The sequence below is a fragment of the Anopheles stephensi genome, unplaced genomic scaffold (genome assembly GCF_013141755.1).
Source record: "Anopheles stephensi strain Indian unplaced genomic scaffold, UCI_ANSTEP_V1.0 ucontig49, whole genome shotgun sequence".
Taxonomy (NCBI): domain Eukaryota; kingdom Metazoa; phylum Arthropoda; class Insecta; order Diptera; family Culicidae; genus Anopheles; species Anopheles stephensi.
The window spans coordinates 1-59,493 of NW_023405415.1; the positions used below are offsets into that span (position 1 = coordinate 1).

The 59,493-nt window shown below is 45.6% G+C and overlaps 9 protein-coding genes across 10 annotated transcripts; 4 read left to right on the forward strand and 5 right to left on the reverse strand.

Annotated features, from left to right (window-relative positions):
- Positions 1-15,676: 15,676 nt before the first annotated feature.
- On the reverse strand, positions 15,677-19,086 carry LOC118517089 (GATOR complex protein MIOS-like). The gene is made up of 5 exons (XM_036062942.1): positions 18,805-19,086; positions 18,548-18,730; positions 18,345-18,485; positions 18,167-18,286; positions 15,677-18,100 (listed from the first exon to the last, which is right to left on the reverse strand). The coding sequence occupies exons 1-5, from the start codon at positions 18,929-18,931 to the stop codon at positions 16,104-16,106; spliced, it is 2,568 nt and encodes an 855-aa protein (XP_035918835.1). The 5' UTR covers positions 18,932-19,086; the 3' UTR covers positions 15,677-16,103.
- A 5,648-nt stretch (positions 19,087-24,734) lies between these two features.
- LOC118517091 (endoplasmic reticulum junction formation protein lunapark-B-like) lies at positions 24,735-28,790 on the forward strand. 2 transcript variants are annotated; one of them, XM_036062944.1, is made up of 6 exons: positions 24,735-24,867; positions 25,418-25,542; positions 26,471-26,700; positions 26,774-27,369; positions 27,431-27,685; positions 27,812-28,790. In XM_036062944.1, exons 2-6 carry the CDS (start codon positions 25,516-25,518, stop codon positions 28,036-28,038), a joined length of 1,335 nt encoding a protein of 444 aa, XP_035918837.1. In that variant the 5' UTR covers positions 24,735-24,867; positions 25,418-25,515; the 3' UTR covers positions 28,039-28,790. The 2 variants fall into 2 exon arrangements, with proteins under 2 accessions (XP_035918837.1, XP_035918838.1); XM_036062945.1 differs by lacking the exon at positions 24,735-24,867 and adding an exon at positions 24,990-25,192.
- A 71-nt stretch (positions 28,791-28,861) lies between these two features.
- Positions 28,862-31,518, reverse strand: LOC118517090 (angiotensin-converting enzyme-like). The gene is made up of 5 exons (XM_036062943.1): positions 31,183-31,518; positions 29,724-31,109; positions 29,368-29,651; positions 29,149-29,299; positions 28,862-29,088 (listed from the first exon to the last, which is right to left on the reverse strand). The coding sequence occupies exons 1-5, from the start codon at positions 31,261-31,263 to the stop codon at positions 28,933-28,935; spliced, it is 2,058 nt and encodes a 685-aa protein (XP_035918836.1). The 5' UTR covers positions 31,264-31,518; the 3' UTR covers positions 28,862-28,932.
- A 3,879-nt stretch (positions 31,519-35,397) lies between these two features.
- Positions 35,398-39,153, forward strand: LOC118517092 (17-beta-hydroxysteroid dehydrogenase 13-like). The gene is made up of 4 exons (XM_036062946.1): positions 35,398-36,082; positions 38,357-38,613; positions 38,693-38,806; positions 38,869-39,153. The coding sequence occupies exons 1-4, from the start codon at positions 35,486-35,488 to the stop codon at positions 38,948-38,950; spliced, it is 1,050 nt and encodes a 349-aa protein (XP_035918839.1). The 5' UTR covers positions 35,398-35,485; the 3' UTR covers positions 38,951-39,153.
- Positions 39,154-40,203: 1,050 nt separating this feature from the next.
- LOC118517084 (cuticle protein 1-like) lies at positions 40,204-41,642 on the reverse strand. The gene is made up of 3 exons (XM_036062937.1): positions 41,486-41,642; positions 40,949-41,274; positions 40,204-40,863 (listed from the first exon to the last, which is right to left on the reverse strand). Exons 1-3 carry the CDS (start codon positions 41,498-41,500, stop codon positions 40,701-40,703), a joined length of 504 nt encoding a protein of 167 aa, XP_035918830.1. The 5' UTR covers positions 41,501-41,642; the 3' UTR covers positions 40,204-40,700.
- Positions 41,643-46,650: 5,008 nt separating this feature from the next.
- LOC118517086 lies at positions 46,651-51,082 on the reverse strand. The gene is made up of 4 exons (XM_036062938.1): positions 50,567-51,082; positions 48,422-48,919; positions 48,217-48,365; positions 46,651-48,150 (listed from the first exon to the last, which is right to left on the reverse strand). Exons 2-4 carry the CDS (start codon positions 48,881-48,883, stop codon positions 47,919-47,921), a joined length of 843 nt encoding a protein of 280 aa, XP_035918831.1. The 5' UTR covers positions 48,884-48,919; positions 50,567-51,082; the 3' UTR covers positions 46,651-47,918.
- Positions 51,083-52,577: 1,495 nt separating this feature from the next.
- LOC118517093 (glucose-6-phosphatase 3-like) lies at positions 52,578-54,313 on the reverse strand. The gene is given in 8 exon segments (XM_036062947.1): positions 52,578-53,103; positions 53,105-53,192; positions 53,270-53,385; positions 53,462-53,553; positions 53,556-53,755; positions 53,810-53,994; positions 54,062-54,228; positions 54,310-54,313. Coding segments are annotated over 8 exon segments (999 nt in total). The 3' UTR covers positions 52,578-52,956.
- Positions 54,314-56,323: 2,010 nt separating this feature from the next.
- On the forward strand, positions 56,324-56,905 carry LOC118517088. The gene is made up of 3 exons (XM_036062940.1): positions 56,324-56,350; positions 56,418-56,565; positions 56,637-56,905. Exons 1-3 carry the CDS (start codon positions 56,324-56,326, stop codon positions 56,903-56,905), a joined length of 444 nt encoding a protein of 147 aa, XP_035918833.1.
- Positions 56,878-57,864, forward strand: LOC118517087 (histone-lysine N-methyltransferase eggless-like). Its single transcript, XM_036062939.1, has 2 exons — positions 56,878-56,928; positions 56,995-57,864. Exons 1-2 carry the CDS (start codon positions 56,905-56,907, stop codon positions 57,808-57,810), a joined length of 840 nt encoding a protein of 279 aa, XP_035918832.1. The 5' UTR covers positions 56,878-56,904; the 3' UTR covers positions 57,811-57,864.
- The last annotated feature ends 1,629 nt before the right edge of the window (positions 57,865-59,493 follow it).

Below are 59,493 nucleotides of genomic sequence, written 5' to 3' on the forward strand. Positions count from 1 at the left end.
TACCAGTTAGCATCTAACCAACTAAACATACACAGCCACCTAAATCGAACAACACCTTCAACCCACCCCAGAAACAATGTCTGGCCCTTCTGCAGCTGGAAGGTTAAATTATGGTACAATAATTTATGAATTTACCTTTCCACTTCAATTGTTCTCGCCACAACCCAGGTCCCTTCTGCCACTCGATTAACGATGACAGATGAATGTGGTCGAGTCGATCCACGAAAACCACGCACTCGCCAAGCACTTAACCCATTTGGGGTCGATCAGCGTACGAAACGAGATCATTACGAAACAGCAAATACGGAGCACACTCGTCGTCCGTTACACCCAACATTCCCAAGCTCCGAGCGTTCGAGGGATAAGCGTATCACGTTCCTGCCGCAAACAAGATGAAAATCACTTATCGATCTTTTATTGGCGTACAGCGGGTCCCCCCTCCCATTTCCCGGAGCAAGGGAAAATTTGATTATTTATCAAAACAAATGACGAAATTATCGCTTATTACTGGGCTCGCCCGTCCCGATGATTGACCACGTCCACCGACGACGAGGTACGCGGATCTCGTTTGCCAAATCGATTGCGGCGGGCTCAGGTGAGAAAACTGGGCAACATGCAATCGCTGACCAGCATTCGGGGGGAATCCGGCACAAAAGGGCTCGAACTCCTCTCTTATTGATTCCAATGACGCCTGAGGTGTACACTGATGGGTTATATAGATCGAAGAATCTGCATACCCACGAAAGAGCACGATCAACCCATCGATTCCACCAGCTCAGATTGCAGATTTAGCACGGAGAGAAAAGCGAACGACTCCGATCGAGACTAAAGAAAAATCAATTACGTGAGTTATGACAAGCGCACGATTCGGACATGGCGGGGAGCCTCGGACTGCTCCACAGACCACGGGATCGTTTCCCGAAAAAAAAAAGGAAACACAATACCAACTCCCAACTCGGTCCACTTCGTCTATGAATCACCAATGATCGGATGGCCGCATGGGGCCTGCACGACGACCCGAAATGCAAATATGAAAATATTGTGATCAGCTTCATCAGCCACAGCACAATCCATTAAGCGGCCACCAGCAACACCAACGACGCCGGCCGATTCCGGGCCGGACTGGGGCGCCCCCTACGGTGTGAAAGTATAATCGATTTTTCGGTTTTGGACGATTTCATGTTCTCGTTCCTGAGTCCCGGGGAAGACTCCGGGGTCGTGCATGATAAATGATGATGCGCCCCATTAGGATTAATAAATGTCAAACTCTCCTTCCGAGCGAGCGGGTGGACTCATGACTCCCCACACACACAAACACTCTGGAGACACCGTCACGTCAGCGCAGCCTCCACCAACTCCTAGGTGATCCGTCCGGTCGAGTAATTTATCGGTTTCGGGTCGAAGCGATCTTCGGGTGGAGATAATTTCCATATCGCTTACACCGAAACCCTTTTTCCTCGCCTACATCGGTGGCAAGGACCCGGGGAGCTCGTTAGACAGACGCTGAATTCCTAATCAAACACGTGTTAACGGAACGGAATGGGGCATGTCCAGTGCGCGAGTCGAATCCGGCGCGCGCGCTGTCGGTGATGATGGCTGCCGTTGTTAAAGAGCATCACGTCATGCTGACGAGATAAAGCATTTTAAACTAGCCCGGTAACTAGACGGTGTGGTGGCCTGCACGCTGGTGGAATGAGTGTTTTCGCTTCGAAATTCGAAAGTCATGCTCCAAACTCTCTCTCGCTCGGGCTGTATTTGCTTTAATAGGACGTGCTTGTGGGACGCTTTCTTTCCATCAGGACAATCGCGCTACGCTTTTCCACTTCCTTTACCAAATCCAGGCTGTGGAAGGAATGTGTGAAATTCAGGCCCCATAACTAGATACTATTTGTTTTACGGGCGAGCAAAAGGGCGTACGGCAGGCAGAAATCGAGTCCATCGAGGCCACCTCAGAGGAAAAAGACACACACACATTCTACCGTTTTCGGAGGATTGTTCAATTGACTGACTATAATTACGGCTTCAGCTACTTCGCCTTCGTCTAATCAGCTGCCACAGTTGCCCACGCTGGTGGAGGGCCGCTTTTGATCTCGGAGCTTATGATCTGGAGCTTCAAAAACCCATCGACAAACGCCACTAAACAAAACCACGGACACATGGCGGCCCTTTGTTTAATCCATACCGCGCGCTCTCCGCGATATCATTTCCAGCGACCACCGGGCATTACTCATTTCCGTAATGATTTAATTTGGCCACCCGGAATCGTAAACGCTGGACCGAATCGAAGGGGCGCGTTTTTGGTGACCGTTTTCCCGAAAAATCAAAAGAAAAGTCGGCATCGGTATCGTGTCCGTGGGCCGAAATATGAGGAAGTGCACTATAATTGCCGCGAAGGTGCCGCAATCGCGAAGAAACGACTGCTGCGGACGACGGGGAGGAGACCGAGCGAGTGTCTTTCTTCCGAAAACGCTGTTCCTTTTGATCTTTTCTCGCCGGCCTGTGCTTCCGGTAAGGGTTCCAATTATTATTGTGTGACGGGTGTGGTACGGCCCGTTTTCTCTGCGGTTGCCGGTGCAGCATCTGTTTGGCTGAGACCTACGGGGGGAAAGTTTATTGACCACGCACGGCAAGGACTTTCGACAGATGGTGTTGGAGAGTTCAAGACAAATTTGGAGCCGTTTGTGTGTGGGAGATTGCGAATGATAAGCGAAGGATCTTTAATAATAACGGGATCCGGATCGCCATTTCGCAAGGTCACTCAAACTTATGCAACCATGTCAGATGTTTCGGTGTTCTTTGTTTTAGCTGTTGGGATGTGTTTACTGTTTGGTTCATCAAGGTGTTTTGAGACACTACTGCATATTGTTTAGGATGGGCTTCGGTACATTTACTGGGAGTTGTTTAGGAGTGCGGTCTTCAATTATTAGATTATCAATTTGATTATCAATGCATCTTAGATTACTGATATTTTTCGATCGTAGGAGATCTCTACTGCTTCTCGGAACCTGAATGAAAGTTCTCGAAAGAAGAAATCCATGTGACGAACATTAGTTTAAGAGGCCAAGTATTTCGCAGGAATAATTTGTCTGGTATTAGAAGGCTTAAGCATTAGCAGGGCCAAGACATACATCAAGATTCAGTGCCATTACTGTAGCGCTATAACTGTAATACAATCCAATGTGTCCGTATTAAAGCTCCATAAAGAATAGGCATCATAGGAGCAGAGTCATGTCACTAGCAAGAAGCTGAAGATTAGCTTCAAAAGACTCAGAGCTCTATGGACTTATATATCCCTTATCAGACTGACATGCAGTTTACCGATGCTCGGATTATCCTAGGGGATCTTGGCAGTGCAATCACATCTTTGAACAACTCGCAAGGCTAAAGCAATTAATACAGGGACTCTTACTAATAAGGTCTCAGGGACTCTTACAGAGCGAGCTAGATAAGAAATCTCCCAACTTCATCAACTACCCACAAGTGAGATTTGATGCGTGTTTGCTTAGTTAGTCTGTAGGGACCGTTGTGGCTTTAGACCAGCTCTAACGACCTTTGCTATTATCTAGCAAATACTAATGAGTACCTCATCATGCACTGGGTATCTAAAGTGTCCTTTGAACGAAAATAGGCCAATGCAACCGGAGAATCGATTAGGACTCTAAGGATATGCGGTCCTGGATTCATTCTTCATACTCGCCAAAGCGTCACACGATAAGGACATCAATAAATGTACCTGTACATACAATATCATTGAACACCGCAAGTCCTTCCTTGTTGTCTAATCGCCTTGTTGACTAAGGAGGTCTAGCTGCTAAACTATTGCTACTATGGTGCGATCTCGACTCTTATCCACAGCTCTTTTTACAGAAATTCCTATTGATTAACCCTCAATCTCTCGTCCATCATTTCATCAGCAAACAAAGGGGGAAAACACAACCTAGACAGCTTCAATCTTACATGGACTTCATCGAGCAGACCCCCGATCGATCTCTCATCAATTACGTTATGAAAAGCAGTAAGTAGATCAGGAAGGTCCGAAATCAATCGCCCGCTCGGACCGGCCGGCTTCCCCAAAACAACCGTGAAATAATAACGCTCAAACACAAATCCACACCTATTTAAGGGCACGCGGCCTTTCCACGATTCGTATCGGCCGTTTTTCTGCACGATCCCGTCTTATCCGAGCCGGATCTGCCATACCAGCAAACACTGCACTGCACACCCCAACGAATGAAGCAATGAATTTCACGAGTCAGCCTGTGGAATGCATGCATACATTATTCGTTTACTGCACAAAGCTACCTTTTCCTCCATTTTACCCGCTACTCAAACGGGTCGGGGGTTTTTGCTTACCTTTTTGGAGGAATGTGAGTTTCGTTTGTTCACAATTATCACACGGTTGGTAGCACATGAAACCTGGGAACTGTACGGCATTGACGGGAACGTGATGAAAGATCCGTATCGGATCGGTGTTGGCGTTAAGCGTGCGCGTTTTTCGAATGCATGATACCATCATAACAATCAACGGGTACATCGTTTAGCCTTCAAAACAATTTCGTTTTGGTGGGATTTGATTGGAAAAATAGAATCAATTATGTGCGAAATGATAAAGCGTGCGATTGTTTACCGTGGAAGAGATAAACTCTATTCGCTTTAGTTTGTTCGGATCATTTTAGTAATAGCTTTGAACGTACGCAGCCTAATGGTCCGTACGCAGTCGATTATCAGAGTCGATCGTTCTGAGAACGATTGGTGTTCATTTCGAAAGGTTCAACATTCAACAAAAATGAACCTAATGAACACCGTTATCAGCCAGCGTTACAGGCGTTACGTTCCGACGTCCTCAGTCCTTTTCACTTTAATTAAATTGGTAGATGGACCTCAGTACTACCAGCAAGCATAATTTGTTTCATGTTTCATTTACCATTTTAATTTTGAACCGATTTTGTATAGCTAATTTAAAGTGCAACAAAAAACAAACCTTCACTTAAATTGCTCTTATCTTTGGCACTTAAGCCGTTCATCCTCTTCTAGGGTAAAGTTTAAATTGCTACCAAACAGAAAAACACCGCTTTCCCAACTAACGAACTCCACTTTCCAGCATCCAGTACCGACGTCTGCTAATCTACCGAATCCTGGCACGGTGACTTTTTTTCTGGTGTTTCTCTCGGCAGCCCTCACCGAAAGATTCGAGCCTCCCATGGTATCCCATAATATACGAGAAGGAGGAAAAAACGCTACCCCATCGCTCGTTGTTAACACGCTCGTAACCAGCTCATTTACTTCCCTCGAATCCCGGGAAACGATCAACCTCCCGAAGGCACCCGATGCAACTGCACTTGCACCCGTGCACCAGTCCGCGCAAAACAAAGGACGGCTTAATTTGAACACAAAAGTCCAATTGTGGAGCAATATTTATTAGCCGGCAGCGGGCCCAAGCCGATTCCGTCCGGGGCCTAATCATCATAATCAAGTGCATTAAACTCATTAGCGGAACGTGATTTTTCGTTTCGTTTTTTTGTTAGTTTGTCCATTTTTCGCGTGAGGATCTAATTTGTTGATTGACACACGAACACGATGAGCTGTACACGGTTTTGTGCCGTTTTACGACGTCGTGCAGCGTGGGGAGAGTGGGTGGGTGTTTTTTTCCGATGAAATACGCTTTTTTGTATGATTGATTGTATCAGCTGAGTAGGACATGGAAAGCTTTCATGTATGAGTCATAACATACACACACAGGGCATAAATATTTGAAAAGCACTAAACTTTAAATACTCTTAGTTCACATGGTTAGGACTACGCCAAATTGTTGCAAGCTTCTTCTTCTTCTTAGGCCTAACGAACTCTTAAGGTCACGGCCCCGCATGTTGCAAGCTTATTTATCCAAATTTATGGAAAAAGTTAACATTTATAAAAAATACGTTGAAAATTAAATATTCAACAAATAATGATATACATCAAACACACACATCAGTATCCTACATCCTGCATGAAACGAATTAGATATAAGCTAAAATCTAAATCTTTGGTTATAGCATCAATCAATATTGTTTCCTTGAGTTTCCTGAGTAGTAATAGTTCATATAGTTCATTTGATAATTCATTTGCTTTGATGAATGTGTTAGTGAATGACAAACATTGCCGCTCCTATAAATGCATTAGCACAAAATTATTTTGCCATAAAAATACCACAGATAAATTGTAATCATATTCATTCGAAGTAGAACTCATTCCTTCATTCTTCTAATCCATTCATTCTAATTTCTAAAACTATGCTATATGCTATATCGCGACATGATTTATTTAAATTATTAGCATAACAGTTTAGCCTGATGCTTGTACTGTCTAAGCTATTTTAAATATAAAATAAATAAAAGCCTAAATATTTGAAATTGGCCTGAAAAGTCCAACCAAAATGTGGCTTCAAAGAGCTAGATTTTCTCAATAAAATGCAACTAATTATGTTTGTTGTGCTTTTCTTGTGTCTTATTGACAGTTTAGTCCAGTGATTGCATAAAATGCCCTGCCAGAAGACAACCAATACACTTCAACTTCATGCCCGCCCATTTCAGCAAAAAGTGTACCAATGTTTTTCCTGTCCCATTTTCCCCCAGCAGAAGCACAGACTCGATCGTCACGATCGCCTAACCACGGGGCAATCATTAATCTTTCCAACACCTTGACAGCAAAACTTTCGAAACAATGTCGACGATTGTGGAGGAGCACGGGAAGAAGTAATCGGTTGGAGAGGGAAGACACACCATTCGCGAACCTTGCAACCGGCTTTTCCGATCGTTAATTCAACCCGCCGATACAACGCGATCAATTTTCTAATTAAACCAGCTTCTGTTCAACCGCATTCCCGCCGATAGCGCTCGCTAACGATGGTACGAGATAAGGCCCGAGGTCGCGGTCGAAGCGGTGCAGGTCGATCCAGCGTTGGCCACTGCAGCCCGAACTTTCCTAATTCATCTTTTAATTAGATCCATCCAGGTCTCCTCTTTGCTTGATCTCATTAACTGCGGACCGGCGGCCGAAAGCCCGGCAGCTCCTTCTTTGTGCCGTGTGTAATCGAAAGGCCAAATATTTAAATTAGAAAAACATCCACTCCGAGCGGCCGGAATTGAGATGAAATACCACTTTTTAATTGCTTTAATGATCGTTCGATTCGATTGATCTGGCGTTACGAATCGAAGCGGCCAAATATGACGGGAGCTCGGTACCACGGGGAAGCCGAGCGACCGGCCGAGGGAGATTTACTTTACCATTCTTCACGGTGCTTTGGAGCATGATTTTCCGTTTTACATTGGTCGTTTTCTTCTGGCGGTCCTGCCTGTGGCTGGCTTTTCTTTCCCTCTTTATCGGTGTGTTTGTGTGTTTTGGTTGTACATTTTGCACGTTTAGCATGGCGAGGGCTTTCGGTTGCATGAGCCCGCCTTATCACGATGGCGTGGATTGAATCAAGAATATGATTAACGAATAGCTAATTATTGAACAAATACCTAACAGGAGTTTCTGATTATTAGGCCCGTTGCGTGCGCACGGTTTCCCTATTTTGGGAAGCGTTACAAATGAGTTACAGAAGAATGGAAATGGAAAATTACACGAAACTTTACCAATAAACGCTTCGCGGCGAACAGTTCGATACGTGTGATGGACAGCATAGGTAAACATAATTTATTTAACATACAAATAGTTGCTTAATATTTTTAGAAATAGGATCACATGCAAACTAAAACATTTCTAAGACCAAACCTATCAAATGGAAAATAAGAAAAAAAAGACAAAGGAGTAAAGCACATAAATGTAGGACTTCAACACTAACAGGAAAAAAAAATAAAAAAATGTTAAGAAAGAAAAATAAAACAAGATAAAAGAAAAAAACAGCAAGACCCTTTCCATATGAAAATAAAGAAAAAATAAAATAAGAAAAGAACAGAAAATAGAAAATAAAATCATATAGAAATTAATAAAAAAGATACGGAAGAAAATATAAAAAATCTCAACGTCTTTAAGTCCAAATTTATGCAACAAGAAATGAGATAAAATAAATACAAGCAAATATAAGAAATAGATATAAATACAGATATAAAAAATATAAATGAAACAAGCAGAGAAACATTAAATTTTAAAACTAAAAAAAATAAAATATTAAAAATTAAAATAACTTGAACCCAGCTTGAAGGCCAACCCAAAACGTGACTTCAAAGAGGTAGATTTTCTCAACACACCACAGCTAATTATGTTTGTCGTGCTTTCCTTATCGTCTTCGCAACTCTTGCTCGTACTATTCTTAAACACATTTTCTCATAATTAAAAACACATTCGGTGAACTAGACGCATCAGGAGTAGCCCAAAAATAATGTAAACGCTCAATGTAAATGTGAGTTCTTCCACCAACCCGAACGGATCGGTTAGCAAACGAAACGAGACCCCCTCAGCAAAGGGTGATTATTTTGAAATTAACCTCCACCGGCTTTATTTTGCATGCTCGAAATTAAGTCACCCCACCGAGCACAAAATCACATCGAGTGCCGGGGCAGCCCAGGATTTTGACACCCCGTAGCTGCCCCGGGCCACCTTGCGTTAGGTTATTGGGTTAGAAAGGTGCCATTTGTCAACTTATCAGTGATCAGAAAGCGACCGAAAGCTCACCCGAAACCATCACGATTGGCCACGTTTCGTAGACAAAGGAAAACCCACCCGTCTTTTCATTGTTTTTCCAGCAGCGGGCGCACCCTACATTGGCCTGTCTAATTATATTACAAACGAAACGATTAAATAATAATTTGTTTCCTGTTGACATTTCGGTCGCTGAGTCGATCCATCCGAGAGCGAAAAAAAACCAGCGGCACGCTGGTGCGTTTGCTTTGGTTTGTTTTGGAGCACCACGATGAACGCAATTAGGCGACCTCATTATTTCGATGGCCCGGGATCAATTTCGACTGTAACCATGGCTAATGACTTTTGATTACGATACTCCCCAGTTCGGCTAGGAAAAACACACACAGCAAACGTCTCTGCCATGCTTCGGTTTCCATGCTTCCTTTGTGAGCCTTATACAAACAGAGACTACCGGGAGGCCGCAGATAATTAATGGGAGGCTCGATACGCTCGTGGCCCAAGCCGAAAAGACATTCCGCTAGATGAGACATTTGACGCCACGCTACGCCACGCCGGGAAGCTTAATTACAGCGCTCCAGATTGGTTTTTTCTCGCCGGCGCTGGGAATCCGCGTACCGTACCGGCTCGCTACACCGGACTCCCGGTAAGAGATATCGAAAGATATGGGCAAGAGTTCCATCGTCTAGATCAGCCCGGATGGACATATGATTAAAATATCAATTTCCGATATTAGAACACACACACAGGGGAGCCGCTTACTACTCGATGCCGCCTTCGACGCTACCCAGCAATTACATGCTTCCACCTCATTTAATAGAAGCAATTACCAGCCATGGCGCTCGGGAGGCCACTCTCCTACGGACCCATCGGTCGGCCGATCGGAGCGAAACTTGGGAAAAACTATTACGAGCCTAGCGCTTCGCAACGACCGCTCGTGGGTTTGGGTGGGAAAACTGAGCCGGTTCTCACATTCTACTTTGTCAAATCTCGTTCAGGGTTGGCTGGGTGGGAGAGCTGGCCCAAAGACTCCAACCAACAGTCTTCTTGTGATTGGTCACTTTCTAATGAGAAACAAAAGCTGCAAGAGTCGCTCTGGATGAGTTCAATTTTCTTTCCTTTGTATTACGATTACACTTAATTTGGTTTGCAGAATTAATATTGAGTTCAAAGGAAGATTTGATGCTTGAAACTAATCTGGAAGATGGAGAATGAGGATCCAGTTTATCAGAATTCAACAAGACCTACTGACAGTCTTCAACCTCGAGAGGTCTCGGACTGCCATTTCTGGCTTCCTGTTACTAAATTTTATCCGCAGCAAAGTAGTCAGCTCTACGTACGGAGAGCGGGTGGATGGGATTTGAACCCCGGCCCTGTCGTGTGAAGACCGGCGCCGTTATTGCCACCGGACCGCCCCAGTACGATCAATATGATGTTATTTTCGTTGTAAGGTAATGTCATAGAGCTACTGGTATTAGTTTTTTGACATTCTAGTCCAATGTGACATATATTTTCAACTCTCCCAGGCTATCCTGGCTGTCCTATCAGTTCTGTGAAACGTAGTTCAAGCTCTTGTCCTTGATCTCTCCCCAAAACCCAGTCTCTTGAGATAAGATTGAGCCACAAGCTATCCTGGCAATTTGCACGGCAGACTTCTAGAGGCCCTTGGAGATTAGACTCAAAGAAGAGTGCTTACAAACTTCAGATTATATTCAGGCAGGACTGATTATACAACTAAAGGTAAACTAAGTCAAGATAGTTTGCTTTGACAGGAAAGGACCTCTAGAGGCAGTACTGCCAAACAACCTTTAGGACACCTGCTACTACAAGACACTTAGGACCACTAGGTCCTTGGGACGAAAAGGCCTTTTGGAGTATGAGATTATTTGAAGTTCGATTAATTGATGCGCCCTGGGCCTTTCGAAGCCTTGGACAAAGATGAGAATTTTTGAATTACGAAAGGGCTTATCAGTGACCCATTTTCACACGATACATATTGCAAGCACCGTGACTGATCAGAGATCGTTTTGGGAGCAGTCAGTGGAGGAATGAAGTCTTCGACCAAATATCTTGATGACATACTGGCGTTCAAGTCATGTCGGCATGGCAGTGTCACGTATTCTTCTTCGTATCTCCCGGTATGTTTATAAAGCCTTGATACTGACAGTGAACCTTAAAAGATCTCATAAGAAATAATAGAGCCCGAGCGACCTGTCTAAACTTGTCGTTAAAGGTCAGCTATCGAACTATCAAAGCTAACTTCCTTGATACCCAAATACGAAACAGAAATAAAATAACAATACCTACCCTCCAGGAATCTCTATATTTGGGCAGCAAAGTCACATTCGTTTACGGGTGACACCGCTCTGTTACGCGAAGTAGAACAAACCCCCCAAAAGAGACCTTCGTTCTTCGCTACACAACACCAGAAGCGCTCAATGCTTGGTGCACCCCCTAAAAACGACTGAATGTGTTCCGCTTGAACAAAATTACGCCGCCCATCTACGGATCTCCGTGTGTCAAGATGATTTGTGCACGATAAAGCACTGCTCTTATTGACATCTTAACAAATTGGATAGGTGTGCGCTAATGCTCCCATTTTCTAGCAGTCTACTACTATGTGTTTATTGTGTACGGAAATGTCTTCATTAAGGTTAGGATCGGGGACTAGTTTAACGATCATCATGGATCACTCTTTAAATGATGAAATAGATATTTGAGAAAAAACGGGCAGCCTAATTATTTATGTGACGCACTCGGCTGATTAAATTAAAGCTCTTTTCCAATGCCTAACTCCAATCGCTACAATGTATAACGATCGCTTTTCTTCCTTCTCTTTTCCCCCGTTTCTTCCGCTAATCAAGGCTCAAACCTGCTGCTGCCGAGTGAATGCTGCAATTTGTAGCTGTACACTGCTCGCACCGTCTGATCTTGCCGACCGGCGTAGAGAGGCAGCAGATAAACTTCGGTAACAAATTGATTTAGGTGTCGATTCAATTTAGCAACCGACTCGAACGAAGAGTGCTTACAGCGCAGCCAGACGAATTAATCTGCTGTTTAACACTTTAGACACCCCAAAAATACCTCTCAATACCATCCGTAGGGGGGGAATTTTTGGGGGGAGCTTCTTCAGAGTGGACGGCCCGAAATTCGATCACCGGTTAGAATCGTTTCCGTTCGGGCAGCGTTACAGTAAGTAACGATCGTCAATTATGGTAAATACTTGCGCTGACTGATCATCGATCGCTGTACTGCTGAGGAGTCGGAGCGCACGGGGTGTGAGTTTCTGAATGAAAAACGCTCAACCAAGCACCTTCGATTACTAAAGAAAAGCTAATTTACTCGAGAGTCTCTCTCTCTCTCTTTCTCTGTCTCTCGCAATGCTTAAGCAAACGGAAATTGACTTATCTTTGCTCAATTTGGTGGTTAAATCGTAAACGGTAGTAGGCCTCACGGGCAAAGCACTGCGAAAGGTGCGAGGCTCGTAATCAAACAGTGTTCTGGCTTCTGGCACGCCACGGTCGGACGCGCTTCATCCAGCAGAACCCATCCAAATTGAAGCGTTTATTTTATGACCTCTAAGTGCAGCGCCGTGCACCATTCAATCGGATGCACTCGAAAAGGTGCTGGATGGTTGCGGTTAAAGGCCTTTCGTCACCAGGCCCGGTGGACGACACACTCTTGGCACCGTGATCGAGTGTGGACCACCGAACCCATCCTCTGTCTAATTGGCTAACGAAATTGAATTCAATTTTCAGCAAGTGCACCGGATGCACTTCCACTTCCATTCACACCGTCCTCCCATTTTTTTTCCCCCACGCCGTTTGCCATGATGAGATGGATTGCAAGGTTCTGCCCATTTGGACCAGCACAAAAAAAGCTCTCGCAACCGGAACACACAGACCCAGCTCGGGGTAATGAAAATGGATCACCAGCACCACGGATGCAAGCTTCTTCTGTGACAGGAAAAATAAAACCCACACACACACACACACTCTCAAGGGTACGCAACGATGCTTAGAGCCGAGAGTTAATTGAAAAGTGAACGGAGTCCGGAGCTCGGTTCGATCGAGCATATTCTGCACCGAAGAGCAGTGAGCGGTTTCGCATTCGGATAAAATTATTATTAGCGATAATAAACCGCTTCCACCGGCAGTCGGCAATCGAAGAATACACACACACACACACACACTAAGACCGTGTGACCGCATCTGTCGAACGATAACCTGCCGTACTGTTCGTAATCGTTCGGCAACATAATTGATAATAAACGCTTGTACGGGCCCTACGATACCTACGGCTCGGCGGGTTTTTGATCGCATCGCATCACGGTGAGGAACTATAATTTTCAGCAATTTAAATAATTCTAAATAATATAATTTTAAGCGCCGCCCGTGATAAAGCTAATGGTAATGAAGATCGCTGTTTTTTTTTTTTGCTCGCGTTGTTGTGTGTTGCCTCTTTGACGGTTAGAACCGGGGATTTATTTTACATTGGGGAGACTTGCCTTATTTTTTGTGTTGGGAAGAGGGGTTTGTGATTTGATATTGGTATTAAAACCGCGAGTAATTAAAAGAAGGGAAGGTTTATAGAGAGTAATTGTAGTTTGAAGCAAATTGAACCTCAAGCAATGCGTTCGTCATGATAGGACATTGTGTACTTGTGGCGGTTCGAGCCTTCAGGGATCCTTTGGCGAGAATACCTCTTGGTGCCTGTCAAAAAATCTAGCCATTCTCTTATCACGATGACACTCCTTCTAAGGCATTATGTCTGGGTATATGAGGCTCTAAGGATGACGACTTTAGACACCTCATTAGACGAGGCTCATAGGCCAATAAGGTGTCTCTTGTTAAATGAGACTTGAACGTTGCGACCATCTGACTCGGACAAGGCTTCTCTTGGACGATAAGTACATTGGAAAATAAGTAATTCTGGAAGATAAGGTACCTTGGGCGGTGAGATACATGCAATTAAAAGTAGGACAATCTAATTGGGGAGCCCGGTGATGGGAAACATTTTTCCCATAGCTTTTAGTATTTTTTACGATCAGTGTACAAAAATAACCCTACTAACCGACAAGGCACTTGCGAGATTGAGACTTCTTTCAAGACAGAATCTATAGGTACATGACGTCAAGCGTTCATCAGTTAAAGGAAGCCTCTTTGGACGAAGAGATTCTGCAAACGATAAAATCTCTTCACGGATGAGTTCCATGACGTAGAATCTTGGTTAGGTGAGGCACCTTTTAGAATAATGCACCTTGAACGGCAAGGCTCCCTCAACAACTCCTCTCACAGTTAAACATGCCTCTATTAATTGCTCATTTGATAGGTTGGTTCATTTGACGGAGAGCTATTCTATCGCCAAAATTTAAAATGACAGTTGAGAAGCTATATGATATGTACCTTTTCTCCTAAAATTCTGTCCATCCGAGTTCCCTTTCAAATGCTAAGTTATTCTTGAACTTCTTCCCAATCTTACCTTACTCATTGTTCTTATAAACAGACACACTTCACTCTATCTCAGTTTTCTCTTTGAAAAGAAGAGGTTAATCAAACATTACAATTACTCTTCTGCCGCTTCACCTCCCTCATTGGGCTCAGTGTGCTCACAATAAACACAATGGGATTAAAATTTCTCCGAACTCGTAAAAACGTACTCTTTGCTCTTGGCTAAAGTTCCAGCTGAACTTAATCGGAAACTCCCTCCCCGGTTCACAAAAAGCCCAGCGCCACACATCCATTCTAGATATGACTTTACGATCCTCGACAGCCAGTGTCGGTGAGTTAAGCCGCTGTCGGTTTCGGTTTTAATTCGCACCAAGATACCCGCCAGACACTTTCCGGCGCCATTTTATTCGCACTCTCGCATCAGGGTTTCTGCTTCTCTTCCCCTCTTGCTACCTCTCTCCATTAGCACCGATCGTGCAGTGAAACAAACGATAAGCATTAATTTAATTTTTCCATACTTTAAAACGGCATAAAGATAAACAATGCTATTACGAGCTTTGTTTTCTCCTTCCCTCTATTTTCTCGTCCGCATTCGTTCGCCGTTTGCTGTGCACTATTTCTTTAATTTCTTCTCGGAATTACATAAAAACGCAACGCAAAGTCCCTCCCAGAGTGAGCAACCAAGTACCGAGCTCCTCCAGCAGAAATCAACTCCCGAGCGCAAGCACTCGCAGTCGCCCAAGGAAATGTCGGCGTAATTACGTTAATGGTCAAGCGAAGCCCTTCATAACATCGCCATTTGCATCGAAAAGGGTTCACGGCAAGAGTGGAGCCGACTAAATTGAATCCGTCCCCTGCATGGCTGAGAACGTCTCGGCCCGCTGTGCGTAGGACCTTGCCGGTCAGGTGACATTTATCGTCCAACAGTGTATATACACACACACAAGGCTAAGTCAATTACTCCTACCAAAGCTTAATACTGCTTGGCTACACGTGAGATGCAAGCCACACAAAAAAAAGCAAAGTAAACGCGTACCGGACGATTTGTCACGGAGAAAAAAGGTTGGATTCGAGAAAATTTAATAACGTAGCGCAATTTCCATTACATACCGTACCACTAATGAATGATAAATTTAAATTAATTACTTCCAATCTCGACCATCAGCACCAGGCGTGTCATTGCGATTCCTCTCCTTCCTGGACGCGCTTTGCCGCTCCTGAGCCCTCCCGAGGTCGGAGTCCTTAAGCGGACCACTCCAACCGTACAGCAAACTAAAAACCCCCCCGCTCATGATTAACCGGTTCCGGAACGATTTAACTTGCGATGTATTTGCCATTATTATAAACCTTGTTTTGCCACTTCTCTTTACCGCTTCGCAAGAGTCTCTGATGCACTCCCGGTCGGGTTATTTATGCCTTTTAATGTTTTATATCAACTCCTTCTCCTACTGTGTGTACTCGGCAGATCATAAACACATTGCACTCACACTACTACAACTATGCTTTGCTATACGGGCGAAAAGTGGGCGGAGCTTGTCGTCTTTTCTGGTGGGGAGAAACGAGCTGTCAGTCTCGGAATATTTTCTTCCCCTTGTTTAGAGTATTTTTTTATTTTATCATTTTTATCATTAGATGATTTTTTTTTTTCATACTTCTGCTACTAACAATAAAGTTTATCTAACCTTTCTTTAAAACAGTAGACTAATAAACACCTCCCATTTTATTTGTCTGAAATAAATGATTTTTATTAGGCCATTTCTTTGGCCGGTTTTACCCCCCCATTTCGGTTCACACTTGTAAAATATACCCATTAGCGTAATATAAAACAATAGCAAACAAAAGCCCTCTTCGAGGATGAAGGTACAATAAAACAAAAACTGAACAAACAACGAACACAATTGAGCCGCCTCTACTCAATCAATACGGTGAATATTGTCTCCCTGGCGCGCTAAAACTAACCCTAGCAAGAACACAATGCGTTGACAAGAGTTTTTTTTTTTTCTTTCTTTAAAATAACGTGGACAGCTGGTGTCAGGAAACGCTATCCTTGTCCCGTGGAAACTGTGGCATTGGTAGATCTTTGGCAAAGCACTTGCAGTTGCAAGACGTCACCGGACACTCGGTGTTCTGGTTGAACCACTCCGTCAGATGTTCGGTGTGTCCTCCATGGCGGCAGGTTTGACACCAGCTGAACCATTTCGAAAATGGCTTCGATTGCCATCCGATCTGACCGTGAATGGCTTGGCTCTGCGATATGGCACCCATCGTAGTGCCCATGTGCAGCAAGCACAGTGCACAGCGAGGCAGCGGTTTACGGCAGTGTGGACAGGAGGATAGTTTGTGCATTGTGGTGGCGTTTCCTCGCAATCGAGCATCTTCCTGCAGTGCCATCGATACGTTCTTGCCACAGAAGTTACAGAGCAGGAAAACGGACCGGGAGCTTCGGGGTGGTGACCGAATGCTACCGAGCGTTATGTCCAGCTGGGATCGTTGCTCCCACAGGCCCCACACGTCCAACATATCCCGGTACGTTGCAATCCAGTACTGTACACGGTAGTTCGCCAACAGTTCCGAGGTAAGAAAGCGTGCCGCTATCAACGCTACCGTTTGCACATCTTCCGTCCGATCTAAATGGCTCTGCAGCAAGCTAATGCCATCGTTTGTCGCTCCCGTCAGCAGTAACCCATTTAAATCTCCCGTTTCAATGCAATTCGCCACCATGCCTTTCGTGTACTCGGCAAGCTTTACATCGGACAGAAAATTGCAGGCAAACGCCATGCGATCGCTAAGCGAAATTTGGGTTTCATTCGTGACCGTTTCGAAACCATCCTTTTCGTACGCCAGAAACGAAAACATACACCGCAGATACGGATCGTCTATCTGTGTGCGAGCCGCGCCACATTGCTTCCGCCACAGCTCGGACCGTTCGGCAGAAAAGCCCGACAATGCGATCGCCGCCACACGCAACAACGAGCTGGGATCTGACGCTTGATCAGCCCCGCGGCCCAAAATATCTATCGCCAACCGCACACGGAAGTGAAAGCATGCCAACAGGGCAGCCCTTGTGTACTCCCGTTTGGCGCACAGCTCGTCCAGAAAGGCGGTGAACGAGGCTTCTTTCTCACGCTCAAACGTCCAACCACAGAGCAGCTGAGCGATGTCACGCTGCTCGCTGCGGTATACCACCAACCCGCTGCACATACTGAAATCGACCCATTTCGTGTTGACTGGCTCGGATTGTGACATTGGCGGACCTTCCAGTGCGTTGCTTACACCCAGGATCTCCTTCAGTCCCTGCTTGTTGTCCTCCTTTACCATGTGGCCTAACATTCGCCAAACCGACTGTAGCCCATCGTTCTTTTCCACCAGATCGCCATTCCGCTGCAGATCCGCCATTAGTCCGTAGTTCTTCAACGCCCGGTGCTGCATTGTTTCGGCAATATCTTCCTCGCTGCTATCGATGTTCCACTGGTTCAGGGAGTCGGTCGGCGTGGACGAACGAGTTGGCGTTGCGAATTGTCTCAAATCGTTACCATTGTTACCGAACAGATTGTTGTTGTTATCCCACGATACAGCAATCCGTTGGGGAATGCGATAGTCGCATATATTGCCCACACTCGACAGCGCCAACATACGCTCCAGATCATACGGATGCCAGGAAAGATACGCCATCGAGGGCACTCGGCTCGTCATCAGCATGCTAGCCGTAGTTTGGAACGGCGATACAAACCTTTTCACCGAATGTGGTTCACCACCGTCCATCTCCGATCCGGGCCAATGCAAATCGATCAGATTTATCAACGGCGAGTCACGCTGAAGCGTCGACAGCACGGACGAACGGGTCGGGCACCAGGACAGTTGGCTTATGCTCTTCTGCATCTGTATCTGACTGATCGGCTTTTCCAACGAACGGAGATCCCACAGGTTGATGATGTTCTCGACGTAGCTTGCTAAATAGCGACCGTTCGGTGCCACGCACACACCGTTTACTGTGCGTGTGTTTGCGACCGTTGTGATGACTGGATTCTCTGCAATTGAAATGAGACATGTAAGAAAGTAATTTCTTGCACGGATTGCTATTCAGTAACACTTACGCCTTAAGTCCATCATCTTGATGTACTTGTGACTCATGCCTGCTATCAGCACCTGTGGGAACGTTTTGTCCCAGCATACCGAATGAGCTGTTTCTGACAATCCGATCATGTTTACGATCGCTGAAAAGAAAAACGGCATTCATTTTTTGTTTCTACCTCGAGTACTCCCATCCCTTACATGATTGGTTTGGTACGCCGCGTTCCGTGTCCCAGATTGTGATGCAATTGTCTGACCTGTTGCGATCGTGGCCCATCGCCAGGAAATTGGTTTCCAGCTCGCTCCATGCAATACACGTACAAGCGCGCGATATTCTCGGTGCTGTAAACAATCAGATATGCGCGTCAGAAAGGATTTCCGAACCCGGATCGAAAGGTACCTACTGAATTCGACATTGTTTTCGGTGACAAAGTTACATAATGCAACTTTCCCGTTCGGCAGTCCGGCAGCGAAATTGATCTCCCCGCCACCATGGTACGATGGTGCGACAGTACGCACAAACTGATAACGCGTCTCGAAGGCAATCAGTGTGGCAGTGGTCGATTTAGAGATGTCCAAATTGATGTCTGGAATGGGAAAAGGGAAGACAGGAAATTCGTTTCAGCTGATGCTTTCCTTATACCAAACTATCCACACTTACTCGATTTTTCGCCATGATCTATGATGTCGTTCTTCACCTGATACAAATTGATTTCGGAACTGGCTGCGGTCAAAAATCTATCCGAGTACTTCGGGAACCAGTGCAGCTCCACGACTGTTTGGGACATTTTGATCACTTGTGCTTCTAACGCATTTACGTCCGAATTCAAGCAGCGACTCCAGAAGCGATTACTTAATAGATTGCTTTGGAGAAATTATTACACCTTCTTTTAGAAAAGATTACACACTTTAAGCTTATTTGTTATCAGTTTAGTGTTGTTTTGGTTCTTCTTCTTCTTTTTGTCGAGGTATTACCACGGTACCACATAGGAATCCAAACTTAGGCTTTCCTTAGTTACTCCGTGGTTGAGGCTTATTACCACTACCCCTAGTGATTTATGGACCGGCTGCTGAGGCCATATGTCCTGATGTTCTATGGTTGTTACAATTGTTCTGTTCTGTTTTTCCGTCTCTCGGTTGTGGGAAGGTTCGTGTTTTGCTTTATGACGTTCTTGTGTGCGTGACTGTTCTTTGCATTTATATCACAGGATTGAGCGGTTGTGATTTCGATTTATGTTTCATGTAGCTATGTAATTCAGAACTTTATCCTATTGTCTTTTATGAATTTGATTATTTTAATCAATCCTAATGAGTCTTTTCTTTTCCATGTTTTTTTGAACGCTACTTCGTTGATGTGGGTTGTTTTTCTTCGTTCTAAGGCATATCTTTCGCAATGGAAGACCCTATGCTTGGCCGTGTCCGGCACATTACATGTACCGCATAGGCCGTTGTCCACTACCCTCATTTTGTGTAACCAGTAGTTACTGTGATCGTGTCCCGATATTAATCTGTTGATCATTTTTATGCCATGAGCTGGTAGTTTTAGTCGGTGATGCCACATTCTTTTCTCCATTCGAGTTTGATACTCCGCAAAAGTTTTGCCTTTGTGCTGGCTTATTTCTTTATACCACGTGTTAGCTTCCTCCTTTGCCTTGTTTTCGAAAATTGTTAGCGCGTCTTTGAGCGGTATTTTATTGTTTATGGTGTTGTTGCTTGTAATCCCTTCCTTAGCAAGCCTGTCCGCTACCTCGTTTCCCTCAATACCAACGTGGCTGGGGATCCACTGTATTCTGAGGTTCACTTTTATGCCATTGTTCAAGATTTCCGACACTATATCGTCCGTGTAAAATTCCTCCAAGGCTCCTTTGATAATGAGGCATGCCGCGCGACTATCAGTGAAAATAATTGGGCCATCTAATCGTTCCTTGATCACAAAGTCTAGAGCAAGTTTTATAGCGTACAGTTCTGTTGAGCATATGGACATAGGATTTTTCAGTCTATAGGATTGGTTTAGTAGTACTTGGCTGCCACTGATGATGTATATTCCTATACCGCAGTTTTCGTCTATCTTACTCCCATCTGTGTAGACTTGTATGGATGTGGGGGTGGTAATTGTGGTGTTAATCAAGTCAAGACTTAGCTGACGTGCTGTTGTGGGGTTATAGCGTTGTTTGCAGTTTTCTAAACCGGGTATTGAGGTGGATATCTTTATGGTACTACTACTTTGGATAGTATTATTGAATTGGTATGTGACTATGGATTGTAGAGTTTCATTGAAGTTTAGGTAGTTTTTTTCTATTTCTGATAGTCTGACGGTTCGACGATGATTTAGCTTGGAAAATAGGGCTTTGTTAGGTGCGGAATATGCTATTGTTTTTGCTATTTGTTTGCATACGAGATATTTGGCTCGAATGTGGAAAGGTCTTTCTGCTGCTATGGCATGGAGCGTGTTGAGCGGCGTTGATCTAGTGCATCCGGTTATTCTTCTTAAGGATTGATTTAATGTGATGTTAACCCTGCGAAGTTTGTTCTTGTTTGCATTGAGGCTAAATCCTATCCCATATTCTATAGTACCTCGTACTATGGCTCGATGTACTTGCATGGCCTTTTCTGGGTTGACGTGGTTAGAATTGTTGCAAATAGTTTTAATCGGGTTTAGTCTGTTTGTTGTTTTGGCGATTTGATTGTCAAGATGCTTGTTGAATTTTAATTTGTCGTCAATCGTTAAGCCCAGGAATTTGTGTTCTTTCGTTTGCTCTATCACTTCGCCATCTACATTTACTCTGATACTGAACTTGCTGTTAGGGAAGGTCATTACTTTTGATTTGGCACTGTTGATTTCTAGATTGAGCTGGCTGAGGCGCTCTTTTAGCCATGTGATGCTTCTTTGCAACGCTGTTTCAACTGCTTTTGGTGTTATTCCGGTTTCAATAATTGCAAAGTCATCCGCATACTGCAATAATCTGATCTTACTGTTGTTTAGTTCATGGCAGCTGCTCGTGTAGATGTTAAAGAGAGTTGGTGAAAGCACATCACCTTGTGGAAGACCGTTACTAACAATCCGTTTGATTGTTTCTTTTCCCACTGTTACTTCTAGGCTTCTGTTATTCAGAAAACTTGCAACCCATGCAATATCCTCTTCAGATATCATGTCAAGTCTGAGAATTTCAAGAAGTTCCTGGGTGAGTACGCTGTTGTAAGCGTTTTTAACATCTATAAAGACTACTCCCGTGTATTTTCTTTTTGCATTGTTGTGAAGAATTTTATGAACCAGGAGGTTTACAACAGTCATCGTGGATCTATGTCTTCGGAAGCCAAATGTGGTTTCCGGAAGGATATTAAATTGCTCCAGGTGCTGTGTTATATTTTGCAGGACTGCTGAATTGACTATTTTAACCAATGTACACAGAAGTGCTATAGGCCTATAATTTTCTACACAGTTTGTGTCTTTTCCAATTTTGCCAATTGCTACTATCTTGATTTTTTTCAGTTTTTTCGGTACCCTTCCATTTTGGTACATGTTATTCAGTTCTTTGATCAGTACCAGAACCACTTCATCATTCAGCAATTTCAGGGCTTTGTATGATATACCATCAGTACCAGGTGTTGTGTTTTTTTTATTGGCTAATATTTTTTTCCATTTCTCCAAATTCAAGATTTCGATGTCTGAAATGAATTGTGGAGCGTACTGCCATCTTGGCCTTTTCGGGCTGCTGAAGTTTAACTTTAGGAATTTTTTCGCATTTTCCGTACTTTCGGCTATTATATTAATGCCGTTATTGTTGATTGGTTTTCCATGACATTTGTTCACAAGGTCCCACAGTTCTTTGCTAGTGCTGTCCGAGTTGACCTTATCTAACCATTTTTCAAAGTTTTTCTTCTTCTCCACTTTTTTTAGGAACTTGAATTTAGCTAGGTCCTTTTTGGATTGAATCAAGTTTTCTATACTACGGTTGCGATTAAAATTTCTTCGAGCTTCGTTCTTTTTTTCCCAAGCCCTTTGGAGCTCTTTACTCCACCAGCTTTTTGGTGTGTATTCAATGGATTTGGTGTTTTGTTTCATGATTTTCTGGAGGGTATTTTTAAGGCTATCTATGGTGGTATTTTCGGTACTACTTATATCACAGATTTGTTGTTCTACTCTTACCATATTTATCACAGATCTTGTTTGTACTTTGGTAGGCTTTTTTAAGGCTATGTGAATTATTCTGTGTCCGCTGTTGCCAATGTGTTGGTTTGTGACCTTACGTTCGACATCTAGAACCATATTAGGTGTAACGATGGTTAGGTCAATGGCAGTATTTTTTTTATTTACATCAGGGTTTATAAAGGTATGTTCCTTACTATGCACCAGTACCAAATCGCTGCTATTAACTTCTTCCAGCGTGATTCTTCCCCTCATGTCACAGAAGTGGTTGCCCCACGCTGTGTGATGGGCGTTGAAATCACCCGTTATTATGGCTTTTGTGTTGTTGACCGTACGAAGTAGCAGCTTGAAATATTTGGCGAATATGTGTTTAGGTGTGGTGGGTTTCACATAGGTGCTGATTACCATTATATTCAGCCCTTTTAGTTTGATACCAGTAGATTGCATGTGTTCGTTCTTAGGGTGTACCTGTACGCTTTCTACTCGATATTTTTTATGTACAAAGATGCTACAACCACCATAGCCATCTTCTCTGTTTTGGTAAAAATGATTGTAATTATTTATTCTTGTTTTGCTTGCAGTGTGATCCACTAGCCAAGTTTCTTGCAGGCAGATCACATCAATGTTTTCGTTGCTTAAGATGTGCTTCAGCTCGTCTATGTTGTTTAGTAGTCCTTGTATGTTTGTTTGTGTTACTTTGATGTTGGTTTGTGCAGCCATTTTAATAGTAGAGTGTATCTTATACTATTTCTCTGAATCGTTTGGCTGCATACTCCTTTCTTTGTTCTTTTGTCATTGCTTTGAATGGTATATTTTCTTCATTATTTTGTGTGTTATTAATGTTATTCATAACTCCTGAGTTGGTCGAGGGGGCTATGTTTGTGGATGAGATGTTATCTTCGTCATCTGATGTGTTGATGATGATCGTTTTCGTCATGGGTGGTGTATTAATTGTTTCCTTTTCTGTGTTGTTTTTTTCTGTACTTTCTGTGCTATTTTTAGTTTTTGTATTATTATTTTCTGTTATTTTATTATTATTTTCATTATTGTTTGCTGTAATTTCTTTGTTTTCTTCGTTGTTGTGATCATTAGGTGCGGTTTGGGTGTTTTTCTTATTGGCTGTGTATGTGGCGTAGTCTACGGTGGTATACTTCCTAGGGATGACAGGAGCAATGTTCCTGCGGATGACTCTTGCTTCGCGCATTGTTACTCTCTTTTCTACCTGTATTTTCTTGATTTCACACTCATCCTTATATATGGGGCATTCTTTGTCAAGCGTGCCATGAGCATCTCCACACTCTGCGCACTTTGCTAGGTTTTCACACTTTTCGTGGAATGGTTGGCTACATTTCGCACATTTTTTCTCTCTATAGCAGACTTTTTTTGTGTGCCCAATGCGCATACAATTCATACAACGAGTGGGTTTGGGAATGTATAATTCCACTCTTTCAGTAAAGTATCCGATATCGATCTTCCTGGGCAACACTGTGCTGTTGAAGGTGAGTATTGCCGACCTTGTATTTACTATTTTACCAACAGCATTTTTCCTCTTCATAATTTCCACCTTGGTAACTTTCTGGTCCTTTAAACCATCCAGGAGTTCTTCCTCGGTTAGAAACAAACATGCATCACACCTAACAATGCCCTTTGTGAGGTTAAGCGATTCGTGCTCGTATACTTTTACGTTCAACGTGCCGCCCGGGTGATTGAGGTTAAGTTTTGACAGCTTTCTGGCGTCGCTTCTGTTCTTCATCTTCATGAGGATTTTGCCATCCCTCAGCAGCGTCGTTTGTACCGGTTTGCCATTAATGGCAGTCTCGACTGACTTTCGGAATAGAAACGGGTTAAATGTTGCTAACGTTTTCCCCTCTGTGATACTCTCTACCACCATAAATATTTCTTCGTTGTCACACATTTCTTCCAATGCTACTTTCTCCCCTCTCATCTTCCTTTTCCTCTTCCCCATCACTCTATGATCCTCCCCGAGGATCTCATAATATGACCCGGGGGAGCCTCCCCCAGGGTCCACCACCCCCATCCTTAATTACTTATCCTATCCGTATGTCCTTAGCTCGTTTGTCCAAAATCAAGGCGGTTGCTTTTAAATCAATAGCTTTTTGCTTTTTTGTGAATTTAAGGAACTGTCACTTCAGAACGTGGTTGTTTTGGTTGTGTTTGTTTATGTTGCCCGTTTCCGACATGTCCCGCAATAATTTTGACAGTTTGACAGCGTGACTCCACACGGTCACGATTCTCGACAACAATTTAATTTAAAAAAAATACAAATTCTCTTTCAACTTATTTGCAACACTTTCATCAGAAATAAAAGTCAAATTTAAACAAAATCTTATTTTTAAGCACCAAACACCATTCCTTTTCTTAATTTGTGTGCTATTATTCAATTACTCTTGTGTGCGTCCAACGAAACGATGTCAAATTATCTTGAAAATAAATGCCCCATACGAACTTGCTTGCTCGTAACTGACTTTGCGTCTGCTTAAAAAAATCAAAACATCCACGAGAGGAGCGAAAATAGTTCGAGCCACGTTAAATCGCGTAAACTACACTGTTGACCAGGTAATGCACTCCACGTTAGCACACAGCTTGTATATTTGCAAAGGAGTCATTGTAAAATGTTCGTGAATTTGTGAGAAGTATTGAAGAAAGTTGAAGAAAGTGAGCGCGTCATCCCTTGCAAATCGGCTTGCCATTGACGAAAGAAAGTTCAGTGACGCCTAGCGAAGGTGGTGATGAAGGACTTTTAATTGAGATCATTTGCTTACCGACCGACCAGACCAAGCACCGGCCGTGTTTACGGTGCTGTCGTCCACATCCTATCCTGGCGCCTATCTGTTGCACAAAGAATCGAAGAAGTTCAAGCGTTGGTTGCGTGGTACAAGTGGTGAACCTTTTTAATCTATTTTTGGCCGAGTGTTCAATAGCTTGGTAGAAGCAGAGCAGACAACACAAAAATCGGACGAACGGCCTGATGAACATTTCATGGATTTTAAATTTAGCATTCCCGATACACTTGAAGGCCTCGCTATGATTTATATGAACGTTGTCCTTGTAAACTTTACCTAACCATTTTTTTATTTTGGTTTTTGGAACCTTTCCATCGTTACAGAGCGTGAACAGAGGACGCGGAACGTATTTGCATCAACAGTAGAGCGGTGAAGTCAACGCGTCCGTCATACCGGCCTTACTTTCCCTGCCAATTGCACGATGGGGGTTATTATATCCAGATTTCGGGTAGGTACTTGCTTCACGCCAATAACCTTTGAGCGAGAGAAAACTGCAGGTGCATCGGTGGTGGCTTACCGGGGTAACGATGACGCACGCGGTTTGGCGGTATCGGAGGAAAAGGTTCGCGATAAGCAACGACCGACAGCGCGCTGGGGTTAATCCGATTTAGTGATTACAATCCCTACGATAGGCGGAATTGATAATCGGAAGCGAAAAGCGCCTCGTCGCCGGAATTGTTTTGTTTATTGCCATTCGTATTTAATAGGAGTTTTCACTTTTATATGCAACTATTAGTTTACAACCGCCAACAGACGGCAAAGACCATGTTCCGGAACGTAGCTACAATTCAGCTTTCGACTGCACAAAAAGTACAGACACACACACACGTTACGTAAAATTAATGGCAAAGGTCACTCTACTTAGCTAATCAAATGCCGATGATAAAGCCCGGACCGTTGCACGACGGAGAAAAGGGCACCGGACTGTTTGCGTTAATTAATTTGCGAAACATAGCGACCAAACAAAACAAACCGAAAAGGAAAAGTGATCAGAAAATGAAATAGTTCAACAATTTTGGAGAACGTAAACGCAGTGATGGTGTGGGTTCCGAGGTGCTTTCAGCGTTAAGACGCTCGTTATAAATATTCAATGCCGTCAGTCAATTGGCCTGCAACGTTCACGCGATACCAACCAACCGACCCCAAAACGGTGCAGACAAAGCACGGCAAAATAGGAAGCAAAACGAGGCAAGATTGGAACTGCAATGTGTTACCCCCGCTCGCCGAATGGAGGTGCACTAATGATTGTCCAGCGCCGTCGTCGCGCCTTCTCGTGCTCACCGAACCATGTGCAGCTCTTTTAAAACGCCACCCAACTAGCCAACAACTTTTACCTATCGTTTTTAATTTATCTTTGCTTCGCTCTTGCGGTTTAGAAAGAGAAAAGCACTTTCCAGAAATTGGAAGAACTGGAGGAAAAAATCAAAAGCCTCGAAGCCTACACAATCAGCACCCAGGAACGGCGGAAACGTTTCGTTGGCCGGTTTCTCGTTACCTCGATCGTGCTGTACATAGTGGGATCGTTGATCTTTTACTTTATCTTCTTCCCGCCAACGTGGAACGAACGGATCGTCTACTCCGTTCCACTGCTCATCTGTCCTATACTGTAAGTAACAATCGCAATCGCACCCAATTTCCTTAAAATTCTAACGCCATTTTCTGCCGTTCCTCCTTTGTAGCATTTTCGTCCTAAAACGGGTACTAGCATGGCATTACGAACGAAAGCTACGCTTGAACGCGAACAAGCTGAAGGATCTGCGCACCGACAAAAAGAAGATCCTGGAGAATGTGATGGAGAAGGAAACGTACAAGGTGGCGGTAGAAATATTGGACAAATTCGGTGACAAGTCGCACCGCATTCAGACGCAAGCGTTTAGCGCATCGCTTACGCCGCTCCGTGCCCCAAAACCGATGCCCGTCGGTCAACCGGCTCCCCGCATGCCGACACCAAACGTGCCCCAACGGCAGCAGATATCTCCTCCCTCGGTAGCGGTACGTCCGGCGACACCGATGACACCGCAGATGCGACCAACCGGTCCCATGCTCACACCACACACGGCACCCGGGTTAATGATAAGGGGGCCACCGCCGCAGTACCGTCAACAGAGCCCCATGTACGGTGCGCGTGTAAATAATGCAGTCTACCGAAGAACTCCGTTCCCGATCATCAACCAAAGCGAGAAGGGCGTGCTGGAGAAGATGGTCGATTATTTGGTGGGCGACGGACCGACCAATCGGTTTGCCATGATTTGCGCCGAATGTTGCATGCACAACGGTAAGGCTCTTTTGCCACTAGACATACGTCAGATTATTGATCAGATTTGTACATTCTACAGGAATGGTTCTAAAGGAAGAATACGAGTACACTGCTTTCCGGTGTGCGTTTTGTAATGCATTGAATCCGGCGAAAAAGCAGCGCCCCGTTGCTCCGCTGCTCCCCTACGAACAGAATCAGCTTGACAGGCTTTCCCAGAAGCCTGACACAAGCTCCGAATCGGAAGGGGATGAAGATGGGGAGGAGGTACGCTCCTCGGCCGGGTCGTCTCAATCGGGCGAACCACGAAGCCCGGGCGTCGGAGAGGAAGAACCATGTGAGTACATTATTATGAACGGTGTGACGGTCCAGATCAGAACCAGCGTTACCGTAGACATGAAGAAGGACCAAGACAAGGAGCACCATACCTTTATTTTACTTATCGATACTCTTTTGCTTGCAGTCGAACCAGAGCAGGAGGTTAAGGAAGGAGAAATGCTGCGCAACATTGCCAACAGTGAAGCGGAAAAATCGCCCGACGTCAGTGATGCTGCTGGTGGTAGTGAAGCATCGACACCAAACGACGACGACGACGACGACACCACAGGGACGCCGGCGACGCTCAGCAACCCCGACAGTACCGAAGTGCCAAGTAGACCGGAAACCGTGGGGTCGAAAAAAGTGGACTGAACTGATTTTTACCACTCTCGCGGATCAAATTGTTGCGGTGTTGTTTTGTTTACCTTGTTTTTCTACACCTATTGATCTAAATGTTTCACCTCTTTTAAAAATCTATATCAAAACATCGTTCTCTGCATTTTTTTCCGGACTGCCGCTAGCCCGACAACGATTGCTCGCTGCAGTCTGCCAACACTGAGATTAGATTTCACAATAAGCTAGCTTTTCCATTACAAAAGAAAGAAAGAAGCAACAGGCGACAGGTTGACTGGGACCGTCGTGTACAGTCCTGCATTTAGGAACAGCACTGCACCACCAAGCACCCAAGGTAGAGGAAGTTTCACTAGTCAAAAACAAAACATAAAATGTATCTTTGGAGCGAAAACAAAAAGGCGCAACCGATCGGGTGTGATCATTGATGAGTGAAAGTAGCGGTATATTCGGTAACAATTGTGTAAGTGAAACTCTTTGCCAACGCGATAGAACGTGCCTAACCTAGCGGAAGTGTGGTAGTAATTGTGAATTTGAATCAATATTTACAGCATTTTCTTTCTGTTCCTTTTTGTTTCTTGGAAAAGCGCAAAAATGTGGCCAGTCAGTGCACGTGTGAGAGAGTGTGCGTGTGTGTGTGCGGGAACTGTAGGTAAAATTGCTAGTTAAATTACTAGGAAAAAGGACTCGTTTGTTGATCTTTGAACGCTCTTGTTGTAATTTTAGTACTTAGCGTAAGGCCTTGCAATAAAAAAAGAAAGAAATAACATGAATTTTGTCCGGCACTACCTGTGGAGTCGCCCAAAAAGGCATAAGAAAGAGGAAAAAATGGCGCATCTTCATCTGAGAGATATTATTTACAATTTATTCTACAATCAATCACAACAAGCATTAGTGACACGTCATGTTACCGTGCTAATATGTAAAACTAATCGCCGTAACCGTACATCCAAGCAGCGGGATCAGTAATGCGAGGTTTGGCGTTTTCTTCCCGGCGGCCTGTCCGGTATTTCTTCCCAGCAGAGGCTGAAACAGCGCGACATCTTCCATCGTTGAGCTCCAGCCTATGATCTACGGTTAAAGGCGTCCATTAGTACGTAGTTACGTTTATTATCCTGATTCCCGACTTGCCTGTTCGTCACGATTTTGTGCCTCAAGCCATGCTTCGAGCGGTCGGAAAAACTCCAACAGAGGATCAACGGACAGGCGGGATGTTTTGCCACGCGTTAGCAGCTTGATCAGCTGTGCCGACGATAAGGATGCTCCTTGCTGCATGACGTCGCTGCTCGAAACGGCAAGAAAAGACACCACGTAAGCATGCGGCATACACCAAAGAACCCTCAACAGTACCTTAGTATTCGTCCAGCTTCACGCGACCGGTAGATGTCACACGTATGCAGCGGACCGTAATGTTGTGCCGCCTGGCACAGTTCGGAGTAAATCTGAAACTGAAGCACGGTGGCCACAAAGTATTTGATGTAATCCTGATCGGATATTACATGGTACTTTGCGCCGGCATCAAAATGTTCGAAGCCTCGGCCTGTCGGAGGGATGACTCCTTGGTAGCGAAGCCGCAACTCCCACCAGCGTGCATTCATCCCGACTGGGCCCTTCTCGAAGACGTACCAACGCCACTGTAAAAGAGTGTGAAGAGCAATTTTTTGTAAGAATCATCAAATGCAAGAGAACAACGGTTTCCTTCAAACCTTTTCCAGCGCCAAGCTGAATGCCATAAACGGTAGCTTGTCCAGCGCCAAGTTTAGCAGATACTCGATGTTAACAATCGAGTTGCCGTTCGCCACCGTCACCGGACTATTCAGTAGCCCGATCTTCTGCAGATGAGCCGGACCACCAACGCTCAACGTAATAGCGTTGGCGAGAGCTTCGTGAAACGCAGGATTGGGACCCTCGCGATACAGGAATGGCTGACTCGCGTACTGCATGTAGTACTGGATGTGAGTCATCTCGTGGTGCGCCCCGATGAAATCTTCCAACGTCACCTGCGTGCACTGTTTGATGCGAAAGTCCACCTTATTGCAAAAATCCCATGCAGACGCACTGCACTGCTGACCGTCGGGCGATTTCTGAAGCACGGAGTTGCGCCAGAACTCCGGCGCCATCGGGGACAGTCCAATGGAGGTGAAGAATTCTTCCGCCGTTTGAAATATCTTCATCGGAGTGTAACCTTGCCGAACCATCTCCCCCGACACGTCGGGCGTTTCGGGTGGTCCCGGCTTAACGATGTCGATCGTATGGCGCCAATTCTGTGCCCACATGTTACCGAGAAGATGGGCCGGCAGTGGACCGTCGCGTCGGACCACGTGCTCTCCATAGTGACGAATCAGACCCTTCCTTACGAACGTAAACAGCTGCTTGTACAGCGGCTGCAGCTGACCCCAGAGATCATTCACGGTGAAGAAAAAGTCGCCATCCTCGTACACCGATCGCATCTGTTCGCCGGCATCGTGAAACCCGTGCTGTTCCGCTGCCTGGTTCGCTAGGTTCAGATACCGCATGAAGGTGTTCTTCACCGGAGGACCCGTCTTTTCCCGCCACGCTACCCAGTAGTACCGGAGCTCCGGTTCCGATCGGCTCGTCTCCATGATGCGCGTCAAATCGGGACTAATCTTCAGATCACAGTACCCCGTGAAGGCTGACACGTAGTTCGAGCTCGGATATCCACCAGCCGCGGACGAGAAGGCCCCCAAATCGGTAGCCTCCGATGCGGTGCGTCGAAAGGGACACACTTTGGCACCGTTGTAGTTGTCTTTCAGCAGCATCAGCACATGCTGCAGTTCCGCATATTTACCATCACCCAGCCCGCAGCGGCCCTGCTGCACAATCCGGCCCAGCTGACGCCGTATGCTGGTGTCGGCGATGCGTGACGAATCGAACGACACTGCTCGGCGCCAACTGATACACTCCAGCTTCGAGGCTAGGTTTTGCTGTTCGCGCATACGACGCTTGTTATATTCGGTGCCGTTGGTCGAGAAGCGCCATTCCGCGTTCGCTACACGGTTACACATTTCCGCTGCTTCACGATCAAACTCACGCAAAAACTGGATCGCCTCCGATAGGTTATCATTGCTCGTCTGGAAAATGCGGAGGGATAGGAATTCTTTATAAACAAAGATCTCTGGTGCCTTTGATTCAATTCCTGTGTACCTCAGTATAACGAAGATCACTGATCTGACCGCTCACGAACAACGCTCCAAGCAGTGTCCAACAGAACCAAACACGCACCATGATGCTTAAAGCGATCTTCCAGCACAAGCACGACGCATCACTGAGTAAGAGCACCCTTCAAACGTATCACTCCACACCTTATATTGAGCACCGAAATATTCTCTTTTTCTCTATTTCTTACAAATGCACCACTGCTTCGAAGTTGTGAAGAGGACCCTCCCAAACCTAAGCCTGCACTAGAGCGCGTTGTGCTGCACTACCGCGATCGCCCAATTCCATCACAATACTGGTGGCCACAGAATCACGTCGTCAAGCGGTAAGTCGTAAGCTTTACAGCTAGTAGAAGTGATTCTCTCGTGATTACCCCCCCGCACACACAACCCCTGGCTGGAGGCCACTTCCTGGATTTCCCCCCCGGGCGGTGGGAGAACAGGAAGGGCAGCAAAGGGCAAAAACTTCTTACGATGAGGCACATTTGATTACAACGTAGATGATTGTTTCGGAAGCTACACACCGTGACGGTACCGTACTGGGCGAAAGCAAGATAGATCTTGTGTGCACACACAGAGAAAAGCCAGCTGATGCGTACGATCGTGCCTACACCGATCCCGGTGTGGCCTGTGGAACCGTTTTTCCTTCCCCCGAAAAAGAAAACTGTCTTTCTATGTCAGCCGGAGATTAGTCATTGCCTACCAAATTTGCCTAAGCGAGTTCCGCGTGCGCATTTTCACGTAAAAGGTTGGTTGTTTCAATATTTATTTGTCTTAAGACACCAACTGTTAAAAGAATAGAACTTGCTGCTACACCTCCCCAATAACTGTGTCTCTCCGCACAAAGTACAGCCAGCGTACAGTTGGTGTCGGGCTTTTCGCGTGGTTCCACACCAGAAAACGCAATTTTAACTAAACGGTAACAGTGTGGTTAGAATTGGCCCTCTGGAACATGGGGACTTACAACAACAAGCCGTTCAACTTCAAGAAAACATTTGCGAAGTAAAAGTGTTTACTGGAGTCCTGCCTGGCAAACTAATCTTTTCTTCAACCCATTAAAGGCAGAACAATAAAGTTAGAATAAATTTAATGTTGAGATTTGACTATAAAAAACCTCGCAAAAAATGGCATTGTACTGCGATATGACATTAGACATCGTCGGACGAGAAGGAGACGGACTCTAATCGTGCTTCCTCCACCTTTATCCGCAGCTATCCGCCATACCACGTCCCGATAATCTCCGTCGCGAACAATGGATCAATTAGAGGTCGGTTTGCGCTTGCGGCTTCCACCGTGGCACGCACCAACTATCTGGCTGGTGACATCTTACGCTATTGACCTCATAAGTTATCATTTTTGTGTCATTCGGAACGCTTCACCGCCTTCGCCTAATGGTGCTGGGGTATTTATTTCGCTTTCCGGTGCTGTGATCTAAGGGTAACGTCGCATTTCAGGCAACTGCCTTTAAAGGGAAACCATGTCAGGTAATGGGAATTAACACTCGTAGTTGAGCAGTAGTCGTAGCGAGTACTCATAGTCGGTGAGAGACAGCAGCTCTCAGTGGAATATTGGTTCTGACGCGATCGGTGCTATAAACGTTATAGCTTCTCAAACGTCTGTGAACTTCTTGCTAACTTTACCATTTATTTTTGTTTATTCATTCGTTTTTAATTCCTTTTATAAATTATTTTTTCTTTGGAAATTTCAGACTCCGATCTCTATATTTATATGAAGCTCGTGAAGCCAGTAAAATAGAGTTGATTATAAATCGAGGTGCAGTCTTTTTGCTCCTTTTTTACCAGATGAAATTGCAAAATAACTCCGTGCAAAATAACCTTTCACCTCCAATTAACTTTCTCAAATAGCACCACTCTAAAGCATCAAAACCCACTACTGTTACGGTATTGCCGTAACGCCCGTAACGGGAGAGCTCAATCGTTCCTCACCGCTGTGTTTACAACGGAGAAACAAAGATCCAAAAAAAAACGACTTCTTCTATTACACATCAGCCCCCCCCCCCCCCCCCCCCCACACATCACCACAAATATTTGGCCAATTACATCGGGTTAATCATGACGCCAAATAATCATGCATGGTCTCGGTAAACAGGCAACAGATCATATTTGTTGAAATCATGCTCAGACCGAGGGACAAACAAAAAAAAAACCCCAACAGCGGGTTTGGATTTGGGCGAGAGAATCTCCCCCGGTTTCCCCCGGGACAAGGTTTTGTCCATGACTGTGAACTTCATCTAGCTTGGTGGGGAAGAAGAAGAGAAACCGGCGAACAAACAGTGGCGCAGCTCACTTGCCTAAATCTGTAACGGATGTGGCGAGGAGGGACATCGACTTTGGGTGTTTGGGTTCCGAATGTACGTCACAGACAGTGTTGAGCGGTTGAAGGAGTTGTTGGCCTACAATGCTGACCCATACGGCTAGTAATACGTGTGTTGTGTTTTGAGGCCTTGATGTTGTCAATATTGATTTTCGGCTTAAACATTTGGGGGCATAAGTTCGAGGGGGATTTTTCTCCGGCAAGTCTCTCCGAGTATTCTTGAGCAAGGATCGAGTCTCAAGGTTTCGACTGTGACATTTCCAGAATGCAAAATGGAGCTGCATTCGAGGTTATAACCAGTTCTCTTTACACGGAATCGCAGTGGGAGGATTGAATTTCATTCCATATGCTAATAGCAAGTGAAGAAAGCGATATCAAGCGAATCAACGCATCTTCCAAATATCAAAGGAACATCAAACCTGGGGATCTGCTCTGTAGGAATTCCCCGTTTTGATAGGAGCTCTATGGAGCGCAGTATGTTCTAAAGCTACAAAGCGATCGAGGCTATTGAACTGAAAAGATTGTATTTTCAAGGTCAATGCTAGTTGCCATGTGGTTCCGAGCCGTAAAAGTCGCGATCCAAAAACTCGACGCCTGGGACGCTCCTGCTCAGCATCCAGCGCGCTCTCCAGAACCTGGAGACTGCTCGACAAACTGGCTTGACAACTTTTTCGGACGATTATTGGCGAAATAGCAACAAAAGACGGCAACTCCGAACCGTCCAGAGCTGAGCTCGGGAAACTCTCCCGCTAATACATGATTTATGAATTTATTTAAATGTTCATTGATTCGCCGGGCGTAAACCGCAGCCTCACCGGGGAGAGTAAAGAAGTAAAGGGCTTTCTTTTCGATGCCCGGTACACAGGAAAAGCGTTAAATTCGTTTGTTTATAAAGTGTATTTTAGTGGCCTCCATAATTAGGTAATTGTATACTTCATTTTTTACTCCTATTGATCACCTTTTGAGCGTGATGAATGGAAAAAATTGCATCTCAATATAATACGTACAGAATCTGTGGTGATATGCGTGACTGCGGACGTGCAAGAGATGCATGTAAGCGTTAGCTCATTACCAAACGCAATGATTGGTGCTAATTTCAACCCGCCAAATGTGTTTCTACTACTAACCCCATGCGGTTAGCTGAAGCCGCAGGGTGAGACGCGGTGTGTCAACAAGACGCGTCGAGTCATCTGCTCGATCGGCGCACAAGAACCGTAACCAATAATTCAAGATACTCATCGTGAGACCCCCCCAGAGAGCGACAGAGAGGGAGAGAGAGAGTACAAAAAAAAGGGCACAAAACCACAAGGGAAACAAAACAAAACCGGCTACGCGGCCGGCCGTTGTTTGCACATTTGCTGATGATTGTGTCCGTACGTCATCGGCACAGATCACTTGTGCATAGGTTGTGTGCCTCCGTAAACCCCCCCTAAAAAAAGCACAAAAAATTGTAAAAAAAAGACGTTACGGTGGAAAGCATGGTGTGGTCACACAAACGGAAGCGATTTTGAGGATGAAACTGGCTTTAGCGCACTATGGGAAGCTAGTGTTGCTGCTGGTGTGTCTGTCTGTGTTGGTTAATAGTAGTCGCTACTTTTACTAATAAAATTATAGCAAGACATTTGGACACGCTTCATTTTATAGCAAGCGAAGATCCAGCACAATTTTTGCTAATAAAAAATATCTAAATACAATTTTGCAGACTCTCAATATTCGCTATATGAAAGGTTTTGAAAAATATATAAAAAGTTATCCAAAACTAAGTCATCCACCATGCACCATCTTGCTCCACCGCGTCTCATAGTGCCCTCTCGATCAGCGGCGGCGCGATCCTCCCCTCTGCTCGGACGATCGGACAGCCTCTTGAGTTGTGAACCCCAGTCAGGTTGAACTGTCCGCTGGCAGCTACGTCAGACGCAGTCTTTCCCTGGAACCCGTGGCTATCGCGTCGCCGCACCATGAGCTCGTCAACCAGCACCAGCGATCGCAGTGATCCTTCCTCCTGCGTTGATCCTAACCGGCGCGAGGAAGCCACCGGTGGATCAACGTCACCATCGCACGTCCGGTTCGTGATAGCGCTGGAGCCACTGCTCACGGTGCTCTCGATAGTGTTCGATCTGGTGAAAGTGATTCTGCTCGGTGTGCCGCTACTGTTCCGTGAAATCTATTCCATGTTCGTACCCCGACCGCAGAAAGATGTCCGGGGGCAGGTGGTGCTCGTAACGGGGGGCGGTAATGGGTTGGGGCGTGCGATGGCCCAACTGTTGGCGGCGCGTGGCTGTCATCTGGTGCTGGTGGACATTGATCTGGCGGCCGCTGAGCGGACGGCCGAAGAGATTAAGCAACAGTACGGTGTGTCCACCCGAGCGTACCGGGTGGATGTGTCCAAGTACGACCAGTGTCATCAGTTGGCCGCAAGTATAGAACGGGACGGAGCCGGACCGGTGGATATTCTGATCAACAATGCTGGGCTGATCATGTTTGCCTTCATCAACGATTCGGACGTGGAGCGCGCGAACAGCGTGATGGACGTCAACATGAAGTCGCACATATGGGTAAGCTTTATGGTGGCCAAGCCGTCTCAAGGCCAAGGGTGCTTCCATTCATGCAGCATCCTAGCGTCTTCGCTACCGGTTGAATGCAGCCAGTAATCTTGCGCGAGCGTTCTTCACTCCATCGCTTCATCTTCGTCACGTTAGGAGGAAGTCGTTGTGGAGTTTGTGGCGCTACCCGTGACCGTTAGAGGTGTGTCGTGTGTTCACGTGTGTGTGAAGAGTGTTGAAAAATTAAATGACCACATACTTAGCATAATGGCAATGTTTGTGTTGGGGTGAGCTACAAGCCTCGAATAGGCGGAACTGCCAGCACTTTGACCGCGATTCGATCAGCTGTGATGGCACTGCGGATATATGCATAGTTTGATACGGTTATCGAGATGGATGAGCGACCCTTCTCCATAAAAGCCAGTTTGGCATATTTATAGCCCTTGAGGAAGAAAAGGAATGCTAATTGGTGATCGTTAAAAAATAGTTCAATAATCAAACTAATTAATATTCCACCGCAGGTTGATGGTGGAAGAAGAATTTACGCCCCAGGAAAATGTCACCTTAAAACGAATGTATGTCAGGTCAACCAGCCACAACCTTATCCGGCCATAACGTGAAAAGTTCGTTTGATGCATTGCGTAAAAATTGGCGAACAATTTTTTCGCTATCTAGCCGATCAACGACGAAGGTTTGTGAAACTTGATCGAGGGAAAAAGTTAAACCCGGTTCGATTATGTCGGTGGTTTTGCTCGGTTGTGTAATCGTTTGCCAAAACATAGCAGGAAATAAGGGTAGCGTTTTTTAATTTTTTTACGAGTGCTGATGGACACACGAAAGCCATCTATTTCTGCCCATTCATGATGCTGATTGCAACTTTCGGCTCTCAACATTAGCCAAGCTTTTGCGAAGGGTAGCGTGTGCGCCCCGTTTTAGCGGTCAACCAGCAATCGAGCGGTCGAGCTTTGGCGAATGTTGTTGTCCAATCATGGGCGCTTGTGAACGAATCCCTATCAAGGTTGAGGCTGAGGTTGAGGCTGAGAAATTCTCCACCATGGCAACCTTAATGATTGAAAGGGTAGAAGCGTATAAAAGATGCAAACGAAGAATATGTAAACGAACTGGGGATCGCCAAGCTTCTCTCGGCTATGCTCTCGGCTTATGTTGATGGAAGCAGGAAGTATGCACTCAAGTTGATCGTCGAACAACACTCACGGACGATACAGATAGGAGGTGCCAGTTTTGAAGATGCTCCAACCTAAAATAACTTTAACGATCTTCTCGCTCGTCCAGCGGGTTCTTAGCAAAGGTGAGCAAAAAAATGCATCAAAACCAGTGCCAAAGGTAAACAAGTGTAATTTTGCCCGATAACATGTTTCCGTGCGCGTCGATCACATGCTACTCCTACGGCTCTGTAATTTTGCTGTTTTGTTTTGTCATTATAGCTAATAAGTGTTTTTCCCCAGCGGATGAGTTGAAAATCTGTCAATCAAGCATGAAGTATGCTCAATTGTTTAATGCTTTTTGCTGCGTGCGTTCTGTTGATCGATATCAATTTCGATAAGTGACTGTCGGGAAACAATTTAAAAGCCGGTTGTTTTTCTTGGCCAAAGTGATCGATGTGGATATGTATTAACGAGGTCACTGCAGACTTTATACCCTGCATTTAGACCTCACAAGCTCTGGTAGTCCATCGGTGTAGAGCTTTAGTGCGCGATCTTACACTTCAAAGAGTCGTTGTTCGAATCTCAGTTAGACCGGTCCTCTCTCCATATCCACTTATTAAATTCTCATACATGTATAATCTAAGTCAATTAGGAATGGATCCTAGCAGATACAAACACAAAGCTATTTTGGTGGTGTCTGACGCTCAAGCATGTAAATATGCATTAAACAAGGCGGATTGGGTTCATGTTGCGTAAACAAATGATAAAAAAGTCCGCAACTTTAAGGCCTTTTGCCTTGCGCAAATTTTTATAATTTTTTTTTCTTCCAAAAGTCACAATATAAGATCATTAATCATGTGTTGCAGTTATCCACGATCTCTAAATTTTGTTAGACCCCAACCAGCGAACCAGCGTGACTTGCTACTAAAGGTTTAATACGAAAACACAGAAGAAAAAAAATGACAAAGCGATGAATTTAAAAATATTACTGGCAGAGTTTGACAAATTTGCAAAATTCCTAAAAATCTTCGCAAAACGATTGTTTTTTGCATCTAAATGCTGATTAATTGAGCCGATGATCACCAATGTTTTTTTTTCTCTCTCCCTTTTTCAACCACAGATGACGAAAGTGTTTTTGGACGGGATGATCAAACGCAAACGTGGCCATATCGTCGGTATATCTTCAATGTCCGGCATGTACGCTTTTCCGTGGGGCGTTGTGTACTCGGCAACGAAATTTGCCGTGTCCGGTTTCATGGCCTCCCTTACGGAGCAGCTTCGCATCCAGGGAATTTCGAAGAGCGTACGCACCACCTGCGTCAATCCGTACTACGTCACGACACGCAAGGATGTGGTTGAGTTCCTGCAGAAACCACGGTACGGCATTACACAACATGCAGCAGTAACAACGGAGCAGCTCAAAAACAATTACATTCTGCTCCTCTCCACACACTAGGTTTGCTCCCCTGACGTGCGATCAGGCGGCACGGGAGATCGTTAAGGGAATCTTGCGGGAAGACATCGTGGTGACGGTACCGAGACTGTTTGGTGTATTTACTCGGTTCATGCTGTAAGTACGGTGAGCTTCCAACGAAGACCATCATAACTGACAAACCGTTCCTCTCGTTGTAGATTCTTCCCAGTGCCAGTACAGCAGCTCGTTCGAGATTATTTAATCCGCGAATATGAGCTAAACAATAATTTACACACGTAGAACCAACACGACGCAAATTTGGTAGATGAAGGAGCCTAATATTAGTACACGATGTACGTCGATACTCACTGAGAAGAATGCCTTCGGAGGGAGTTAATGCCTGACTAGTATTTGAAATTTTCTTATACAATAATACAACTGCATCTTTATACGATAAGAGTTAGCTAATAAAATCAACGACGGTAAGTGTGTCAAGCAAACAACTCACTTTTGTAGCATTCTTAATACTAGACCCTATTCCAATTATTGCGGAGATTTGTTGCCACCGAACAGGGGTGTACAACTCCGCCGAAGGTCAAGAGCATTCGAAAGTAGGTGTGTAAAAATGAAACCGATATTTGACATAAGCATGCCTTAGCCGGTTAATAAGGAGAAAAGATTATAGAAATTGAATTTAATTATTATTTTAACTATTTGCTCTAAGTGATAAGGGATTTTAGCGTGCTATATCATTCAAACATACTGTAAATTCAGACTAAGGCTTTGTTGTACAACAATTTTGATTCCTCGGGAATGTTTCATGTTCATTCCTTGTGGGTAGCCGTATTGCTTTGTCATAAAAGGATATAACGAAAAGCCAATTAGCAAATTATTATTCATCTTTCTTGGCCCAACGACCTCTTAGGTCATGCCTGCCATTTTTGGCTTATTGGACTTAATGTTACTGCATAGCTAGACAATCAGTACTCACTATGGGGGAACGTCCCAGATGAGACTTGAACTCCGGTCCTGTCGTGAGAAGACCGGAGTTGCCCTTGATATGAAGGCTATAATATAAAGTGCAGAATTTTAAGGAAAAGTTTTTTTAATGTTTTCAATTAATTTTTAAATGCGTTTTTAATGTTCTAGTGAAAGCAAAAGTACAAGTGAATTTTTAAGAAGCTTCAATTTGATTGAGAAACGCTAGTTTTATTGTGAGCTTACTCTACAGCACCAAATGGTAAAAAATCAAAGCTTAAGACGGATCACATAACAGAAGATATTTACACAACTAACTCATATCAAATGCAGGCACACACCGAGAAAAATTTGGCATGATGGACGGTTTGATAATTTAAACCACATCTCTTTTGGGCTGATATTATGCCAATGTATTCCTTGCCGTCCTTCTACTACTGCTTGTGACGTCATAGTGTATGGCCCGATAATATCGCCGACATTCGCAACAACAACAAAAAACATATGCTCTGAAGCGTTAAGTCATAAATTTCGGATGCAGCTACAAAAAGACCAGATACGCAACACAACGAGGGTTTGATTCTTAAATCAATTGCATTTCAAATTTCACTTGCGATGTGTGCGATCGCACGCTGAGATAACATAGTCGATGAGAAGTTGCATATTGTAGTGGGATCATTTCTTTTTGCTTTTGCTTTTTTACATGGCATTTTTCCCTATCCAAAAAACAAAAAAAGGTTCTCCAACGCTTGGAACTGCTGCGCTCTTATCGTTCTTGCTGTTCTAACAACCAATCACGCTAAGGGAACACAATAACATCTGTACAATGTGCATTGCAGTTCGGGGCAGTACTAAGTGCTGCACAAACCACTAACAAAAAAAACAAACAAACCAATACTGGTCAGCAGGGACACAACCGTGGCGGAAGGTGAAGCGAGGATGAACAACTATGGAGCTGAGAGGGATGAGAAGGAAATGGGGGTTTCTGTTTTCGCTTTTTACAGGACGGTAGTGTGAAGATCAGTGAAGTAGCAGAAGAGGATAGAGGAAGTAGTACGAGGGGGCGAGGATCTTAGCAGTACGGGAAGTTCGGGCAGGTGTGTGGGGACACTCCGGCCGGGTACTGGCGAGAGGTGAATCCTGGCAGAGGAGCGGCCTGAGGGTGTCCAGCCTGGACGGTGTTATCACAGTACGGATAGTTCGGGCACGACTGCGGGTTGACTCCGGCAGGGTAACTGTGGAGAAGAATTTTCGGGACATTAGCGAGTGCCAGGATTTATGGCCAAGGAATTGCTGCTTCAAGAGCAGCAGAACCCCTACCGGTCTCCTCCGGCGGTGGGGGCCGGGGCTCCGAGGTAGTTGTGGCTTGGGCCGGTCAGAGCCTGGTACGAGTGAGGAGCACCGTGGTAGTACGAGGCCGGGGCCGGAGCGGGAACTGGGGCCGGGTTCCAGCTGGGCTGAGCGTTCCAGTTCGGGTTCCAGTGGTTGGCAGCATGGTTGTTGTAGGGGTTGGGGCTGTGCAGGGCCGCGTTGTCGCAGTTGGGATACGACGGGCAGCGGGACGGATCGACTCCGGCCGGATACTGGGCGGCTTGCTGATGTTGGGGCTTAGCGGCAACCACGGCGGCAAAGGCCAAAACAGCGATCTACAAAGCAATCACAACAACGCAGGAAGAACCATTAGCATCACACTCACTGGAGCACTCTGTTCACTGTTCGATCATTCATCATCCCCGAGCAATCACTGCTCATTGCATCACTGATCCTCGACGATCCTCGCACTTCCCGAACTTCCGGAGCTAGAACTTCACACCGGAGCACCACAACGCACACACCGCGTCCCGGGATGGCACTTACCACTTTGGAGAACATTTTTGAGCGGCTGACGATGTTTTCTCTAGCGTTCAATCTTCTGATGCACACAGCAACTTGTTGGACTTTTATGTTACCGAAACACGGACAGTTGTTCGCTTAACACAAAACTTCCAAACCGAGTACCGAATACTGATCTCCGAAAGGACAATACCCAGCTTTTATAGTAAAAACACCACACCCAAGCAGCAGCAGGTTCGGTTCGTACCGATCTCGGCCGTCGATCCTCGGCCGAACGGCGTATTCTAGCGATCCCCTCCGCTGCTTCTCAAAGCCCGACACTCTCCATCCACGCAGGGGACCGAACCGTGCAATTAGAAGGGAAGGGTGCCCACACGAGCGCCACCGGATTTCTTTCTCTGCCCAAAAACGCGCTCGATCGCGCCAGCACGCCCATCCTCCCGTACGCCCGAACTCGACCACGAACGCACGAACGACCGGCCGAACGAGCCGTGGTTTCTCCCCCTTCGTGTTCGTGGCGTCGATCGAGCTTACTTACATTTACAGTTAGTACCCAACGCGCATAAGCATCCCCTTCCAACACCTCAGAGCCACACGGAGCCACACGAGCTCAGTAAACGCCAACCGCTAGGGCCAGTGCTTGCGGACGTCAGATTTCGAACGCGGTGGTACAATTAACGCGGGGCCGGTTTCTATTAGTCAGTACGGAAATTGGGTGTATATGCGCACCCACTACACCACCCCCACCCCCAGCAACCCACCGTCTCGCCTCAACCTATGACCCCGACCCCTGAAGGTTTGTAACGACGCGCCAAATGTGACACCGCTGCCGCAGCTTTTGCCTACAAAGGTTTCTTGCCGCCACAATCGATCGAGTTGCGTTCGATGCGTGCTAGGTAAGGAAGCGGAACAGAATGCCGAAACGAAGCAGAACAGAAACAAAAAAAAAACAAAGCACGATTAACGATTGTTGAAAAAGAAACGGCTCTTAAACGCCGATATAATTTAAAAAGACATTCCTAAAGACAAGACAAGACAATAAAACAGTACAGTGCGGTGGACAAAAAGTGCGACAGTTTAGGGTTTTTTTTAAGGTGGTTTAACTATTAAAGTCAATTTTTTTTCAAGCATATGTAAACAGCATGCAACGCATAAATGAAAACATCTTGATTTTTCATATAAAAAAGATCGAAAATATTCCTACAGATAAGGCAAAGCAACAGAACATTACAGTGATCGTGAAAACAACCTTAAGACCTATTTATTTGATGAAGGAAGCTGTTTATTTACGAAATTATGTTCAACATTCGTATGAGGGTTTTACTAAACTAATAAATTTAGAATAAAAACGTTTAAACCAAACAAAGAAATAAACAAACAAAATTTTATTAAGACTTTTAAAGAAGTAGGCGATCATGGCTTAATTAACAGAGGTAAATAAACAAACAAAAAATGTTCAAAGTAAAAAACAACCGAAAAAAACATAAAAAGCAATTTTTTTTTATCAATTATGACGGTACAATGCCGTTACGTCCAAAAATAACTTTTATTATTTATATAAATATATTTAATCATACATAACCATTCTTTGTTGGGCATTTTTTGTAAAATTTTATAAAATATAATTAATTTTTCATTTCATATTAAAAGATAAACATTTTCTATTTTATCAATTTTATCAATTTTTCTTTCATTTCTATCAAAAAATCAAAAAGGCCTAATAATTATTAAAACCTAAGTAACCTCGACAGAGACAACTCCCAGCTTCATGTTAGTGTATCGTTCAAACGATTTGATTTAAAAAATGCTATAATTGTGCTATAACCTATCTCGTCCATCGCGCCCTGCACTGTAGCTGTAGCTCCCCCTAGAGGCACTTTACACCTTCTACTATTGTAGTACCGGTCCACCACACCGCGACCGTGTAAAATAACAACAAGTTGCCCTTGATTGCTGGTCCGGAAAAGTATGATTCTGCGTGTCCACCTATACCACTCACCCACCCCACACTAGCTGTCCCACCATCACCACCTTGCTGCTAGTGCTACAGTTTTCTTTATAATATTTTCAGCTTCAGTCTTGCTGTGTTGCGGTTCCATCCAAGTCGCACCCGCTCGGGCCACGGTCCAGTTCGCCTTCGTCGTCGTCGTCGTCAGCGCGACAGCGAAAGTGAGCGCCACCACCGATGACGCCGATGGTCGAAATGGAAACGGAAGGGAAAGGCTCGCGGGCCAGTGCTTGGGCCCAGCGCCAGCAACCAAATGCTCCGATCGATCTATCGATCGTTTGCCCCGATGCAAACCAGATCTTGCACATGGGCTGTAGTGTGGTTTTGCTCTACTATTGCTCTTGCTTTTGTTGCGGTGAGCCCATTTGCGTGAACGCGAATCCGATCGCGCCCGTACACACTTCTATTGCAGACGGCGAAGAGAATGGATGCAGAACTGGATGTCCTGCAAACGGTCCCACATCGGGAAGCCGAGCGAAGGCGGCAGAAGGAATGGTAGGCCCTCAGCCCAATACGTGTGCTGCATTCTTTCCCACGGGCGTCATTTCCTAGTGGTTGGCAAACGGTTGGCCGGCTACGATCGCGTGCTGCCCAACGCATTCTATCGATGCACAATCGGACGTACATTGACACAAACGCCTCGTGCTTGACTGCAGACGATCATTAAAGGGAAAAACTCGCCCAGCTAATGATGAGCGCCAAACCAAACAACACCCACTGTTAATCACTTTACGGCTGCACCAATTAGCGAACGACCTGTGAAGGGATGAAATGAAAGCTTCTTCGGTGCGAAATCAAATTGCATGAGGCGAAGAGTGAGCAATTCGCTTTTCGGGTTTTCCTTTTGCTCGCTTATGGCACTGAAATTTTTACAGCCCCAAACACGCGCACGAGTCGCGAAAGCTCCATTCACAAACGGTTCCAATTTCCTGCTGAATGATCGTGTTGAAAGGCAAACAATCGAACAAACAGCTTGATTAAGCTGTCGATCGGATGTCGGGGTGATCTTATCGCGAACATAAAATTGTTTGAAAAAACGGTACCGAATTGTGACAAAATAACTAATGAACACTTCTACTTCTCGCCGCCTAATCAGCCGCTCTTTTATCGATTTCATCACACCAAACAGCGGAACAAAACAACGCCTTGCCAAGCGAACCGTGAGCCGATTCCAAACGAAAAATAACGATAATAAAACATTTTATTCGAAAGGATTTCAACGCCCTTTTCGGCGACGAACCCATCCGCTGAAACGAACCACCATGAATAAATTATGCCCGGCGCACCTCTGCTTTACGCGGGGTTCGAAAATTGAATAGAATTGATCGTACTTCCTGCCGCAAATCGGTGTGACTTCGAATCGAATGTAGGAATTCCTGAGCACGAACGTGAGTGTGCGTATACTATATGGCCCTGAACTTCGTGCCAGTTACGCCCTGCCGAGAAACGAAATATGGTGACGAACGCCGTCACGATCGGAGTACCTTCCTGCTTCTGTACAGCGATCATCCAACAGCCTCGGCACCCAGCAACCAGAGTAGCAAAAAAGACTTCCCATTCTGCAGTAGCACAACACCCAACCGACGTGCTGCTGCCACCTTAGAGTGCTCTCCTTCCGCACACGGTTCGGTATTTGTGACGGGGTCAGCAAGATCTGCGCCTACTGATAAAACGTGGCCGAACGCCGGACCTTGGCAGTATTGCAGCTCTCGGTGCTGGTGCTGCATTATAGAAATGACAATCCTTCTTGTGTCATACCCGATCAGGGACGGGACCGATGCAGCCGAAGAAGGAAACCGGCCACCGATCGGACACGGCTGATTACAAAGTGTACACTTAGTAGCGCCTTCGGAGCAGCTAATGTGCGACCCGCCGTAATGCAGTTCCGTGGCGGCTGTACTAAGCGGAGTTCGAGAGCGCCCGCTTCTGGAGGTCGGATGGTGCTATAAAAACATCGTTGTCATCCGTCATCAAAGAAGTACGGACGATCACGCTTTCGTTTCAATCGGACCTCGAGCCGCTTCTCACTCGGTCATGCGTGATTAGCACCGGCCATCCAATAAGCTACCGGAATTCTTCCCCCCGAAAAGAGATCAGTGAACCTTGGACCATCTGTGCACGCGCGAACATTAGGCGAAAGATCAATCGATCGACCAGGAAACTCCCATCAACTCTGCTGCTGCTCGCAGTTCGCTAGAATGTGAAGCAATTTCCCGCACACTGCAATGCTGCAAGTGCAGTGGCGTGGACAGGGTATGCACCAGGGTTTTGTGCGGTTCCTTCGTTCGTTACGCCATCGGTTGGTTACAGGTGCCTTACTGTCTTACTGAGCCGATCGTTCCACACCGATAGGGAAGCAGAAATTGAACGAACGGGCTGCCATGCTTCGTTCTGAGAGCAGTTGGAGTAGAAAAAAAGGGAACGTATTAATGTGACCTTCCAGTGACCCACGGCTAGTAATAATGCTGGCTGCTGGATCGAATGGTTAAGAACCCGAGCCGGGTGGACAAATAATACTGATGCAACAAGTTCCAAGGGAATCGGAGTTCCTTAAAAGTAGTCTAACTTTTAGATCTACCATATGAAGATGGAATTCCAATATCCCAACTCAATCCAAGGTCCAATTCGATGGGGAAAGTCTGAAAAATTGGACCAGTATGCTGCCATTCAACCGTAACGAGAAAGTGGCGGCATTCCGATCGGAATTAATTAATTTTGATCTTCCTCTTTGTTTTACGCTCAAAGTTATCCAAGGCGTAAAGGTGAAAAATATCACACAAATGCGATAATAAGCTAATTTGATGTTGGCATGTGGCGTATTTTGATGCAAATTTGTAGCTAAGCGTATAATTTACCGTTCAGCCGCCCATCGGCCCTGGAACACTGGATAGAATAATTACGCAAAATTTAGAATTAGAACGTTACCAATATCCGTTACATTATCCGCACACCTATTAATAATCATTACAGCCGTCGAGGGAGATAAAAATGGCGTGGATTGTTGAGAACACTGCTGCACATTGAGCTCCACCCCCGTGGGTTAATGCTTCAATCGTGAGCGACAATAATCGTTCAATGATATTTCCTTTCCCCTGGTGGTTTCTCCGCCATCACGCCCACAAGCCATCCCGCCACGCCACGTAATAACTTCATCGGCCACTCACTTTCGTTCATCCGTTCGCTGCGAGGCGCTTGGTTTAAGGAATGTGATGTGTTGCATGCCTACGCTACGGTCACAGATGTCTAGTGCTCAGCTGATGCCTATTACCTCACCGCAAACAGCAAACTTCCTTAAAGGCATGCCAAGAAAATGGTCGGACACCTTCTGTCCCCGTCCGGGATACGCAGGGCAGAGCCTTCAAGCCTTCGTCTGTCAAGTGGTGCTGCCAGCTGGTGTGAAGTTAAGGGAAACCGAAAGTAAGCCACGGCCAGCGGAACTTCCCGGAGGGACCATACCCGGTTGGGACGGACCTCACACAAAGTCCCACCACCCCCCCACCCAGTGAGCCCCGGTCAGGAAAATTACTGCAATTGTCTTTGACGCGAATGAATTCGATCGATGATTGATCGCGCCCAGAACACGCGCTGGCGACCCTCGAGCATGGGCGTCGGGTGGATTGTGGCGTTGGGCGATCGTGAAACAAATTTTACAAATTGAATTCCAAACTGATCGCCGGAGCTCGTGCTTTACCGTGGACGTGTTTCGTTAAATGTGCTAGCATGTGGCACTGGGCAGTTCTTGGGGGAGAATAGTTGTCGGACAAGTAGTTCGGTGGACGGCAATTCTGTGGTCGAAAGGTGTGTAGATAAATTGCGCGTCGTACAGTTCTTGCAAACCGTTTCTGAGTTCTTCCTGGATTGAGACGTATTAGATCATTTCATTAGAATTCCTGAGCTGTATTTGTATGAGAGTTTGAGAGAATATAAGAACTAGATCTTAGAGAGTCCTAATAAAAAAAAATCACTAGAAACCGCAAATAGACATCAGCTAGTAGAACGCAAACGCTATGCCCCTCACGGATATCATTACCAACTACTCTAATTACCACATCATTTTAATCCTATCTCCCCTCCGACAGATGTCAAATAACGCGGAAATGTACACCTGCTAGCGTACTGACATCAGCATACATTTATAAAGTCTCGATTCTAGTGTCAAACAAACAAAAAAGCGGCTGCTGCATTCGAGCTCTCCCTGACGATTCAATCGTTTCTGACATTGCAGATCCGTTTGATCTGCTCGCCATCCCTGCCAATCCTGGCTCCCGCTCGCCAACCTGCGATCCCAGATGCGGCGGAAAACCAAATAAAAACACGCTCGGAATATATAATGAATATGAGCCTGCCATCTGTTCTGATTTAATTTACATCGAATGCACGAATCAACGTATGCACGGATGGCGGCCAACGACACCACCACCTGCCAATGGAGATGTCGATCGGTTTCGCTCAACGTCCGCCGCCAATGACACGCAGCACTGCATCCCGGAGATAGATCAGATTCGTTGCCTGTACGCAACAGTCATAAGCGAGCGGTTCGATGACTTTGTTCAGGATCGCCTTGCTATGTCTGGTGGCGGGTATTAGGTAGAGTATGGTGACGATGATCGCACCGGCCAGAATGAGTTTGTTGGATTTGAAGCGCCGAAAGCATTCCCTGTCCTTAATTGATGTTTTGAGGCTGGTATGGGAAGAAATTACTGGGTTATTCGTATCTCCAAATCGAGTCCCACTATTTTCCCAATACCTTTCATAGATGTGTACTCGCTCGGCGATTACTAAACGCAGCAGCCTTATTCCAATGGTCTCAATAGTCTCATTATTGGCAACGTTTAGAGGCAGGAGATACTCCTTCGAAAATCGTTCAAATGCACCTAGCAATAGCGATGATCGAAGCTGAAAATAAACTTGAAGATGATCTTCTAGATTTTGAGCCTACATTCAATACATACCTCACTGTCCAATATCTTGATAACCTCAAACTCCACGGTCAAAATGTTCGGACCTGAATCACTCACTTTGGCCACTCGTTTAAGACCCACCAGATCCAACTTCATTCCTAGGTTTATGTACTTGGCTACGATGTCCACCACCGCCACCACGTACATCGGGAGTTGTCGCAGAAAGATGTCCTTTTGACGTTCCAGCGAATCCGGACCTGCTTGAGAAGACTTCATCCAGCTCTGGAAGGCACGCACCAGGAGCAACTCCAGCGTATCGATTGTAGTGAACTCAATCGCAGGCGAGAGCTTAAACTGTCTCGTGAGATGGAAAACCAACTCAACCAGCGGCTTCATGATAGCATCGGTTTCGTACTCGTGCGATGCCCACAGTAGCGCATCCCGGTGATAGATGCTTTTCCAATCCGATTGAAATCCGGACTCGTTACTTAAGCTCAAGGCGTTGTTGTCCATACTGGCAAATAGACGAGCTAGCTCCACTGAAGAAACCTGGGGAAAAAAGAACGAAAACAACTTGCTCATGTCTTTTGTTCATTTATCTTGCCCAGCCCAACAATAGAACTCCGGGCGAGCATTTGCCCCGGGTTAATGGCCCAATCCGGCAATACGGAATGGCTTTGTGACATTTTAATTATTGCAGCCAATTGGTTCAACCTCAATTTATTCGCCTTATTCCCATTTTATCAGATCGAGCATGGTTCGCGTTCAGAGCTTTATTTATATTTCTGTGACATTTAAATCGCGCTCGACTCAGGTCGCAGAGAAAAAAAAAACGCTGGTCGCAACCCCTAGCCAGACACCGGACACCCCCGCAGAGTAGTGGAGTGAGATATTGCTCTGGTGGAAATTTCAGCCCCTGCGTCATAGACTCCCTGCCTACTCCAGTTCTTACGTCACTGGCAGGGAAAAGGAGGGTGGGTGTCTCGGGTGACCCGGGGGAAGTGGGGGTACATCATATCCTGATGCAGAAATCATGTTTCGCTGCAGCTCTATGATGCAATGATAAATGATTTCTAATTGTGCCTCGGTGGCCGGTAGAAGCAGCAGGAGTACCGTTTAATGCGATACCTATTTTTTCCCTTCTTGAGGCAAGTTTAATGGAACTGTTAATGGATAACGATTATTGTCACCTATAAGCATGCACAGGGCGGGTGAAATTTATGTGATCGGGTCCATTGTGCAGAATCAAGATCGTAAAGATGACAGGAGTTGCAACCAAACGATCCTTAGACATTTAACTTCAGTGTCTCAACATCGAAGAGGGATTAAAGCAAAAGTAGGAATAGAATTCCATCTAGCTGAGATCATCAAGGAGATCTTAACAACACTTAGGGGAGTTATCTGGGCTCAAATCTCGACGAAATTGATACTCCAGCATTCCATGGCAGGCGCAAGTGTCCAACCTCTCCCAATTCTACAATTTACAGTTATCGTTCTTGCCTCTGACGCCATCTTGTAATATTCCGCCAGTAGTTACCAGAGCTACGCAACGAAACTAAGGCTCCACTTACGCTCAAATATCAATTAGGCTTTCACATTATACAACTACTAATATGATAATGCACGGCAGCCGGCAGGATTTGCATACCGTGCACATTAAATCACGCCGGGCCCTTAGCCCGTTCTGTAATACCCTTACCGACAGAAGGTCCAGAGTTAGGCAAAAAAAAAAGCGCCGTTATTATTGGTACAATTTAAACGAAGGCGCTACTGGCCCCTGACCTCCTTCCCTCTAGCTACCGCTCCCTCTCCGGTGTCGCTTGGCACCAAAATCAAGCAGCGACTGCGAACGTGAGCCCATTCTTCAAGCGTTGCAACGGATTTAAATGGAGCGCTCCAACGGTTCACGGCGTCCGGAAAAACGGCACAGGTTGTGTACGCACGGTCGCGCGACCAAAGAATCATAAATATTTAACCGCCGATTAGCGCAATCATTCATGCCCGCTCAAATATTTCACCTCCGCTAAGTGACATAATGAGCGTTATAAATAAGTTGTTTGGGAAACGTTGCGGTCCAACTTCGGCGGTCCAAATGCAGGTGCAACAGCAACAAAAATGGTGGGCACGGTGCGGCCTGCGGAACCGAAGCTTACTAATTTGTTGAAATGGCACAAAAGAATTACTATCGTATCTTACCTTTGGACGTGTGTGTGTGTGTGAGTTTGCTATAGCTCCAAGCGTGAAATTGAATAAAGCACTCAGATCTGTTGACCTGCGCCAACGATTGTCCTGTACACTAGCTCCTCTCACATACTACGACCAGTATTGTTCAAGCCCGCGTCAACTGACACACGGTTGTCAGATTGCGTTTAAGAATATCGTAGCCTACTGTGGGAGTGTAATCGCACGACACGATCGCAATCGATCTGCTCTGCTGTTGACAAGAGTGTGTGTGAGCGATTAGGTGTGGGAATGGCACTATCAGATAATTCGCCTGTTTGATCTCACACTAGGACTGTGGATTGTAGATTGATTTGATGATTTGCTTAGGCGACAGATTGGACTACTTTTTCAAAAAAGCAGATTGTAACGGTTTTACCGGCTTAAAATTTGAATTCTTCATGCCCATAGCTGCAACGAAACCGATTTTCGATGCCGCAATCAGAACGAGGTGACATACGAACAGTTTTATTGCACCACCATAAACACCGCTGTCAGATAATTCGATGCCGGTATCTATAATTGAAATATAAAACTATATAACTACTGGATAACTGGGGACCGCTACCGATCGAGATAATCCTCACGCCGTTTGTGTGCGAATTGCACTCAAACTTGCCCAATGCCAATATCCGATTGCTGCAAGGAACGCTCGCTTGAAGCAACAACAACAAAAAGCTGCCGTTCTCGAGCTTCAGGTTCAGAAAGGTAAAGTCGTGGCCGTGCTGATTAGATTTATCGTCCCAACGTGTAATTAACCGTACGGTACACATACTTTATTAGAAACCTCTTGCGTGCAGGCTGACCTCACGGTGTTTGGCGCTGTCGCCGGTATTTATGGCTTTCTTCCGAGTTCCTGATGGCCTCGCCCTGCCTACCGTTCGAGAGCGCCTGGCAAGGGGTGAAAATGTAAATTAATTATTAAACTCGTCACACTCAAAACCTCCTTTCCGCCCACAGTGAGCTGTAGTTGCTGTACTTTCAACCTAGCTTTTTTCTTCCTTCATCTCGGTCGGATTCTTTGTTTTACGAGGTAGCAAAAACCGAAGAACGAGTACTCCTGCAACACCACCATCGCCGAGTACGTCACGATATGCAGCTGAAAAGGGGAAAGACATTGGCATTGATTTTATTTATGGCTGCCTGGTAACCATCAGCAAGCGGTCAGTGCATTGCAGTTGGGTCCTCGGTATTGCAGCTAGCTCAGTCGGACAACTGACTTAAACTCTGGACCGGTTCTTGGGCACATGCCCAACGATCGCAACCATCGAATGGAGCAAAGCTGGTTTTGCACGGTGTCGCTGGCGGAAATTCGTTGCTCCATTGAACCCGGGGTACCATAGCTGTCGGAAGTGGCCGGTACTCCACTGCGAACCACCAGAAACGCCAGATGGTGGCACCTGATCGGGCCAACGGACGGACGGCCGGTAATACATAATTTCTGAAAAGGGGCCACACGATCCTACGCTCTGTATGAGGCAAGTTGTTATGCTCCGGTACGGAGGCGATCTATTCTAACAGCAAACACACGCCTAACGAATGAGGTAACTACGGTAAGAATGGTGTACACCTTACAGTGGCTAGCAAGATAAACGAAACGTTGGATGCTAAGCCCACCAAGATGAAAGGGAGCGCTCGGGACAACTTTTGGCACGGCTGGAACTTGTTGCAATCGTGTCATGTTCAAGGTTTCCGTGCGTGTGTTCGGTGCACACACAAGACGAAGCAAACCGGAGCGAGCGTACGAAAACAACGCGGAAGTTGAATTTCTTGAACGATTCCAACTATCACTGGTAAGGTAAGATCGATTCCCTGCTTTTGTTGTATTTCGGCTTTGTCATGTTTTCGGTTTCACCTTTCAGATAATCCATCAACATTTTTTGATCTTCGTCAGAACATGGCGTTCTATACATCCAGCTCGTAAGTAATACTTCGTAAAGCATTTATAGCAATGGTGATATGTTTTTGAGATAAATAACAAAGAAGATACAATTTTAACAAGCAATTACTTGAATATTTTTATGGAAAATGCCATGAAAAAAACAATCATCTAATGCATCTTGAGAAGATTAGAGAGTATAGTTAGTGAACGCTTTCAGCAGTCGTTGTATGGCGCGGTGAGAGTTGTGTGCGAGGCATTTGGTAGAATTATTAGTTGTTTTGCTGGTTTGTGCGTGCCAGTGTTTGCTCGCCAGCGTTAGTCCCCTAGTCGATATGTGATGCATGAAAACCTAAAACTTGTACAGCATTGTAGAAAAGCGTTTCTTCTAGCTATTGAGCGTTCCAGGCGATCCAAGACTCTTTTCGAAAAAACGAGACTCTCTAGTAAAAGTTGAATTAGTTTGCTGGTTGTTTGTGCTAGTTGCTTAGTTAGATTTAGACTTGGAGGTTCTATCACTGCGAGACAGGCGGTTGTCTAGTCCCGCTAAAGCAGGTACCCAGCGCAGATAGGCATACGTGAATAGGAAGTAGAGCAGGAAGCTGGATAAAAAGTAAACAACCACACCGTAGTTTACGTGGCGTGAAGTCCAGCGCGATCCATTCGAACGCCATCATTGCCATCACCATCGGAATGCTGAGCTTCACGTTGAGTGGTTTAGCTCTGGAACGGGTTATAAAGGTGTGGGAGGGAATTATTTGTAAAGACAAATGTTGGGCACGATCTTGATTAAACCTTACCTTTGAATAGGTCCTACTACGGCCAATGCCAGCAGGGACCCTGTAAGGCGAATAGCGCTAAACACTAGCGTGGTTGTGGGCTTCAGGTAGAACGGGTCTTCACACCATTTGAAGGCCTGTTTCGGAATACAAATTGAGTTTCAGAATAGCATCCATAATAGGGGTAACTAGAAGAGACATTTAAATGCTCACCATCTTCACTGCCCACTGTGGATCGATGCCCAGCAGCTTCTGAATCCAGTACAACGCCAGCATAACCAAGCATATGAACACGACGAATCCACTCTTCGCTTGCCCGATTGCTTTGCAATGTACTTTTCCAGACGATGCGAGAGGCACACTTTGCTCATCACGATTCCCAGCAGAATTCCGAAGATGCACTGATGTAAGAAGTGACATCCGAAATACATCCGAGAGATCGATATGAAGAACAGCGTGCTGTAGTACACGATTCGGAGCGAAACTCTTGCGGTTCTTCCATATGTCCTGCAAAAAAGAGCCCATTAACTGTTGCGCTATCCAAAGACTGCATTAACCTACGCTAAGTATTCCTCTAGCACCGAGAATATCACAAACAGGTAGGTCGTGGAGGTCATCAGATGACCGGACGGATTACCCGGGCTTGGCTCACAGGTTAGCTCATTTTGATAAATTTTTGGACGGTTCAGTGAGGAGAACTCTTTCGTTTCGTTTATCCACCAGAATGGGCGATCCTCGGCGAGTATCCTGCGGACATTCACTTTGAATCAATCAACCTCTCTTCAAACTCCTGTCCTCCTCAAGGTATCTTACCCACTTGACGATTGTGTTGGCATACTCCGTCAGTAGCACACTGAGTAACAATTTCGAGTACAACTTCGTACTGAGACCGGCTACGACCGGAATGACGGTAAGAAACAGTACCTTCGGATCGAACGCTTTTGTGACGGCTGCCAAAAAATCCTCATACTGCGAAAAAGCTTCACAAAACAAACCAACCCCAACCCAAAGTTTAGTACCGGCTTTCGGCGAACGGTTGACAATCAGCGATTCTTACTTACACATCCTGGACGTAAATGATTTGAAAATTTCCTGCTTCAACAAATAACCGTACAGTTTCATAACGAGCACTAACTCGTCGTGGCAAACGTCTGGCTACTGTTAATGCTTCTAGAAACCATTAACAACCAGCGAACACCGAGGGCGATGACTACTTTGTTGAAGGAAGATAGATTTAGGAACAATGTACAGGAGCATTAGAACGAAACGGTGAGGATTTGCTAATCTAAATATCTGGGGAAACGGAAAACAGTCCCTACAATGGGACTGGAAAGGGTGTGCTATTTCCGGAAGACAAAAGCTTGTAAAAATTAGTGAGGTGCAGCTTGCAACGAACCACGAATTGGGAGGCCTGTTTTTGACGTAGAATAATCTATAACCGCTGCCATGCGCACTTGCTACGTGAAGAGGTTCATAAAATGTGCGCGTTTTCCTTTCGTGTAAATAATGTAAACATGAAGCTGTGGCCGCATAGGGCGATTGACGAACGTTGCGAGCCACGATCCGGAATGGAAGTTCATTGATTTTCTAAAAACAATGCATCTTTTGGATTTAAGATACAGTTTGAAATATGTTATTTTGCAATAAATAGCTAGCAACCTTTCTATTTCTTCAGTTTCGACAAAATAAAATCATAAAAACGGTCGACATTTGAAATTCAATTTCGAATGTCGACCGCCGATGACAGCTCGATGTGAACGTCAGTGGTGTTCGGGAAAAAAAGCAAACACTCTGTTTGGCTTGGGAAACAAGCAAAATACGTGCAGTAAAAAAGTTCTTCTACACGGCGATGTTTAGAAACCTATGTTTAGAAAAACAAGGCACATTACGTTAATATTTTTCCTCCAGTGTATCTTTTGAATCTGGTTCTAATCGCTTGGAAAATATTAGCTTAAAATCACGGATTTACCGGGAAGATTGCAGGTGACTGCGAAGGCAACATGGATACAGATTCTGCCGCAGTCATTTCCCTCGAGTCGGACGAGGAGATGGATACTGTTGCAGCACCGGAAGCACCGAATTCCACCGTAACCGGAGAAGAACCCGAACAGGAAGGTGAACGATTATTTGCTATTCTATTCTATCCTCACTCGATACTGACTCAAAGTTTTATCAAACATTACAGCATCGAACAACGGTTGAAAATGATTCGGGCGCCACTCAAAAGTCCAGACAACGCAAAGACCGATTCGAACGATGGCGGGTCCGATATCATATTGATAGACGATGAGGAGAAGGAATCTAGTGAGACTAGTGAGCAAAAATCATCCGAAAACTTGCTGCCACCTACAGAACCAGCAGTGGAGAACCAGATCGGAATCTGAAGCACAGACAGCAACGACAGCAACGACTGAAAATGAGGATGTCGAAATGAAGGAAATTGCAAAAGAAGATGAGAAAAAGGTAGCTAGAAAGAGATGCTTGTTGATGTTATATTTCTCTTTTCAATTAATGGCCCTCTCAGTTTCAGACTGTCCTCAACCCGTTCCAGAAGAGGAACAAAACCGGAAGAAATGGAGCCGGCTCAGTCAACAGCTATCTTAGAGCCAGACAAAAAGGATTCAGCTGGGATCGAAACGACTACACCAATCCATTCCAAGAAACGAAGGAACCGTTCTGTCAAAGGAAGCCGAACCCGTGGAAAAAGCTCCAGCACAACAGTAACCGGCGTGAGCAAAAGTGTGGCAATCCTGGATGCGTTAAGAAAGAGCTGGAATTAATCGAAGCACCTATATTGCCCAAAGTCTGTACAGCATGCCACCGACAAGCAGACACAATTAATATGTCCCGATTGTTTTCAATATTCTGTTAACCATTACGAGGTAGAGCGTGTGACTTCCTGACGCTGCGTTTCCGAAAGGAACCGTTTAAAATAATTCCCTTTGTTTCTTCCCTACGTATTCAGTCCCTGTGCGCATCGCTGACGAATGAAGAGTCTCTGTATCGGCGAGAGTTGCTGCAGGATAAGGTGGAAGAGATACACACGGTGTTGGATAGCAGCGATGAAGAAGACCGATGAACCGAGTGAATCTGAATCGAAAGGTATGGGCAGATGTTCCGAAAAAGACCTCACATTTCCCACACGTACACAATTGTTTTTTCGTTTTAGGCTGTCGAAGCAGTGCTTCCGGAGGAAGCTATTTCCTTGGTGGATAAGAATCTGAACGAGGTGATAAATGCGCTGTGGAAAGAGTATGGTGAAAAGCATATAACAATGTTCCAAATGGACATGGTTCGCGAAATGAAGCGTAATGAAGGTTAGCGTTCAATAAGCGCTAAACCAGGCGGTAGGGATGTTTAACCTTTTTGCTTGCCAAATTCCCCACAGCGACATCGGAACGCATCGACTTGCAGCTGAAAAGGTTAAAGGCCACTCTTCGCGGTGTACACGAAAATATCTACAGCGTGCGAACGACCAAGATCGATACGCCGGAGCTCATCGTAGAGGACGACACAACGAGCGAGCGTATCGCTTACCAACGTATCCGCGACATGCTGGAACGCAATGAACCACTTGTCCGGCACCCGGTGAAACTTAACGATATATACTACGGCGTACAGTCGACGATACTGGCAGCTGGGTCAAGTGTAAGGTGATGAATATCTCCGAAAATAATGTGGTACGTAGGGCGGATAGAATTTACAAAGATGGACAGTTTTCTAATCACTCTAATCCCTTACTCCAGTACTCGGTACGCTTCCTGGTCGGCAACAACAAGCAGACCGTTCTGAGTGCGAAACATCTCGCCTACACGGAGATTCCATGGGTGAAGCTAAAGTTGGGCACGCGTGTGATTGCCAAAGTATGCTCTACCACTGGGGAAGCGGCCAGTCGAGCATTCTACGCCGGTACGGTGCTGGAATCAATCAGCTCTTACAACAAATTCCGGTATCTCATCATCTTCGACTCGGGTCACACACTGTACGCACCGCTACAGGAAGTTCGGGTCGTTTGCGAAGAGTCCAAACACGTGTGGGACGATGTGCACCCGCATTCGAAAGAATTCATCCGCAACTACATGCAAACGTGCGGATCGATGCGACCGATGGTACAGGCACAACCTGGCCAACGCCTAATGGTGGAAATCAACCAGAAGTGGTACCAGGGCAAAGTGATCGAAACGGACAGCAGTTTGTTTAAGCTGTACTTCCAGGAGATTAACCGATACGAATGGATTTACCGCGGTTCGAAACGACTCGCGCCGTTGTATTCGCGTGGCACGCCAAACAACAAGTTTTCCAAGTTCCAGCGTCGCAATGAGCCTTCCATCGAGTACATTACGATTGAGGACGATAGTGCGAAAGCGCCGGCACAGCAGGACAAACCCCAGCCATCGCAATCCGGCGCCAAACAGGAATCGCAAGATACGCAAGTTCGTGCGACCGCTAAAAAGAGCACGGCGCATCGCCACAGCAACAGTGGCAATAAAAACGCCAATGCTAATGGTACGGCCACCACCACCACCACAACAACAACAACGTCCCGGGCGTCATCTCCTTGAACCGGAACACCATCTACATCGATTTCGACAAGAACCGTTCCACCGGGAAAACGCTCAACTATAACGAAAAACTATCGAGCGCCCCAGATTTGTGCCGCACGTGTGCGGTCCGAGCTGTGTGTATAAAATTCCCAAAACCATGCGCATGTACAACCTGCTGGCCCGTCCCCTGATTACCGGCTGGGAGCGAGAGTTTTGCCATTACCGGGGACCGAAGAAGAATACCGTAGTCATGTACCGGGCACCGTGCGGTCGTCGGATCCGTGACATGCCCGAGCTGCATCGGTATCTAAGGGCAACGGGTTGCTCGCTGAACGTGGAGTGCTTTGATTTCGAGTCGGACATACGGGCGCTTGCTACGTTCTGCGCCAGAACGTGCATTTCGAGTGTAAGGATCTTTCGTTCGGTGCGGAACCGATGCCGGTGCACTGTGTCAACAACTACGACGACACGCAACCGCCGCCGTGCGGAATACTCGACCGAGCGGATCCCAACGGAGGGTGTGAACCTTAATCTGGACAAGGAGTTCCTGTGCGGCTGTGACTGCGAGGATGATTGTGCGGATAAGAGCAAGTGTCAGTGCTGGCAGCTAACGATAACGGGGGCCCGGTTCACCAACCCGTACGTCGATCCGAACACCGTCGGGTACGTTTACAAGCGTTTGCTCGACCCGGTACTGACCGGTATCTACGAATGCAACGTGCAGTGCAAGTGTCGGAAGGATGCCTGCCTCAACCGGGTGGTGCAGAACTCGCTGCAAACGAAGCTGCAAGTGTTCAACACACACAACAAAGGCTGGGGCATCCGGTGCCTGAACGATGTGCCCAAGGAAGTTTCATCTGCATCTACGCCGGCCATCTGCTGACCGAGGACACGAGCAACAAGATCTGCGAGCTGAGCGAGAACAAAACGGGCGACGAATACTTTGCCGATCTGGATTACATCGAAAATGCGGAGAATCATAAGGCGGATTACGAAGCGGAAGCATACCGATCGGATAATGAAGATTCGGTGCAGACGGACAACCCGGACGATTCGGATGAGTCGGCGGACGATGTGGGCGGTGAACGGTTTGCGTCGACCCAGGACTCGGACGAGGAGTACACCTCGAAAACGAACCGAGCACGATGGTGGTGAAAACACGGGCCCAGTCACGGAAGGCAAGCACGACGGAGCGTACTGCTGCGTCTGCCCCTTCGATTATTGGAAAGTGTCCAACAACGGTGTGAATGATGGTAAGAGCAACGCAGCCGACTAAATTTGCTATTGCTTTACGTTTCCCTCTCTACCTCCGCGTACACAGAGCAAGAGTGCGTTAGTCTAATACCGAATCCGGAGATGAATCCCAAAGGAGCATCCATAACTGCGGATCAGGAATCGACTCTGCGGAAGTTTTTCGGCGAAAACGAGCATATCTACGTGATGGATGCGAAGAAGTCGGGCAATCTCGGTCGTATTTTAACGTAAGTAAGTTGCCTACTGTTGTAAGTACGGTGAGTCCAAATCAGTCTTCTGCAAGCTTCATATTTTACTAGAAAGGGTGAGATTTGGGTTGCAAAAGGCATGATAAAACGAAACCAATGAACAGAGCTTCAATCATAGAAGCTCAAAAGTAAATATATAGAAATTGCAGACTAAACGAAGATCAAGAAAGATCTGGTGACTAGCTTTCCAAGGACAAAA

Coding starts and splice junctions, on each gene's coding strand:
- LOC118517089 (XM_036062942.1), bottom strand. CDS start 18,931: ATGTCCCAAACAGTCGTGGAGCTGCACTGGTTCCCGAAGTACTCGGAT. Junction 18,731..18,804: donor AGATCATGGCGAAAAATCGA/GTAAGTGTGGAT, acceptor TTCCCATTCCAG/ACATCAATTTGGACATCTCT. Junction 18,486..18,547: donor CGAAAACAATGTCGAATTCA/GTAGGTACCTTT, acceptor GATTGTTTACAG/CACCGAGAATATCGCGCGCT.
- LOC118517091 (XM_036062944.1), top strand. CDS start 25,516: ATGGGGGTTATTATATCCAGATTTCGG. Junction 25,543..26,470: donor TTATTATATCCAGATTTCGG/GTAGGTACTTGC, acceptor CTTGCGGTTTAG/AAAGAGAAAAGCACTTTCCA. Junction 26,701..26,773: donor CTGCTCATCTGTCCTATACT/GTAAGTAACAAT, acceptor CCTCCTTTGTAG/CATTTTCGTCCTAAAACGGG.
- LOC118517090 (XM_036062943.1), bottom strand. CDS start 31,263: ATGGTGCGTGTTTGGTTCTGTTGGACACTGCTTGGAGCGTTGTTCGTG. Junction 31,110..31,182: donor GTGATCTTCGTTATACTGAG/GTACACAGGAAT, acceptor CGCATTTTCCAG/ACGAGCAATGATAACCTATC. Junction 29,300..29,367: donor GAAGCTGGACGAATACTAAG/GTACTGTTGAGG, acceptor CGTTTCGAGCAG/CGACGTCATGCAGCAAGGAG.
- LOC118517092 (XM_036062946.1), top strand. CDS start 35,486: ATGAGCTCGTCAACCAGCACCAGCGATCGCAGTGATCCTTCCTCCTGC. Junction 36,083..38,356: donor ACATGAAGTCGCACATATGG/GTAAGCTTTATG, acceptor TTTCAACCACAG/ATGACGAAAGTGTTTTTGGA. Junction 38,807..38,868: donor GTATTTACTCGGTTCATGCT/GTAAGTACGGTG, acceptor CTCTCGTTGTAG/ATTCTTCCCAGTGCCAGTAC.
- LOC118517084 (XM_036062937.1), bottom strand. Junction 40,864..40,948: donor CCCACCGCCGGAGGAGACCG/GTAGGGGTTCTG, acceptor TCTTCTCCACAG/TTACCCTGCCGGAGTCAACC.
- LOC118517086 (XM_036062938.1), bottom strand. CDS start 48,883: ATGGACAACAACGCCTTGAGCTTAAGTAACGAGTCCGGATTTCAATCG. Junction 48,366..48,421: donor TCAAGATATTGGACAGTGAG/GTATGTATTGAA, acceptor GTTTATTTTCAG/CTTCGATCATCGCTATTGCT. Junction 48,151..48,216: donor CGAGTACACATCTATGAAAG/GTATTGGGAAAA, acceptor TTCCCATACCAG/CCTCAAAACATCAATTAAGG.
- LOC118517088 (XM_036062940.1), top strand. CDS start 56,324: ATGAACCGAGTGAATCTGAATCGAAAG. Junction 56,351..56,417: donor GAGTGAATCTGAATCGAAAG/GTATGGGCAGAT, acceptor TTTTCGTTTTAG/GCTGTCGAAGCAGTGCTTCC. Junction 56,566..56,636: donor CGAAATGAAGCGTAATGAAG/GTTAGCGTTCAA, acceptor AATTCCCCACAG/CGACATCGGAACGCATCGAC.
- LOC118517087 (XM_036062939.1), top strand. CDS start 56,905: ATGAATATCTCCGAAAATAATGTG. Junction 56,929..56,994: donor ATATCTCCGAAAATAATGTG/GTACGTAGGGCG, acceptor CCCTTACTCCAG/TACTCGGTACGCTTCCTGGT.